Source organism: Aythya ferina (genome assembly GCF_964211825.1).
Source record: "Aythya ferina genome assembly, contig: HAP1_SCAFFOLD_158, whole genome shotgun sequence".
In the NCBI taxonomy this organism is placed as follows: Eukaryota; Metazoa; Chordata; class Aves; order Anseriformes; family Anatidae; genus Aythya; species Aythya ferina.
In genome coordinates this window covers 169,179-239,569 of record NW_028181368.1, presented here as the reverse complement: position 1 = coordinate 239,569, position 70,391 = coordinate 169,179, and the positions used below count along the sequence as shown (strand labels likewise).

The 70,391-nt window shown below is 46.6% G+C and overlaps 1 protein-coding gene, 1 long non-coding RNA gene and 2 pseudogenes across 5 annotated transcripts; all 4 read left to right on the top strand.

The window, feature by feature from the left end:
- The first annotated feature begins 11,675 nt into the window (after positions 1–11,675).
- On the top strand, positions 11,676–20,866 carry LOC311428842. Of its 2 annotated transcripts, none has more exons than XR_014687916.1 (8): positions 11,676–11,688; positions 11,874–12,003; positions 12,190–12,228; positions 12,410–12,501; positions 17,243–17,303; positions 17,687–17,789; positions 19,028–19,093; positions 20,760–20,866. It is a non-coding gene; the product is annotated as an uncharacterized lncRNA (long non-coding RNA). The 2 variants fall into 2 exon arrangements; XR_014687917.1 differs by lacking the exon at positions 20,760–20,866 and adding an exon at positions 19,261–19,847.
- Positions 20,867–22,897: 2,031 nt separating this feature from the next.
- On the top strand, positions 22,898–41,026 carry LOC311428840 (ATPase family AAA domain-containing protein 2-like; annotated as a pseudogene). The gene is made up of 12 exons: positions 22,898–22,955; positions 33,969–34,079; positions 34,518–34,623; positions 35,428–35,550; positions 35,780–35,882; positions 36,103–36,218; positions 37,185–37,358; positions 37,732–37,820; positions 38,160–38,319; positions 39,183–39,273; positions 40,564–40,802; positions 41,015–41,026. The product of its transcript is annotated as an ATPase family AAA domain-containing protein 2-like (transcript).
- Positions 41,027–58,074: 17,048 nt separating this feature from the next.
- Positions 58,075–64,798, top strand: LOC311428839 (ubiquitin carboxyl-terminal hydrolase 42-like; annotated as a pseudogene). The gene is made up of 12 exons: positions 58,075–58,303; positions 59,147–59,347; positions 59,940–60,050; positions 60,210–60,312; positions 60,517–60,584; positions 60,741–60,811; positions 61,343–61,425; positions 62,345–62,456; positions 62,834–62,974; positions 63,169–63,269; positions 63,733–63,874; positions 64,082–64,798. The product of its transcript is annotated as a ubiquitin carboxyl-terminal hydrolase 42-like (transcript).
- Positions 64,799–64,828: 30 nt separating this feature from the next.
- Positions 64,829–66,866, top strand: LOC311428838 (uncharacterized protein; the record flags this gene model as incomplete). Its single annotated transcript, XM_084540097.1, has 2 exons — positions 64,829–64,842; positions 66,242–66,866. 2 exons carry the CDS (start codon positions 64,829–64,831, stop codon positions 66,864–66,866), a joined length of 639 nt encoding a protein of 212 aa, XP_084396223.1.
- Between the last annotated feature and the right edge of the window lie 3,525 nt (positions 66,867–70,391).

Genomic DNA, 70,391 nt, shown 5'->3' with positions numbered 1-70,391 from the left:
CAATTTTGAAATACATGAACAAAGGTGTTTCTGCCTTGTCCAGGTTTATGTGAGGAAGATGTGCAGGCACCTCATTGATGGGGAAATACTGTAGATTAGAATAACATCCTCAGTGCCTCCTTTAGCTCCTTGTTCCTCGTGCTGTAGGTGAGGGTTTCGCTGCTGGAGGCAACACCGAGTATAGAAGTGAAACCGCCAGGCCCAGGGATAGGGAGGTGGTGGAGGGAGGCTTCAGGTAGGCAGCCGTGGCAGTGATGCTATGCAGGGAGACCACGGCCAGGTGAGGGAGGCATGTGGAAAAGGCTTTGTGCTGGCCCTGCTCAGAAGGCATCCTCAGCACAGCCCTGACAACCTGCACATAGGACAGAGCACAATGAAAACAAAACATCCAAATGCTAAAAAGACACTGAACACAAGTACCCCAACTTCCCTGAGGTAGGGATCTGAGCTGGAGGGCTTGAGTTGAGCTTTGAGGAGAGCCTGAGGAGAGCTTTGACTCAAAACAGAGCACTTTGACATGAAACAGCATATCTTTACACTTGCTGAGCACTCTTCTCAGCACTCTTCTCATCCTAATCCAAAACATAGCACCCTTCCTGCACCTGGGGCGCAATAACCCCAAGCAGAGCTACAGGCTGGGAGAGGAATGGTTGGAGAGCTGCCAGGCAGAGAAGGACCTGGGAGTGATGGTGGATAGTCGGCTGAATATGAGCCAGCAGTGTGCTCAGGTGGCCAAGAAGGCCAACGGCATCCTGGCTTGTATCAGGAACAGTGTGACCAGCAGGGCTAGGGAGGTGATCGTCCCCCTGTACTCAGCTCTGGTGAGGCCGCACCTCAAGTACTGTGTTCAGTTTTGGGCCCCTCGCTACAAGAAGGACATCGAGGTGCTTGAGCGGGTGCAGAGAAGGGCGACGAAGCTGGTGAGGGGCCTGGAGAACAAGTCCTACGAGGAGCGGCTGAGGGAGCTGGGCTTGTTCAGCCTGGAGAAGAGGAGGCTCAGGGGCGACCTTATCGCTCTCTATAGGTACCTCAAGGGAGGCTGTAGCGAGGTGGGGGTTGGTCTGTTCTTCCACGCGCCTGGTGACAGGACGAGGGGGAATGGGCTTAAGTTGAGCCAGGGGAGTTTTAGGTTAGATGTTAGGAAGAACTTCTTTACCGAAAGGGTTGTGAGGCATTGGAACAGGCTGCCCAGGGAAGTGGTGGAGTCACCATCCCTGGAAGCCTTCAAAAGACGTTTAGATGTAGAGCTTAGGGATATGGTTTAGTGGGGACTGCTAGGGTTAGGTCAGAGGTTGGACTCGATGATCTTGAGGTCTCTTCCAACCTAGAAATTCTGTGATTCTGTGATTCCACCTACTAGGAGGAAAATGAACTCTGTCCTAACTGAAACCAGGACAAGGGTGCACTCTATTCCATCATCCAGGCCACTGACAAATAACTTGAACAGGACTGGACTCAGTGTAGGTCCCTGGGAGACACTGCTGGCTACAGGCCTTCAACTAGACTCTGTTCCACTAAGCACGACCCTCTGAACTCTGCCATCCAGCCAGCTCACATCCCACCTCACCGACCACTCCTCCATCTCACACTTCCTGAGCTAGCCTATGAGGATGTTATGGGAGACAGTGCTGAAAGCCTTGCTGAAGTCAAAGTAGACAACATCTGCTGCTCTCCCCTCACCCACTCAGCTAGTCATTCCATCATAGAAGCCTGTCAAGTTGGTGAAGCATGGTTTCCCTTGGTGAACCTATGCTGACTACTCCTGATCACCTTCTTCTCTTCCACATGCTGGAGATGACCTCCAGGATGAGCTGTTCCATTGCCTTTCCAGGGATGGAGGTGAGGCTGACCAGCCTGTAGTTGCCTGGGTCCTCCTTCTTGCCCTTGTTGAAGACCGGTATGACATGAGCTTTCTTCCAGTCTTCAGGCAGCTCTCCTGTTTTCCATGACCTTTCAAAAATGATTGGCCAGCAGTAACATCTGCCAGCTCCCTCAGAACTCATGGATGTATCCCATCGGGGTCCATGGATCTGTGGCTGTCAGGTTTGCCTAAGAGATCTCTGACCTGATCCTCTTCAACCAAGGGAAAGTCCTCATTTCTCCAGATTTCCTCCCTTGTCCTGAAGGTCAGAGATTCTGGAGGGCTGCTCTTAGCAGTGAAGACTGAAGCAAAGAAGGCATTCGGTAATTCTGCCTTCTCTGTATCCTTTGTCACCAGGTCACCCACCTCGTTAAGCAGTTGGCCCACATTTTCCTTCCTCTTCCTTCTGCTATTGATATATTTGAAAAAGACCTTTTCTCAGACAATGGCCCTATATTCTTCCCAAGTGGCTTGTCCCTTTTTTCCACATTATGTATACATCCTTCTTCCATTTAAGTCACTCCAGGATCTCCTTGATCATTCAAGCAGGTCTCCTGCCCTCTTTGACATTTTGCTCACAGGAATACATAGTTTTTGAGCTTGGAGGACTTGGGGGTCAGTGCGCTATCGCTGCCGGTGCACCATTGTGGCAGCCATCAGCACCTGCTCTTCAGCTCTCAGCAACCCCACAACAGAAGGGTCCCGTGTGAGACCAGGCAAGGTAGACAACTATTTGATATTCTCTATATTCATGGCAGTTATGCCAACAGAACTATGGTACTCTTATGTTCAGTTGTTTGCCCTTGGAAAAAGCCAGAAACGCAGTCTGGAGGCATATCATTAGGGTTACCCAATGATGTTCACATCACTCAAGAGCTATCATGACCAGCCTGAAAGAAAGAAGGGGAAGGTGCCATGCCTTGTTCCCTCCACCAAGTGGATTCATGAGCGTCATACCAGTAACACCTCAAATAATATTTATTGGTGCAGATTTAGGGAAAGCATCACAAACCCATATTTGCTTTCCTAGTGGTAACTTAGTAGTTTCTTGCAATATGTAGTTGCTTTACAGGGAAGGGTTGTACTGGGTCTGGCTGGAATGTTAACTTTCCCTGCAGCAGCCCATACAGTGCTGTGCTCTGCACTTGTAGCTGGAACAGCAGTGTTATCACACCAGTGTTGTGTCTACTGCTGAGCAGTGCTGGCACAGCATCAGGCCTCTCTCTAACCCTCCTAGGGGATGGGCAAAAAGTGAGAAGAGAAACATCACTAGGGCAGCCGACCTCAACCAACCAAAAGGATATTCCATACCATGTGATGTCACACTCAGCAATAAAAGGTGGAAACAGGAAGAAGAGGGGAGGGGTGGGCTCTCATTCTGAAAATGTCAGTCCTCCTCCTGAACACCGGCTACATGCGTTGTGGCCCTGCTTCAAGGACGTGGTCAAGCACCGCTCATTTGTGGGAAGTAGAGTAATTTCTTTCCTCTGCACTTCCACATAGACTTCATCTGTTTTATTTGTTTGTCTTCCTCCCTTTTCCTTTCCCTTTTTATTTCCCTTTAGTTAAATTGTTTAGTTCATAATAATCCTTCTTTAATTATTATTTCCCTTTAATTAAATTATCCTTATCTCAACCCGTGTGTTGTTCTTTGCTTTACTTCTCCCCCTCCTCATCTAAAGAGGGAGAGTGAGAGAGCGGTTGTGATGTTTAGCAGCCCAGCACGGTAAAACCACCACAAGGGTTTGTAGCAATTTGTAATACAGACATTCATGAAAACAGAGCAACGAGGTGTCCGTGTCCTTGTGTACTATGGAATCCTACCAACCTACTGCTGTGATCCATGGGCGAGCTGACCCTCCTAGGTCCTGACCGTTGATACTGTGATGCCCTTGGAGAGGTCCTCAGAGCTGCAGGAGCAACCACGGACCTGGGGCTTGGTGACATCCCTTTGCTGCAGAGAACAGAATCAACCACAGGGGCTGGACGCTTCAGATGCTGGAGTGACAAGAAACTGTCTTTTTTTCTGCTCAGGTCTACTGCCTCCGCGCACACAGCCAGGCCTGTGGCTCATCTCCCTGTGGAGGACAAGGAGGCAAAGCTCTGCTGGTGCCCAAGTAAGAGAAAAATACTCCACCTGTGGAAGGGCAGGGCTGGCAGGGAGGTGGCACAGGACAGGCACTGGTCTCTTTCTTCTATTGCCACTCAGGGAGGCTTGAGACCGCAGGTCAGTGTCCATACTGCCCACAGGTGCCTGCAGTCCTGTATCCTGAGATCCATCTGCTCTCCTTCTGTACATAACATTTTTACTTTGTTTCTCACAGTTTGGGGGCTGCATTGGTGGACCTGGAACATGGCACTGAAAGGCTGTGTCTCCCACCGTGTTTTTTTTGGTGAGTTTTTCCTATTGCAGCAGCAGAGCAGCAGCTAATTGCTCCTGGAAGAAAACTGAAACAGCTTCTTCAGTGCATGTTTGAGCTCCTGGTTCCTCATGCTGTAGATGAGGGGGTTCACTGCTGGAGGTACCACTGAGTACAGAACTGCCACCACAAAGTCCAGGTATAGGGAGGAGGTGGCGGGGGGCTTCACACCGGCAAACACAATAATGCTGACAAACAGGGAGACTACCACAAGGTGAGGGAGGCATGTGGAAAAGGCTTTGTGCAGGCTCTGCTCAGCAGGGATCCTAAGCACGGCCCTGAAGATCTGCGCATAGGACAACACAATGAAAACAAAACAGCCAGCACCTAAACAAAAGCTAAATGCAGTAAACCCAACTTCCCTGAGGTAGGCATCTGAGCAGGAGAGCTTGAGGATGTGGGGGACTTCACAGAAGAACTGGTCCAAAGCATTGCCTTGGCAAAGGGGCAGGGAAAATGTACTGGCTGTGTGCAGGACACCATGGAGAAAGCCACTGCCCCAGACAGCTGCTGCCATCTGGGCACAAGCTCTGCTGCCCAAGAGGCTCCCATAGTGCAGGGGCTTGCTGATGGCAACATAGTGGTCATAGGCCATGGTGGTGAGAACATAAAATTCTGCTGTAATCAGGAAGACTAATAGAAAGACCTGGGCAGCACACCCTTGATAGGAGATGGCCCTGGTGTCCCACAGAGAATTGGCCATGGCTTTGGGCAGAGTGGTGGAGATGCAGCCCAGGTCGAGGAGGGCGAGGTTGAGGAGGAAGAAGTACATGGGGGTGTGCAGGCGGTGGTCGCAGGCTACGGTGGTGAGGATGAGTCCGTTGCCCAGGAGGGCAGCCTGGTAGATGCCCAGGAAGAGCGCAAAGTGCAGGAGCTGCAGCTCCCACGTGTCTGCGAATGCCAGCAGGAGGAACTCACTCACAGAGCTGATGTTGGGCATTTGCTGGTTCTGGACATGGACACTGCCAAATGAGAAAAATAAATAAATAAATAAATAAATAAATAAATAAATAAATAAATAAATAAGGAGTGTTAGGAGTAAAGTCTGTGAGAAAAATTCAGTTAATTCCCAGTTAAAACCTTACATTTCCTGTTTCTAAGAGGACCTTTGTGTCTCCCTATCTGGAGCCCTGCTGTGTGCTTCCTGAGTGTCCTGTACACTGCAGCCTCCTCTCTCCATCAGCTCCCAGTGAGCCTGCTCTGCTGCATTCGAGGTTCCAAGAAGGAAGGTTCCTGGGAAGTGGCTCCCTCTGTTGAGTGAGGGGCGTTTGGCTGTGTGACTCTGTGTGCGTCTTCCCTGTTCAATACTCAGGAGACAAAATCAGCAGGTGGATCGTGCATGTCTGGCAGGGAGCATCTCCTCCTGCTTCACCCCGCCGTTCACAGCACTCCTTGTCAGAATCAGACACCACCAGCTGCCATGCTGGGGAAGGGGGAGCAGCAGGCATGGGCAGGTAGGGCAGACCCAACCCAGTGCAGAAGCTGCGGTGTTGGTAAGGTAGAGGCTGTCCTCACAGACCTGTGCCATCTGGCTGGCACAGCCAGGAGAGGGACAAGAGCTCTGGCGTGGAAGAAGCATTTGGAATATGCTCCTTGTCATATGGTAGGAATTTGGGGGTAGGACCTCTGGGGAGCCAGGAGCTAGACTCGATGATCCTTGTGGGTCCCTTCCAACTCGGGATATTCTATGATTCTGTGATTCTGTGCCTTCTTCCATGGAGGAAGGTGGAAGGGGCCTGCAGCAAATGTGTCTACTTACACAGAGATTTAGGGTTCAGACACCCCATATTTTCAGCCCATAGGTTATATATGCCATGACAGAAACTGTGAAGGAGTTTCTGGGGAAGAGATGAGACCAGGGGCTGCTGCAAGGAAGGTGCCTGCACTGCAGGGAATGGCAGGGAGGGAGCAGCTCCCTCTCACTGCCTGCCAATGTCCCTGCTGCCTGCAGCTGTCCTGTCAACATCTCTTTGTCTGTCCCCATGTCTCCTCCTGTCCATGCTCACAGACCCCATCCCATCCTCTGCATGCCCAGCTCTGTCCTGCAGACACCTCCCGGGGATGGGGACAGCTCTGGGGACATCCCCCTCTCAGTAGGTCCTAAAGAACGGTTCTAAAAACGCCCTGGAGCAGTCTGTAAGGAGAGAGAAGGGAAGGGACACTCTCAGGTTTGTCACTAACCTGTTTATGTCTCATTCCAATGCAATAGGAAGCTCCATTACCTGTGCAAACCCAACCATTCTCTTAACACAGCCTACCCCACAATCAGACTATGAAAGCGCAGGCAGAGAGTGCAGAAAGAGCCTTCTCTTTGCAGGCAGCACCTGCCCTGCCCTTCCTCTGCTCAAGCCCCTGGGCAGCTCGTCAGGCAGGCTGAATGCTGTGTCTGGCAGGCAGCAGAGGCCATGCCCTGGCACACAGCCCTTGGGGCACAGCAGGGACCCTGCTCTGCACCACAGCCCTGGGCACCCCTGCAGCTGCCCTGAAGCACCTTCTCCTCCACACCGCACAAGCCACATGAGACATCCTGGCAGCTCCTGGCCAGGCATAGACATCCCGCATCCAGAAGCCTTTTCCAGGAACCTCCCCTGCACTGTCCTGCAGCCAGATACTTACTGTGGGCAGAGCTGTGAAGGTTTCTCCTGCACTGAGCTCTCCCTCCAGGCTGCCTGGAATCCCTTTCTGCCTGGGTGCCTGTGGTCAGAGCCCCCAGTCCTGCTGCGCTGTGCAGAGGAGCTGCTCCTGGGCAGAGCTGTCTCTCTGCACCAGGGCCCTCTTGCCACGAGCTCTCTCTGTCCCAGGAGCCCGGCCCAGCTCAGCAGCACAGGCCCAGCCCAAGGCATTGGAATCACCCCTCTGGTAGCTTTGGTGATGAGCCCACAAACCTCAGGCACTCAGAGACAATTGAAGACATCTCTCCAGAAGTCCAAGTCAGAGGCAAGTTTCCTGCAGTGTCCCCCTGAGGGCCAGCACTGACACAGCCTCTCTTGGAGCTTGTTAGAGCAGAACACTGGAGGCAGTGAGGACAAGGAGACAAAGGCAATGTGAAGGTGACACTGAGGTGTAGACAAAGTGGATGTGTTTCACCAAGCACCAGGGCCAGGCCTTGACCTCCAGCCTCTGTGAAGGGAGATCTCTTCCCTTCACACACTGCTCAGGGCTCTTCCTGGGGCACTAGGAGATGAGGATGTGCATTGTCAAGTGCAGGAGAATGGTACGACCCCTTCCAGGTTCATGGGTGGGGACAAGGAGACAATGAGGCCCTGGTGCTTTAGCAATAAGCCGTCTCCTCATAGGCCTCAGTGACAGAGGCAACAGCCATAGCCATGTACACAAAGACTTTGGTTCTGTTCAGACTTTCAGCCTTCCATAGCCCTTGCTTCTCTCCAAACCAGGATATCACAGAATCACAGAATCACAGAATCACAGAATTTCTAGGTTGGAAGAGAACTCAAGATCATCGAGTCCAACCTCTGATCTAACACTAACAGTCCCCACTAAACCATATCCCTAAGCTCTACATCTAAACATCTTTTGAAGACTTCCAGGGATGGTGACTCCACCACTTCCTTGGGCAGCCTGTTCCAATGCCTCACAACCCTTTCGGTAAAGAAGTTCTTCCTAACATCTAACCTAAAACTCCCCTGGCTCAACTTAAGCCCATTCCCCCTCGTCCTGTCACCAGGCACGTGGGAGAACAGACCAACCCCCACCTCGCTACAGCCTCCCTTGAGGTACCTATAGAGAGCGATAAGGTCGCCCCTGAGCCTCCTCTTCTCCAGGCTGAACAAGCCCAGCTCCCTCAGCCACTCCTCGTAGGACTTGTTCTCCAGGCCCCTCACCAGCTTCGTCGCCCTTCTCTGCACCCGCTCAAGCACCTCGATGTCCTTCTTGTAGTGAGGGGCCCAAAACTGAACACAGTACTCGAGGTGCGGCCTCACCAGAGCCGAGTACAGGGGGATGATCACCTCCCTAGCCCTGCTGGTCACACTGTTTCTGATACAAGCCAGGATGCCATTGGCCTTCTTGGCCACCTGAGCACACTGCTGGCTCATATTCAGCCGACTATCCACCATCACTCCCAGGTCCTTCTCTGCCTGGCAGCTCTCCAACCATTCCTCTCCCAGCCTGTAGCTCTGCTTGGGGTTATTGCGCCCCAGGTGCAGGACCCGGCACTTGGCCTTGTTGAACTTCATGCAGTTGACCTCAGCCCATCGGTGCAGCCTATCCAGATCCTCCTGCAGAGCTTTCCTACCCTCGAGCAGATCGACACACGCACCTAACTTGGTGTCATCTGCAAACTTACTGAGGGTGCACTCATTGCCCTCGTCCAGATCATCGATGAGGATATTAAAGAGGACCGGCCCCAGCACCGAGCCCTGGGGGACGCCACTAGTGACTGGCCTCCAACTGGACTTGGCTCCATTCACCACGACTCTTTGGGCCCGGCTATCCAGCCAGTTTCTAACCCAACGAAGCGTGCGCCAGTCCAAGCCAAGAGCAGCCAGTTTCTTGAGGAGAATGCTGTGGGAGACGGTGTCAAAAGCCTTGCTGAAGTCAAGGTAGACCACATCCACAGCCTTTCCCTCATCCACCCAGCGCGTCACTTTGTCATAGAAGGAGATCAGGTTCGTCAAGCAGGACCTGCCTTTCATAAACCCATGCTGACTAGGCCTGATCGCCTGCTTGCCCTACAAGTGCTGCATGATGACTCTCAGGAGGATCTGTTCCATGAGCTTCCCTGGCACTGAGGTCAAACTGACAGGCCTGTAGTTTCCTGGGTCTGCCCTCCGGCCCTTCTTGTAGATGGGCGTCACATTTGCTAGCCGCCAGTCCACTGGGACCTCCCCCGATCGCCAGGACTGCTGATAAATGATGGATAGTGGCTTACCCAGCTCCTCTGCCAGTTCTCTCAGTACCCTTGGCTGGATCCCATCCGGCCCCATCGACTTGTGCACATCCAAGTGCCGTAGCAGGTCACCAACCAGTTCTTCATGGATAGTGAGGGCCACATCCTGCTCCCCACCCCCTTCCACCAGCTCAGGGTACTGAGTATCCAGAGAACAACCGGTATTGCCGCTAAAGACTGAGGCGAAGAAGGCATTGAGCACCTCCGCCTTTTCCTCATCTCTTGTAACTAGGTTTCCCCCCGCATCCAGTAAAGGATGGAGATTCTCCTTAGTCCTCCTTTTTGTGTTGATGTATTTATAGAAACGTTTTTTGTTATCTTTAACAGCAGTAGCCAGATTGAGCTCCAGATGAGCTTTGGCCTTCCTAATTTTGTCCCTGCACAGCCTCGCTACATCCTTAAAGTCCTCCCTAGTGGCCTGCCCACTTTTCCAAAGATTATAAACCCTCTTTTTTCTCCTAAGCTCAAGCCACAATTCTCTGTTCAGCCAGGCTGGTCTTCTTCCCCGCCAGCTCGTCTTTGGGCACGTGGGGACAGACCGTTTTGCGCCATTAAGATTTCCCTCTTGAAGAGCGCCCAGCCTTCCTGGACTCCTCTGCCCTTCAGAACCGCCTCCCAAGGGACTCCACCAACTAGTGTCCTGAGCAGCTCAAAGTCAGCCCTCCGAAAGTCCAATACAGCGGTTTTACTGGTCCCCTTCCTGGCCTCGCCTAGAATAGTGAACTCCACCATTTCGTGGTCACTCTGCCCAAGACAGCTCCCGACAATCACATCCTCCACCAGTCCTTCTCTGTTTGTGAAGAGAAGGTCTAGCGGGGCACCACCCCTGGTAGGTTCACTAACCAGCTGCGTCAGGAAGCTATCTTCCATGCTCTCCAGAAACCTCCTAGACTGCTTTCTCAGGGCTGTGTTGTGCTTCCAGGACATGTCAGGGAAGTTGAAGTCCCCCACGAGTACAAGAGCTGACGATTTCGCAACTTCTGTCAGTTGCCTGTAGAACTCCTCATCCGTCTCCTCATCCTGGTTCGGCGGTCTATAGCAGATCCCGACCAGGACACTAGCCTTGTTGTCCCTGCCGATCCTAACCCAAAGGGACTCGACCTTGTCATTCCCAGCCTCGAGTTCTACAACCTCAAAAGACTCTAATATAGAGAGCCACACCACCACCCCTTCTGTGCTGCCTGTCCCTTCCAAAGAGCTTATAGCCAGGAATTGCAGTACTCCAGTCATGAGACTGGTCCCACCACGTCTCCGTGATGGCAACCAAGTCGTAGCCTGCCTGCTGCACGATGGCTTCCAGCTCCTCCTGTTTGTTACCCATGCTGCGTGCATTGATGTAGATGCACTTCAGCTGGGCCATTGCCTTATCCTCCGGCCTTGCCATTGTTCCCCCTGGCACAGCCCCAACAATCTTAGCTTCAGCCCCATCCCCCTTCCTACCTAGTTTAAAGCCCTCTCAATGAGCCCTGCCAGCTCCTGGCCCAGGATCCTTTTTCCCCTAAAAGATAGGGACCCGTCTGCGGCCATCAGGCCAGGTGCTGAGTAAAGTGCCCCATGATCAAAAAACCCAAGATTTCTGCGTTGGCACCAGCCCCGGAGCCACGTGTTTAACAGGTGGGCTTTCCGTGTCCTCTCTGTACCCCTCCCTGCCACCGCAGGGATGGATGAAAACACCACCTGCACTCCCACTCCATCCACTAACCGACCCAGTCCCCTAAAGTCTCTTTTGATAGCCTTGAGGCTTCTCTCTTCGATGTTGTCACTGCCCGCCTGGACTATCAAAAGAGGGTAATAGTCAGAGGGGCGTACCAGGTTGGGAAGCTTCCTGGCAACGTCCCTGACCCTGACCCCAGGGAGGCAGCAGACTTCCCTACGAGTAGGGTCAGGCCAACAAATCAGCCCTCTGTTCCCCTAAGAATCGAGTCTCCAACAACAATAACCCTTCTGTCTTTCTTGGTGGAGGCAGTCCTGAGGCGTGGAGTTGACCTCCTCACCCTAGGCATCCTCCTGGGAGCACTTGCTACCTCTTCCTCAGCAACTGGTCTGTCGAGCTCCAGGGCCTCAAACCTGTTGTATAAGGGCACCTGGGAATGCGGGGCTGGAAGGGGAGGGCGTCACCTGCGATGTCGAGCAGGGACCTGTTTCCATTCCTCCTCAGCTCCCAGATCCCCTCCCTCTGCCCAACGGCTACAGGGCAGGGGGTCCACCCCCATTTGAGGAGTCTCACCTCGGTACCTCCCCTTGAGGCCCTGCAGGGAGTTACTCCAGAAGTCTATCTCTCGCTCACACTCCCTGATGGCAGATTTAAAAAAAGAAACAAAAAACAAACAAACAAAAAAACATCACAGCTGCTGCTGTGCCTGCTCTCTTCCTACTTTCTTGTGCTTTGCCCCTCCCCTTTACCACTTGATTGGGTTTGGGTGCTGGGCGGGGCCAAAAGGTATATGAGCCCCAGGCATGGCATTAGAGAGCTCATTCTGCCTGGGCTGCTCCTTGGAGTAAGTGCTTTGTTTTTCCTTCAGTCAGTTGCAGGGTTGTTTAGGCAGGCTGGAGTCTATGGATTTCTGGATTTTAAGTGTTTGGAATTCACTTAATAGAGGAATATTAAGTAGAGGCTGCTGGCTCACTGTTTTTTGGGGTGGGGGGATACTCTTCTGTTTTTGATCTATATGTTAATCTCTAGATGTATACACCCACATGTGTAACTCTCCAGAGGACTAAAACCAGCTTGATTGCATGGTACAAGAGGCTCAACCACGTAGGTGCAGTATTACCAAGAGACTGAGCAGGATCACCTTTTTCATCTGCAAAGGGTAATTCTGTGGCTACCTCTGTTGGAGCTGCTGTGCATTCATGGCCTTTTGGCATTTGTTGACTTTAGGGTGTTTGTTTATTTATTTTTTCTTCTACCTCTGGTCTCTGTGTTTGAGTTTTCTGTAAGCAGCTATACTGTTTGCATGTACATCGTGGATATGACCTTCTCTCTTTGTTTCTTGTAGCTCAGGGCATAGGCACGGAAACGTGAATGAGGCATGATGGTGAGTGGATGTCAGTGGGGACTCTGAGTTTTTTGGTGGACTGTGTTAGTCTGCTTCTAGAAACACCCCAGTTCTCTTGTCTGCACTCTGCATTCTGTTGTGCTAAGTCATATAAATAAGTAAAGAAACCACAGCTACTACTCCCCCTCTTTCTGTTTTTTTTTTTTTTGTATTTTCCCAGGTGATTGGCTTCAGGTTCCAGGTGGGACCTAATGGTAACTGAGTTGCAGGTATGCCATCAGAGAGCTCCTTCTGCCTGGGCTGCTCTTTGGGGTAAGTGCTTTGTTTTTCCTTCAGTCAGTTGCAGGGTTCTTTAGGTGGGTCAGAGTCTATGGACTGATGCATTTTCAAGTAGAAACGGGTACGCATGTCTTTTTTGGGTGGCAACTGGCAGGATCTGTCACAGTAAAGCAACCTAGTAGTAGGTGCTTCTATTGCATGCAGCTCTTCCTCAGGTGAGTAATTGTTATAGCAGTGTTACAGATAGTATGGTGATGTTACTTTGTGTGTTTGCTCTGTGGTTCTGGGTCCCTTATGATTTTGGCAGAATTACGGGGCTTTCTGTGAGTCTTTGCCTATATGTCAAATCTTACCAAAGCCACAACGTTGGTGGAAAAGTGATGGAGCATGGTTTAGGAGAAATGTGTCATGGAGGCTCCCTGTGTGAGCATGTATATGAAAAAGGCAGCAGTGGGCATGTAAAGGGTAGTCTGTTTCAGGTTTAGGGACAGTTTGTTATATTTTTGGATCTTTTGCTTGTGGGTTTACTTGTGGGTTGAGTCTTTAGATCTTGTAGCCTTCTAGGCTTTAGTGCTTGGAATTCACATATTCGATGCTCTTTTATGAGGGGTTGTCAGGTACGTTGTTTTTCGGAAACCGTGGGGTACAGTTTCTTGACCGCGTAAGTGCAGTAGTGCCTAGAGAGTGAGCGGGCACGTTGCGGCGCGGCGCCGCCCGGGCACGTTGCGGCGCGGCGCCGCCCGGGCACGTTGCGGCGCGGCGCCGCCCGGGCACGTTGCGGCGCGGCGCCGCCCGGGCACGTTGCGGCGCGGCGCCGCCCGGGCACGTTGCGGCGCGGCGCCGCCCGGGCACGTTGCGGCGCGGCGCCGCCCGGGCACGTTGCGGCGCGGCGCCGCCCGGGCACGTTGCGGCGCGGCGCCGCCCGGGCACGTTGCGGCGCGGCGCCGCCCGGGCACGTTGCGGCGCGGCGCCGCCCGGGCACGTTGCGGCGCGGCGCCGCCCGGGCACGTTGCGGCGCGGCGCCGCCCGGGCACGTTGCGGCGCGGCGCCGCCCGGGCACGTTGCGGCGCGGCGCCGCCCGGGCACGTTGCGGCGCGGCGCCGCCCGGGCACGTTGCGGCGCGGCGCCGCCCGGGCACGTTGCGGCGCGGCGCCGCCCGGGCACGTTGCGGCGCGGCGCCGCCCGGGCACGTTGCGGCGCGGCGCCGCCCGGGCACGTTGCGGCGCGGCGCCGCCCGGGCACGTTGCGGCGCGGCGCCGCCCGGGCACGTTGCGGCGCGGCGCCGCCCGGGCACGTTGCGGCGCGGCGCCGCCCGGGCACGTTGCGGCGCGGCGCCGCCCGGGCACGTTGCGGCGCGGCGCCGCCCGGGCACGTTGCGGCGCGGCGCCGCCCGGGCACGTTGCGGCGCGGCGCCGCCCGGGCACGTTGCGGCGCGGCGCCGCCCGGGCACGTTGCGGCGCGGCGCCGCCCGGGCACGTTGCGGCGCGGCGCCGCCCGGGCACGTTGCGGCGCGGCGCCGCCCGGGCACGTTGCGGCGCGGCGCCGCCCGGGCACGTTGCGGCGCGGCGCCGCCCGGGCACGTTGCGGCGCGGCGCCGCCCGGGCACGTTGCGGCGCGGCGCCGCCCGGGCACGTTGCGGCGCGGCGCCGCCCGGGCACGTTGCGGCGCGGCGCCGCCCGGGCACGTTGCGGCGCGGCGCCGCCCGGGCACGTTGCGGCGCGGCGCCGCCCGGGCACGTTGCGGCGCGGCGCCGCCCGGGCACGTTGCGGCGCGGCGCCGCCCGGGCACGTTGCGGCGCGGCGCCGCCCGGGCACGTTGCGGCGCGGCGCCGCCCGGGCACGTTGCGGCGCGGCGCCGCCCGGGCACGTTGCGGCGCGGCGCCGCCCGGGCACGTTGCGGCGCGGCGCCGCCCGGGCACGTTGCGGCGCGGCGCCGCCCGGGCACGTTGCGGCGCGGCGCCGCCCGGGCACGTTGCGGCGCGGCGCCGCCCGGGCACGTTGCGGCGCGGCGCCGCCCGGGCACGTTGCGGCGCGGCGCCGCCCGGGCACGTTGCGGCGCGGCGCCGCCCGGGCACGTTGCGGCGCGGCGCCGCCCGGGCACGTTGCGGCGCGGCGCCGCCCGGGCACGTTGCGGCGCGGCGCCGCCCGGGCACGTTGCGGCGCGGCGCCGCCCGGGCACGTTGCGGCGCGGCGCCGCCCGGGCACGTTGCGGCGCGGCGCCGCCCGGGCACGTTGCGGCGCGGCGCCGCCCGGGCACGTTGCGGCGCGGCGCCGCCCGGGCACGTTGCGGCGCGGCGCCGCCCGGGCACGTTGCGGCGCGGCGCCGCCCGGGCACGTTGCGGCGCGGCGCCGCCCGGGCACGTTGCGGCGCGGCGCCGCCCGGGCACGTTGCGGCGCGGCGCCGCCCGGGCACGTTGCGGCGCGGCGCCGCCCGGGCACGTTGCGGCGCGGCGCCGCCCGGGCACGTTGCGGCGCGGCGCCGCCCGGGCACGTTGCGGCGCGGCGCCGCCCGGGCACGTTGCGGCGCGGCGCCGCCCGGGCACGTTGCGGCGCGGCGCCGCCCGGGCACGTTGCGGCGCGGCGCCGCCCGGGCACGTTGCGGCGCGGCGCCGCCCGGGCACGTTGCGGCGCGGCGCCGCCCGGGCACGTTGCGGCGCGGCGCCGCCCGGGCACGTTGCGGCGCGGCGCCGCCCGGGCACGTTGCGGCGCGGCGCCGCCCGGGCACGTTGCGGCGCGGCGCCGCCCGGGCACGTTGCGGCGCGGCGCCGCCCGGGCACGTTGCGGCGCGGCGCCGCCCGGGCACGTTGCGGCGCGGCGCCGCCCGGGCACGTTGCGGCGCGGCGCCGCCCGGGCACGTTGCGGCGCGGCGCCGCCCGGGCACGTTGCGGCGCGGCGCCGCCCGGGCACGTTGCGGCGCGGCGCCGCCCGGGCACGTTGCGGCGCGGCGCCGCCCGGGCACGTTGCGGCGCGGCGCCGCCCGGGCACGTTGCGGCGCGGCGCCGCCCGGGCACGTTGCGGCGCGGCGCCGCCCGGGCACGTTGCGGCGCGGCGCCGCCCGGGCACGTTGCGGCGCGGCGCCGCCCGGGCACGTTGCGGCGCGGCGCCGCCCGGGCACGTTGCGGCGCGGCGCCGCCCGGGCACGTTGCGGCGCGGCGCCGCCCGGGCACGTTGCGGCGCGGCGCCGCCCGGGCACGTTGCGGCGCGGCGCCGCCCGGGCACGTTGCGGCGCGGCGCCGCCCGGGCACGTTGCGGCGCGGCGCCGCCCGGGCACGTTGCGGCGCGGCGCCGCCCGGGCACGTTGCGGCGCGGCGCCGCCCGGGCACGTTGCGGCGCGGCGCCGCCCGGGCACGTTGCGGCGCGGCGCCGCCCGGGCACGTTGCGGCGCGGCGCCGCCCGGGCACGTTGCGGCGCGGCGCCGCCCGGGCACGTTGCGGCGCGGCGCCGCCCGGGCACGTTGCGGCGCGGCGCCGCCCGGGCACGTTGCGGCGCGGCGCCGCCCGGGCACGTTGCGGCGCGGCGCCGCCCGGGCACGTTGCGGCGCGGCGCCGCCCGGGCACGTTGCGGCGCGGCGCCGCCCGGGCACGTTGCGGCGCGGCGCCGCCCGGGCACGTTGCGGCGCGGCGCCGCCCGGGCACGTTGCGGCGCGGCGCCGCCCGGGCACGTTGCGGCGCGGCGCCGCCCGGGCACGTTGCTCAGGTGGAGCTGCTGAGCAGGTGAGGTAAAGGAGCTGGGAACGGAGAGGTATTGCACAACTGTATGTTCCATCAGTAGTAGTCACCGTTGTGGAGTAGGTGGGTATTAGGGCTGGCATGCTAGTGAATGCTGGTTCTCTGCGTTTACAGATGGGGATGAGCCTGTTTGAACTAATTCCAGTTGAGAAAGTTTCAGTTACTAGCTTGGTGATATTGTAAATCCCTTATTAAAACCTGCAGAAAAAGCAAAAGGGGATTCGTGCTTCTAGAATCACCAGAGATATCTTGTCTGCTCTCTGCATGCTTTTGAGGTAAAGTTTATTTTAAAAAAGAAATTAAAAAAAACAACAGTTGCTTTTCTTGCTCTCTTCCTACTTTGTTGTGCTTTGCCCCTCCCCTTTCCCAGATGGTTTGGTTTGGGTGCTGGGCGGGGCCAAAAGGTATATGAGCCCCAGGCATGGCATCAGAGAGCTCCCTCTGCCTGGGCTGCTCTTTGGGGTCAGTGCTTTGTTTTTCCTTCAGTCAGTTGCAGGGTTCTTTAGGCAGGTTGGAGTCTATGAATTCCTGGATTTCTAAGTGGTTGGAATTCTAGATTTCTAAGTGCTTGAAATAGAGAGATATTTAGTAGAGGCTGCTGGCTCACTTTTTTTTTGGGATGGTGGCATATGCTCCTGTTTTTGAGCTATATTTTAATCTCTAGAGGTATAAAACCACTTGTTTTAGTCCTCTGGAGAGTTACACCCGCTTGATTGCATACTACATATGGCTTGACAGTGTAGATGCAGCATTACCAAGAGATTGAGCACAGTTGTATCAGAGTCACCTTTTTCATCCGCAAAGGGTAAGTCTGTGATTACCCCTGCCAGGGCTGCTGTGTGTGCATGTCTTTTTGGCATGTGTGTGTGCATGTCTTTTTGGTGTGTTGTGTGGCCCAGGCAGAGTTTGCAGTGGCGCTGTGAGCGAAGAATCTCAGTTAGAGCTGGTGAGCAGCTGAAGTAACAGAGCTGGGAAGAGAGAGGTATTGCAGCAGGTACGCCGTGGCTATGAGGTGCCTCAGAGTGTGCTTTTCTCTTGTCTTTGCAGGTGCTTTGTGCAGTCGTGGACAGGGAAGGGAAATCTTCATGTTACGAAGCTCTGAGGGAAGGTGAGTGTTGTCAGCCTGGTCATCCCTTATCCGAAGCGAAGGAAAGATTGTTTGGTGTTTGATTGCTTTGGCGTATAATCTGTTCTGCAGCTAGATGTTTCTTTCTACGTAAAAAAATGTTTGAGCTATTTCCAGTTAAGCAAGTTCCATTTACTTGCTGGGGGCGGTATTGTCCTTTTAATATTCAAAGCTGCACCAAAAGCATGGGGATTATTCCTTCTAGAAACACCCCAGTTCTCTTGTCTGCAGTCTGCATGCTGTTGAGCTAAAGCAGATTTCAAAAAAAAAAAAAAAAGAAAAACACACACACAAACAACAACAAAAAACACCATTGGGTGACTTCTTGTGAACGCAGTGATCATTTAATCCCTTTGTTTTCCCAGTTGGTGTGGATGATACTGGCTGCACTGTTGGAGTTTGGATTTGGAGAGGAACACATGAGCACAATCGTATGTAACATCAGAAGTAGTCAGCATTGTGGAGAAGGTGGGCATCATGGCCGGAGTGCTAGTGAATGCTGGTACTCTGTTTTTGCAGCTGATGATGAGCCTGGCACTTGACTAAGATGACAATCGGTGCCTGTGCGCTTCTTGAGGCGGAGGAACTTTACCATCCAGCAACCTGAGAGCTAAGTTGGGGGGCACCTGGTATTTGCATATCTGGGGTGGCTAATGGGAGCTGGGAGTCAGAGCAGCGTGGAGCCAGCTGGCTGAATAGACTTGGTGCCACTGTGAGGGTAGTTCAGGCTGGGTCACGTTCAGGCTGCTTGTGGCTGGGTCACCAGGCTAATAGAAGCAGCGGGATTATTTTGTAGGTTGAGTGCGTGTGCCAGGCATGACAGTTTCCTTCTGTTCGTCTGTCCTGTAGTGTTGCTTCTGCGATGTCTGTTCTGTGCTTCTTGGGTCTTGATATCCTCCTAGCTTTTTACACTGGACTGACCAGACAGGGGACTTGGTAGCGGTGCTGAAGGGCCTCAATGCTTGTTTTGTCATCATGACTCTGATCCAAGCATTTCTTGTCTTGCAGTTGCTGCTTGAAGTGCAGATCTGTTTCAGGTCTTGTGCATCGTATTCAGTTTGAGATCACATCTGTTTCCATCCTCACTCTTGCAGAAATCATCTGGGCTGCATCAGGAGCTCTTGCTTTGGAATTGATTTCCTAAGCGTCTTCTTAAGGGGTTTTCACTCCCCATCCTTCTGGTCTCTTGTCTTGAAGGCAGGCTTTTTAGGCCTCCATCATCCCAGTTCTGGCAGTTGCTTCCAGTCGCATGTTGTGACATTTGAGTCTCTGCTAGGGTCTGCTGCAGAGCACCTGTTCTGACTTGCTGTTGCCACAGGGCTTCCCTCGGGGGGGTTGCTTCTTCTTGTGCCTTGTGTTGTGTGTTTTGTTTGTAGTGTTTGTGGCGTGCCTGTGTGTATGTGTTTGGTCTGGAACTGTCCTGCCTGGCAGTTAGTGATGATAGCTAATGTCCATGGGTGTACTAATACATTGTCCGGACTGTTTTGGCAAAGACATCCGGTCTGCCTCTGGGCATGTACTGAAGGGCAGCTGGCACAGTCATCTCTGTGGTGTTTGGCAGATTTGGGGGGGAGGAGAGTAGAGCTGCTTGCGAGCAGCTGCTCGCATAGCGCTTGAATGGTGTGCTTGAGGAGGTCTGTCGAATCTTGAAAGCTTACAGATATGGGGTTTTGAAATTCTTATTCTTATTTCTTTCCTGTCCCCAGTAGAGTGTAAAGCTTTGGAGGAACCTGTCACAGGAAAGAGCTCCTTCTGGAACTGTCCAGCACTTGGTAGGCAACTCAGTGACTGGCTTGATCCCCTTTCCAGGTGCTGAGGCAAGGGGGCTGCTGTTTTGAAACGATAATATTGTAAATGGGGTTCCTTTGTGTTGTTGAGGGATGGGTGCTAATGCTGGCAGCTGAATGATTATCTTGTGACTGTGTTTTCCTTTGTTCAGGCTGAAACTCAGTATGTAGTCCAGGACGTCATGACCCGAGGTGCCTCTGGAGTGAGTGGTGCGTGATGAGCAGAGGTAGCTGTTATTTTTGGGGTGCGGTTGTCACTGCAGTTATTTTCTTACATCCAATCGAGTAAAATTCCAGTTTCTCTTTTAGAGGTGCTATAAGTGGGTAAAGAGAACAGATGGAAGCATGTGCCATGTGGGGCAGGCAAGCGGCAGAGGTACAGGAGGGGATGAGAGTAACTGTCCTGAGGGTGCTGTGGCTTTTGCTGCTGCGATTGCTTTCTCTCCTGTTTATGAGGTGCCACAGACAAGGTGGGCTGAGATAGCCTTTAGAGTAGGAGGAAAGCAGGTCACTGGAATGCTGCGTGGTTCCTGAGAAAGGTGTTGTGTAGGGAAAAAGGTTGTCTGGTGTGGCAGTTCCTGATGTCGGTCGTCTTTGGTAGGCAAAGAGGTGCCCGAAGCCCTGTCCTGTGTAGCCTGAGCACGCCTCGCTGAGGATGAAGCCTGCTTTCCAGCAGTTTGCAAAACTGTTGAGGCTGAAATGCTGCATCTGTGTTTGGGTTGGGGTTGCACCTTGGTGAGTGTAGCGATGGGTTTTAAGATGGTGCAGTGGAGGGCCTGGCCCCAGTGTCCTGTAGCGTGTTTTGACCCATCAGCATAGCCTTTGGTTTTCAGATAGCCTACTGAAGTAAGTGATTTTTCCTGTGAATGGAATGGAATTGATTTTGTTGGTGTATAATCTGTTCTGCTCCTAGAGTTTTCTTTAAATGTAAATAAAAGTTTGAGCTAATTCCAGCTGAAAAAGCTTCAGTTACTTGCTTGGTGGTATTGTCCTTTTAATATTAAAAGCTGTAGTAAAAGCATGGGGATTGTTGCTTCTAGAAACACCCCAGTTGTCTTGTCTGCAGTCTGCATGCTGTTGAGCTAAGCCTTATAAATAAGTAAATAAACCACAGCTGCTGCTCCTCCTCTTTCTACTTTCTTGTGCTTTGCCCCTCCCCTTTCCCAGGTGATTCCTTCAGTCAGTTGCAGGGTTCTTTAGGCAGGCTGGAGTCTATGGATTTCTGGATTTCTAAGTGCTTGGAATTCACTTAATAGAGGGATATTTAGTAGAGGCTGCTGGCTCACTGTTTTTTGGGATGGTGGCATACGCTCCTGTGTTTGAGCTATTTTTTAATCTCTAGATGAACCAACCCACTTGTGTAACTCTCCAAAGGACTAAAACCAGCTTGATTACATGCTACAAGGGGCTTGACCACATTGGTACAGTATTACCAAGAGACTGAGCAGGGTCACCTTCTTCATCTGCAAAGTGTAAGTTTGTGATTACCCCTGTTGGAGCTGCTATGCATTCATGGCCATTTGGCATTTGTGGACTGCAGGGTGGATTTTTTATTTGTCTAGCTCTGGTCTCTGTGTTTGAGTTCTTATCAAGGAGCTGTACTGTTTGTGTGTCCATCGTAGATGTGACCTTCTCTCTCTATTTTTTGTAGCCCAGGGCATAGGCACGGAAACTTGAACGAAGCATGAGAGTGAGTGGACAGCAGTGGGGTCCCCGAGTTGTTCGGTGGACTGTGTTAGTCTGCTTCACCTGTCAGGCCGGCTTTGCAAGCGCCTTGCGACAGCAGCATACGTCTCCTGCCACATTTCTGAGACCTGCCAGACATCAGCAGTTCCAGTTCCTGAAATGCTGGAGCTGCTCGGGGCACAAGAGGAGCAGGGAGCATGATGCATCTCCTTGAGATGTTAGGTGAGCGAAGCGGTCGTACTGGGTTGGGGTACGTGGCTTTTGGGCTTCTTGGCTGTTGCAGTAGGGGAGGAAGGAAGAGGAGTGGGTATAGACTGTTTTGTGGATTGTCACGTTTGTCTGTTCTTTCTCCTTGGTCTAAGCCCTATGACTTTGGCTCGGCACACTGAATGGAAGTGCTAAGTCTGGATCGGGAAGGTGAGTGGAGAAAAGGTGGAAAACAGGTATTGTTTTTGGTGTTGTAGTCTATTGGTGCGCCTCTGGGTGACTCCTCTTTTGCAGGGACGAAGAAGGTACTGGGAACATCCTAGCTGGCCTTTGTGGTCCATGTTGACGGTGGATTCTGAGCCCTGAGAATTAAGTCCAGGGGCAAATATTGTATGTTGGGGAGTGGTTGGCAGAGGGAGGCGGGGAGTTTTCTAGAGGGTATCTATCTGGTTTCAGAAGCGGAGCAGGTCAGTTGACTACGACTGTTTCTGAGGAGGTTGTTTTACTGGAAGAAATTTGGCTGGTGTGCTGGTGCCTGATGGCACTTTATTTCTGCAGGTGAAGAAGAGCCTGGTGCCTGAGGCAGTGTCCTGGCTAGCGTTTGTGTTCCTTGGTGAAGATGGAACCTGCCTCCCAGCATTCCCAAGCTAAGTTGGGGGGCAAGTGCTATGTTTGAGTTGGGGTTGTGAATGCACCCATAGGGCGAGGGTCTGTGCTTCTAAGTCATTGCTTTGGATGGGGCCTTTCAGGATCGATCAGGTCAGGCAGAGAGATTATGTGTGGGGAGTTCTGTCACGTACAGCGTGAACACATGCCAGGCAGGGCAGTCCCAGTTTGTCATCTGTGTTCTGTGTTGTCTGTGCTGTACTGTGCTGTTGCTCTTGGTGCTTGGCAGGCCCTGGGGAAGCCATCCTGAGGGTACTGAACACTTATCAGCATTATTCTGATGATGTCGTTCAATTGGGAGCTGAGCACCTCTCATCTTGCAGTGGGAGCTTAAAGGAATCACTTCTGTGTGTGTAATACTTTTTTGTATCAAACGTTTCTTGATATGATCAACATATGTTACATGCTCCTCAGGTCTTGATATCCGCATTTCCTTCTTCCACTGGACAGATTAGACGGGCAACTTGGTAGCCACACCAAAGTTCCTAAATGCTTGTTTCATCATCGTAGGGCTGATGCGAGCACTTGTCTTGCAGTCGCTGCTTGAAGTGCAGATATGTTTCAGGTCTTGTGCATTGTATTCTGTTTGAGATCACATCTATTTCCATCCTCACTCTTGAAGAAGTCATCTGGGCCGCATCAGGAGCTCTTGCTTTGGAATTGATTTCCTAAGTGTCTTCTTCAGGGGTTTTCACTCCCCATCCTTCTGGTCTCTTGTCTTGAAGGCAGGCTTTTTAGGCCTCCATCATCCCAGTTCTGGTAGTTGCTTCCAGTCTCCTGTCATGATATTTGAGTCTCTCCTTGGGTCTGCTACAGAGCACCTGTTCTGACTTGCTGTTGCCATAGGGCTTCCCTCGGGGGGGTCACTTTTTCTTGTGCATTGTGTTGTGTGTTTTGTTTGTAGTGTTTTTGGCATGCCTGTGTGTATGTGTTTGGTCTGGAGCTGTCCTGTCCTGGCAGTTAGTGATTAACGTGGTAGTGCATCGGTGTACTAATACATTGTCCGGACTGTTTTGGCAAAGACATCCGGTCTGACACTGGGCTACTGAAGGGCAGCTGGCACAATATATCTGTTTGTGAGTAACTGCCCGCGTACCTCTCTTTGTTTAGTAAATTGTAAACTGTAATTGCAATCGAATTTGGGACCCAGTTGTGTATGACAACTGGGGGATCGTCCGGGAGGGCTTTGGTTCCTGAATTCTTACTTGATCTAGGAGAGGTGCCCCACCATGTGGTGGCTGCTGTTCGAGTCGGGTCGGGACTAATGGCATCTTGAACCTGAATAAAGGTAAGCAAAGGTTGTGATTTTTCTTCAGCTCCCTTGCTGGTTGCAGCACTCTATTTTGCCTGTAATTCTGCGTGTGAAGATCCAAATGAAGACAACGTAGTCGTAAGCGTTTAAAGCATATACTGTTCTGTTGGGTGGGATTTGGTTGCCTGTGTAAGAGTGTGACTGAGATGGAATTTAGTTCCAAAGCGATTGTGGAGGTCTTCTAACCGCGGTTCCAATCTCCCGCGAGGGACTTGGCTGGTGAAGGACCGAAGCGATTCCTATAGGATTTGTGGGTGCTTGATAGATCTTAAACCCTCTGTAAGACACTCTTACTAATGTAACCAAGGGCTGTGGGAATTGCCACAGTAAAATTCCTAGATGGGTCAGACAAAATCAAAGACCAGGGACCAGAAGAAAGGGAGCAAATTACCAGACATACCACCAGAAAGTCCATTAGGAATAACGGTTAGAAATTGGAACGATAGAGGCCCCAGAAAAGGAAAAAGTAAATAAAAAACAGTCCAGTATTGTGTGATAGAATGGCCAAAGGAGCCTTTAAGATCACGTCTTTCGGTCTGTTTTTCGATCCTTTGAAGACTGGATTTGTCACGCCTGAAATACACATGTTAATTCGAAGGAACCTTTTTGCCAGGAAGAAAGCGATTATGCAGGATTATGGATCAGGAGGACTTCATGTCCTTTTCCAGCCTCAATATTTACACTAAAAGCAGATAAGAAATTTGAAGAAGAAGAACAGGAAAAAGAAAAAGATAATAAACGGGAGCCGTTGGATAACCTACCATCTCCATATCCTAACAATCCACCTCTGGTGGCTGTGGTATCTCTAGCAGTACCACCGTTGCCCCTGCTTCCACCACCATCAGCACCAGAATGAGACCGACCTCCGGCTGCATGCATGAGAAGTAGGACTGCCATATCTGAGAGAGCTCCTCTATATCCCTTAAGGGAGGTAACTGGTGTATAACTGGGTTGGAGTTTTAACAGTTAGGGTTTTAAGGGTTTCAGGGTTATCGTGTTAGGGTTTTAGAGTTTTTTGGGTTGTAGTGTTGATAGGCTTTTTAGTGTTAGGGTCCTAGGGTTTTATTTTTGGTCAGTTATTCAGGGTTTTAAGATTTTTTTTTTTTTTTCAGGTTAGGTTCTCCAGGGTTAGGGTTTTGAGTGTCCTAATTTTTTGGGTTAGGGTTTTGAGCATCCTACTGATTTGGGTTGGCTTTGGGTTTTGAGTGTCTTAATTTTGGGGTTAGGGCTTCAAGCGTTCTAATTTTGTTGTTTAGGGCTTTGAGAATCCTAATGTTTTGGGTTTAGGTTTTGAGCGTCTTAAGTGTTTGGGTTTGGGCTTTTAGGCATAGGACTTCAGGGGTTTAGTGTGGTAAATAGTTTGGGTTATGCCTGTAGGGGTTTCGAGGATTTTTAGTGTTAGGGCTTGTGGCTTTTTTGAAAGGCCGGTAAGTGCTTGGGTTACAGTGAGTGCTGGTAAAAGGTATTTCTCGAACACTCGGCCTGTGATTGGTCAGGCCAGCTGCCTGGGGAATGCTGGTAGGCGTAGTTTTCCGGCACTGGGTATCCGGGAGGCCATGTTTGGTGCCCATAGCATGCCGGGAGATGTAGTTCTAGGAAACTGGGGTTAGGGGTTGGGGTTGGGGTTAGGGTTAGATCCGGGTTAGGGTTGGGGTCAGGGGTGCAGGGCTCTGTGCAGCAGTTATTTTTCATTCTAAATCAGGGGAGTCGGTCAGGATGGCCTCATCCTTCAGCATCCTACTATCAGTTAACCGTTTTTCAGCCTTCTGCTGGAGTACTCCCCTAACATTATGTGGAGTATATATCTTCAGAGGTGCCCTACAAGTGACTTTTCTAGCTTCCTCAATCAGTAAGGCAGTAGCCACATTTGCCTGGAAGCACACTGGCCACCCCCTCCTCACAGGGTCTAATAGTTTGGAACAATATCCCACAGGTTTCTTGATTCCTGCCCATTCTTGACTTAGCTGTAATTGCAACTAACATATGCAGTTTGGTTAGAAACATTTACAAATAAATAAAAGGGTCTTTGTAAATCTGGGAGGCTCAGCACTGGAGCTTCTATTAACGTTTTCTTCATCAACCTCAACTTTTCCTCATCTTCCTCGTTCCACTTTTTTCTCCAGTCAATTTTTCATATAAAAACTTTGCCTTTTCACTAAACCCTTCAATCCAGGGTCTACAATATCCCAAGAGCCCGAGCAGTTGCCTCACTTCGTTCTTCATTTTGGGTGATGATAGGGCTAAAATCCCAGATACCCTGTCAGCATCCGATTTTTTCTTTCCTTGGCTAAGCCCATGTCCTAAGTACCTTACTTCTTTTTCCACGAATTGTAATTTAGATTTTGAGCCCTTAAACCCTTTTTCCCTAAGAAATTAAGTAATTCGATAGTGGTTCTCCGTGTCTCTTTTTCAGTCTCCCCAGCTATTAATAGGTCATCCACATATTGCAACAATTTAACTTCCCCCTTTACCTCAAAAAGTTGTAATAATTTTTCTGAGGTTTGGCCAAATAACTTTGGGTATTCAGTAAATCCCTGAGGAAGTACAGTCCATCTAAGCTGTTGTCGCCTTCCTGTTTCGGGGTCTTCCCATTCAAAGGCGAAGTAATTCCAAGACCCTTCACTTAATGGGCAGGCCCAGAAAGCATCCTTCAAATCTATTACACTATACCATTTATGCAGAGGTGTTAGGTGGTTTAATAAAGTGTATGGGTTAGCTGCCACTGGAAATTTGGTTATCGTTTGCTGATTCACAGCCCTAAGATCCTGAACCAACCTGTATGATCCATCAGCCTTTTTTACTGGCAAAATGGGGGTATTATGTGGGGACATACATGGTTCCAGCATCCCCTTTTGGAGCAACCTGTCTATAACTGGTGTTATAAATGGCTAAATCCCAAAATAGGATAATAATCAACATTTACAATTTATTAAAGTAATAGAGGTAAGCAAACAGCACTGGGTGTGCTGGGAGTCTCCGCTCCACCTAGACGCACACCTGTTACATCAAGATGATGATTTTATTTTGCTCCTAGACTAATACATATTCATTACTACTTCTAAAAAAAAAAGCAGGGTTATTATAATTAGTTCCAGAATCTGAACCCCCCTACTGGAGCATGTGTATCAGTCTCTGGTGGTCCTTCTGGGGGTCTCCCATGCTGAAGGCTCATAGTCTTCCTCTCAGGCTTTTTTTCTTGTCCTTCTTCTTTGTACTTCTTGGGTGCATGTCAAAAGCTTGCACAGCGTTCCCTGCAAGCTTTGTCTTTTAGCCGTCCTTCAGCTTTTCCCTTCTCCTTCATCTCCTGGCCAGATATCAGGGGCTTGCATAGTGTCCCATGCAAAAGTCATAATAGTTAGTAGTTGTTCTGAAACCCCCGGATATCAGAGACTTCAAGGAAAAAACTTACGAATACATTTTCCTTCAAGCTCTCTATTGACAAGAATTGTTAAAACATTCCTCACAATCCCTTATCTTCTTTTTAATATCCTCAATTTGTATCTCTTTTTCAACCTTTTCCATTAATAACTGGATTTCATCAGTCCGTTCTCGGAGGGTCCAGTTCTTAAGCATCATAACTGTCATATCCCCTTCCTTTTTTAATGAAGTCATTACAAACGTACTATTTATTATCCGGCGTATCAATAATGTAAAGCAGGGTATCATACAAGGTATGAATAATAACATCATTACACCACATAAAAATAAAAATAACATCCTTTTAACCCATGGTCCACCAGGCAGCCATGAAAATAAATCCCTATCCATACCCTTCCAAGTTTGTGCTGGGACGTGGGCTCATTTCTAATTTCTTTTGTTATCTGTTTAACCACTTTCCCATTATCGTCAATTTGTAAGCAACAATTAGAATCATTTAGTTTCCCCCACACCCCCCCCTCTTCTGCTAGTAAATAGTCTAAAACCATTCTGTGTGGAAAGATAGCATTCCTCATCTGGGTGGACTGATCAGCTAAAAGATCCAAAGCCGTCGCTGTTTGATTGGTTATTATTTCGAGGACAGCTTGCAACCTAATTATTCTATTCAAATTATAAATAGGTTCTCGGGCTCCAGATATTATCTCATTTGGGTTCCAGGTAGCTGGTCCATAATACTGTATGATTCTTTCAGGGGGCCATTCATTTTCTCTCCGTTGTTGAGCACTACCTCCGACTAAGGAAGCATCAATAGATCGTTTTTCTCTATTCAGATCATCATATAATTTTATTCCTAAATGATTTCCTTGTATTTGTGACAATAAAAAGAACAAGGGTCTTATGTAGCCCACGTAGCATATTCCTGACCAGTCCTTTGGTAGCCTTTTGTAGGCCTGTTTGCCCCACACCCAATAATGTCCCTTTAGAGCCCACGTCCCATTTGGAAAAGGACGGTCCCATTCTCTTTTATTCCTTGGGGTGTGAAAATACAAAGGGTTTTCGTTACCAAGTGGTCCTGTTACAATGTTTGCCCCATTAGTACTTGTATATATACACCTCCAAGCTCCCGCACTAGATTCCCACTCACAATTACAACTAAGTTCTCCTTCACGACTTGTCATACCACGAGCTGACCAGAAATGTTTAAAGAACACTTGTGTCCCGTTCTCATCTTGCCACCTCCAGCAGTAGACTCTTACCACATGCTGCTCCCTAGTGGTGTTATCACGCTGACAACTCGGGATTTGAACGTCAAATTGTCCCTTTGATTGTGCTCTTGCCATGGCTTCACATCCAGGTCCAAAAAATTTCTTATATGAGCATTTCAGCCAAGTCCCATTTTTCAGCTGGACATGTGTAGCGTTCCATTTTCCTTTACTTGATGTACAGTTTATAGGTCCACATTCAGGATCGGTACAATCATATCCGGGAGATAGAGTCCATTTACAAAAGCTTTTTCCCACCTTTACTGTTCCTGTTCTGGTTAAACAGTATATACCCTGCTCTGACAAGTGCAATTGCCATGGGCCTTCTTCCTCTTTCCAGAATTGTGTACCATTATGAACTTCACTCAAATTACTAACCCACCACTTAGGTTCAACCGGGCCAGCTACCCAGGGCCAACTTTCAGTTCCCTGTGGTCCCCCACAAACCCAGCAATTGCTAAGGTTAAAAGCCTTGGCCACTTCTTCCCCCAGAATGAACAAGTTATTCCCGTGGCTTAATTGCCCCTGTAAAAATAGTACCAGGAAGTATAACATCCTTCTGCGTCATCCAGGGGTTATCGTGGGGGTGTGAGAAATGCCTCCAATCAAGGGGTTGGGCCCACTTCCAGGATCTATTTGAGCTTGGGTTACTGTTCAGCTTTTGAGGGTGATCCAGCTCCTGGAAAACTAATTACAATAGGTTAAAAAATAATAATAATAATCGTATTTATTATATAAATATATTTTTGTTTGCTTGTTTGTTTCTTTTTCCTGGGACAACTTGGCTTTAGTGTGGGCGAAGTCCGGTTGAGGCCCTCCCACTCGGCAGTCAATACCCGTAGGGGTTGCCTCCCTTGGTAGACTATACACACTGCAGTGGAGGGTCCTGCCCCGGTCTTGCCTTCTCCCTTTCTTCCCTTCAGGCTTGTCCCCTTCTTCTGGCATTCTTAATTTATGCAGAGCCTTATTGCCAGCACATTAGTTCTTTTTTAGCTTTAATTTCAGTTCCCCAGGAGCAGACTCAACCCTCCAAGTTCGGGTATTTATTGGTCCTTTTACTCTAGATGCATGGGTCCAACCCCTTTCTGCTGTTCTCACAGCTGTTTCAGTGGTAAGTAAAACAAGGTATGGTCCCTTCCACCGGGCGTGTAATGATTCTTCCCTCCAAGTTTTTATTAAGACCTTGTCCCCTGGTTGTATTTGATGAATAGCAAACCCTAAAGGTGGTGTCTGAGCCATTCTTCCAATTTCTCTTAGCTCTTGCAATCTTTTCCCAATAGTAATTGCATATTTCTGGATACTACAATCCTCAACTACATTGTTTCCCAGAGGCATTCCCTGTGAATAAGGCATACCATATAACATTTCATATGGTGATAATCCAGTCTCACTGTGTGGTTTAGTTCTTATGTTTAGAAGTGCCAATGGTAAGCATTTTGTCCAGGGCATTTGTGTCTCAATCATTAATTTAGCCAATTGTTGTTTCATTGTTTGATTCATTCTCTCTACTTTCCCTGAGCTTTGTGGGTGCCATGGAGTATGATATTCCCATGGATTACCTAATGATTGACACAATAATCTTATTATTTTAGAAGTAAAGTGTGTGCCCTGATCAGAATCAATGTACTGGATTATCCCATATCTAGGTATCAGGTGTTCTAATAAATTTTTTGCCACCATTTGTGCCGTAGCTGGTGCTACGGGATAAGCTTCTACCCATTGTATTAAATGATCTACTATTACCAATAAATACGTTATCCTCCCTACCTTGGGCAATTCAGTGAAATCAACTTGTACTTTCTCAAAAGGCCTATAAGCTGTTTTTCTTCCTCCCGCGGCTGCTTGTCAAAACACTTTCTTATTTATCTTCTGACAAGTTAAACAACCTTGTGTGATTTGCTTTGCTATTTCAAAAACCCCTATGCAACCAAATTGTTGAAGTAAGTGATTACTTAATGCTTTTGTACCCCAATGTGTTTGTGTATGCAAACGTTCCAATCTTTGCCTTGCATAAGCTTGTGGTAATATCTCTCGCCCGTCTGGCAATGTCCATTTTCCTTGTTCTAATCTAGCACCTGTTTTCTCCAGTTTTGTCTGTTCTTCAGGAGTAAACTTTTTTTCTTCTCCCTCTCGTCTTTTTTCCTCCTGTACTGTATTAATTTTAGCAGCCTGAGTTCTCAAGGCTGCTTCCTGAGCTTCTGTATCTGCTAGATTGTTCCCTCTGGTGTGGTAATCTAATCCTCTTTGGTGTCCTTTTACATGTACCACTGCTATTTCTTTTGGTTCTCTTAATGCCCTTAAATTTTTTATTATTGATTCTTGATGTATAAGATTCCTCCCTTGAGTATTAACGAAACCTCTTTCTTCACAAATTTTTCCGAAGGTATGAACCACCCCATATGCATATTTAGAATCTGTATATATAGTTCCACTTTTCCCCTTTAATAGTTCCACGGCCCTATATAGGACATACAGCTCACGAGCCTGAGCTGACCATGATAGACTCAAGGGTCCTGATTCCACAGGTTCCAGGTGCTTATTAATTATTGCATATCCTGATTTTCTTTTTCCCTCCACTACTCAGGAGGAGCCATCTATGAACAGTGCTTCTCCCTTCTCTAATTCAGTATCTCTTAAATCGGGTCTTCCTTTAGTCTGGGTCTCAATTACCTCTAAACAGTTATGTTGTAATTCCTCTGATGGTTTTCCGAACAAAAATTGTGCTGGACTCTGAGCAGAGCTTACCCTTAGTTCTAAGTCAGGGGAGTCAATTAGTATAGCTTCATACTTTAGGATCTGGCTGTCTGTTAACCATTTCTCTGCTTTCTGTTGTAAGACACTTCTGACGTTGTGTGGAGTATACACTTTTAAGGGAGCATTACAAGTGATCTTTCTAACTTCCTCTATTAATAATGCCGTAGCGACCAAAGCTTGGAGACAAGCAGGCCACCCTCTACTTACTGGACCAAGTAACTTAGAACAATACCCCACGGGTTTCTTAATTCCTGCCCAGTCTTGAGTATGAACTCCATATGCCGCCTGGTTTGATGTGTTCACAAAGGGATAAAAAGGTTTTTCCAGATCCAGAAGGCTCAACACAGGTGCTTGTATTAATGCCTCTTTTATTTCTTCAAATTGTTGATTATCTTCTGCAGACCACTTAAGTTGGTTCTTAATTAATTTCTCATATAAGAATTTAACTTTTTCGCTGTAGCTTTCAAGCCATGGTCTACAGTATCCTAATAATCCCAATATTTGCTGGATTTCCTTTTTAGTTTGTGGGGGTCTTAAGGATAGGATCCCAGATACCCTGTCAGGATCTAACTTCTTTTTTCCCTTACTTAACCAATGTCCTAAGTATTTTACTTCCTGTTCCACAAATTGAACAGGAAGTAAAATACTTAGTAATTTTGTAAATACTTAGTATTTACTTTATTTTTATTTATATATAGTAAGTATTTTAAAATACTTAGTAATTTTGATCGAGACACCTTGAATCCCTTTTCTCCCAGGAAACTGAACAATTTCATAGGAGCTTCTCGGGTTCCCTCTTCAGTTTCTCCTGCTACTAATAGATCATCCACATACTGCAATAATTTTACCTCCCTGGGTAATGCAAAATCTTGTAAAACTTTCTCTAAAGTTGGTCCAAATAGATTTGGTGACTGTAAACCCCTGTGGTAGCACGGTCCACCTTAATTGTTGTTTCCGTCCCGTTTCAGGGTCCTCCCACTCAAAAGCAAAATAATCTCTGGATTTTTCATCCAGAGGGCAGGCCCAAAAGGCATCTTTCAGATCTATTACGCTATACCAAGTATGTTTGGGAGAGATATGACTTAGTAAAGTATAAGGTTTTGCCACCACAAGGAATTTAGTGACTGTTCGCTGATTTACAGCTCTCAGGTCCTGTATGACCCATCCGATTTCTTTACAGGGAGGATGGGTGTATTATGAGGTGACATACACGGTTCTAGAGTTCCTTTTTCCAGAAGTCTATGGGTTTTAATCCTTTTCGACCCTCCATTGGTATAGGGTATTGTTTAATTCTAATTGGACGATGTGGATCCATGTGAACATTGAACGATGTGAACATTTATGGGGTCCATTTCTATTTTTCCAATTTCCCCTTCCTTATAGCACACTGAAGGGTTAATGAATTCTTCGTCTTTTTGTGTCAAAGTGTATAATTTAATCTGCAATTTATCCCCTTGGCTTTGAATGCTTAAGTTTAATTTTAAAATCAAATCCCTTCCTAGTAAATTGTACTCTGTTTCAGCGAGCAAAAGTAAATCATTAAGACAGATTTTTTTATCTGTTTCTGTCTCTACATCTTTCAAAACAGGTACCTTAAAGGGCTCTCCTTTTGCCCCTATTACAGACATGCAACTCTTCCCTTCTTCTATTCCTTTTGGAAGTTTTTGAATAGTGGATTTTTCAGCCCCTGTGTCTACTGAAAATAAGACTTCCTCTTTATGGGGACCAATTAATAGTTTTATCAACGGCTCTGTTGATGTTGAAGTCCCCAGAAGATATAGCCCCTGACACCCCTATTCTTCTTTGAATATTTTCTCATCTTGTTCCCGCTTATGATATTTCCTCTGAACGTGTCTCTTCTTGTTGCAATAGTAACAGACGGGAATTGTCGATTTCCCTCGACAAGGCTGACCCCTAGGGTTTTTTTCTATTACTTTTTTTCTCCTCTCCCCGGACAAGGTCTTGTGGAATGAGGTTAAGCCACGAAAGACTGTATGAACTTGGAAGTGATGGGAAAACTTACAGTTTTTAAGAAGAATGTTAGTTGTGTTTAAGGCAGTAAATTAGATCATCCTCGTAGGAGCTTTCTAAACAGATCAGAAGAGGGCAAGAGTGTACTTAAGGACCGAAAAGGGTGTTGCAGTAGATAGCTGATGAGTTAGATTATGTGATAGAGCTCAGCTGCACACCTGCAAAGGAGCTCAGAGAGACAGTGAGAGGAGGCTGAGCCCCAGAAAATACTTTGCTCCTCCCTTCAGAGGCCCAGAGGAGCAGAGAGATGCACAGTGGCAGGTGGGAACCCGAGGGAAGTTCTTCAGAGGAAGAATGGCTGGGCCATGGACTAGTAAGGGAGAAGCAGAGTTGACTCCTTTGGAGGTTTAGTTAGGAAAACATTAGCTCAAAGTCTTAATAAGAGTAGCTTGAATACAAGGCGGGCGCCAGTCTAGAGGGAGAAGCTTGGTTAAAGTGTGTGGGTTTCAGGGAGCTGCGCAGTAGAGACTTGTAGAGAGGAATTTTAAATAGCACGTTGAATGGGAAATGAGCCCGGGGCAATTAATTGATGATCAAAATGCAAACTACAATTTTAAATCAGGAAAGAGCTAGACTATACTTTTATAATGAAAAATACGCCAGAAAAGAGTGAGGAAAGTGTCGGTGTTGTTATAAAGGAAGTTACTGGAACAAAGGAAAGGGTTAGAGGAGCAATAAAGCAGAGAAATTCATGCTTTTGTGATAGAAGTGTTGGAACACCAAGGACTGGAGATGGTAGTGATCACAAACTCATTTCCTGATCGCTCAGTTTTCCGTGTGCTGTCTGTATACCCCATGGCACCTACCTCGCATTCAGAAAGCAATGCAACCTTTGGGGTTAAAAAATAAAAACCAGAGAGGGCAGTGCTTTCCAAGAAAAAAAGATAAGTCCTTGTGGCAAACAGGTAGGTGAACGGAGTATGTACGTTCCTTCCTCGGTGTCCTGCTGTTAACGTGAGAGGATATTCACCAGAACCCAGTAGATGATTGCACTCTGGTTCTTGTGTTTTTTACCATCTTTCATGAAACAACTTCAGGTTACTTGACAGAAGCTAATGGCCTAAGCTTATGTGCATTTGGCATTGTTTTCTCATTGGTGAGCTTCAAGCCTGTGTCTGGCCCATTATTGCTCACAGAATTTGTGGCAGAGCTAGACTTGGACTTAGATTACTACGCTTAGTCTTAGCACTGCAGATTATTAAAACCCTTTCCATTAAATACTTTCTCAAACTAAGAAGTGACTTTCTGAAATAGCTGTTTTCAGAAGATCTGCATCTTAGCTAAGCAATATGACAGAATTTTGCCTGTTGTTAAACACTGAGGCTGACGACAAGTCCATCAGCAGTTTCAGAGAGCACAGAACAATGTCCAGATGCATGCTCATCTGCTAGGATTTGTGATTTCTGAAACGTGACTTGCATAAATTCATCTTAAGGTTTTGCAGGATCCACTGTGTCATTAAAATAATGCTAATACTAAAACTGACAGGCATCTGTGTAATGCATTTTGGATTTCATATAATTTGCAAAAGTACTTAACGATTCGGTGTCATTTTGTGGTACAGTACAAACATCAAGAGGAAGTGAGAACAAAGAAAATGGTGGTGAAGATGTTCCAAGGCGTTACAACCTTCGACAGAGTAAACCTGTTGACCGCTACCAAGCTCCTATGGAAAGTAGGTTGAACGCACAGTTTCTCTTAAAACCTTATTTCTTGCACATAAGTGAGATAGAATTTTTGAATGCAAAGACGTGTTTGCGCACACAGTTCTATTTCAGTTCTGTACCTTCATTCTGCACATGAACTTCCCTGTTTTTATCAGACACGTGTGTCCTGTGCACATTGTATTTCTTTGCTGTTTGGCGTACTTAGTGCTATGTATCCTTGCTATAACAGTAATTAATCACACTTAATGGTCTTGCTCTTGTGATTTTCAGTTCACCTTTAAACAGGGCGTAGTTTTCCACTTGTACCATGCACTGATGAAAAGCAAAAACAGTTAAAAATTCTTCTGGAATTAGGGATGAGTGAAACACGTGGCATTTTCTTTTTCTTTTGATATCCTCCTCTCTTAAATGTATCTGTATCATTATTCTAAATTCTTTCCTTTCAGTAAGACAAAGAGATCGAGAGAGGACTAACTCGGGCCAGCCGTGTTCTGTCAGACAGAAAGAGTCACTTGAAAATGCTGGGTCACAAAAATATAGAAGACGTGCCAGGTTGGTGTATGGCTAGTGATAGCTCTTACTTATCCGTAGAGCTGTCAGTCTCTTTACTGCATAATGCTTCAACGGGTTTTCAGTTTAGTGGTAATTACAGAGTAAGTTTATGATCAGTACTTTGGTAGTCTGAGGATAGAGAGGAAAGAACTATTTGGAGGGGAGGAGGTGGATACTTTTAAGTTGGTTTCTTTTTTAAATCCAATATTTGTGGGTCGCTGATAAGATGATTATGGAGGTAGTGTCTGAGTTTCTGTAACTGAAATTCTTTGGTTCTGGAACTGAAGCCGGAATCCCCCCTTAAAAATCTTAGTCAGACTATTTAATCTTGAAGGATACAAAGGATTTTCTTAAAACCGAAAATAATTTTATTCGATTTAGAGGGAGAGGCTTTATGGAAGTTTTGTTAGATTTAAAAAAAAAAAAAGTTATCACTCAAATACTGACTCTAGTTTCTGTTTGGAATCAACTAATGTTTCTATATGCAGTTAACCTTAAACAATAAAAGATCTAAATGAAATCATAAATTGCCTTAGTAATGATAAAGGCTTTTTGGATTCTGTAAGCAGTTAGTGCGTAGAGAATGCTGTTGATTGCCAATATTTTGTTGAGCATTCTTGAAAGCAGACAGTTGTCACGAGGAAAATCATGTCATGGCCTTTGAAATCAGATTCCTAAGGAGTACAGTGGACTGGAAAATAGATCTCAGAGGCAATTTTGAGATAGAATTCCCTTAATTTTTGGTGTTACTTAGTATCTGCTCTATTTTCTTTTTAACTTTCTGGTTTATATGCTTGCTTGCAGACGGAGACGTGCAGATGACATCAGTGATTCTACACCCTCTTGCTCATCTCCCTTGCTTAGCACGTGTGATACGGAGGAGGGTGGTGAGAGCAGTGAGGACGGCGAGAGCACATCTCCAAGAAGGTTGCTGTCGGTAGAGAATAGGGGAGGGATGAATCTCCTTCAAATGAATATTTAGCCATGTTTAAGTTTATCTAAATGTAACTGTGTAAGTTTATGTCAATTAATTAGGTCTTCTAATATATTAATTAATGTCTTCTACATTTGCTTGGCATTATTATGAAAAACAAAAATCTTCGAGCTGCATCTTAAAGAAAAAGAAGCCCTATAACTTCTCCTTAATTCAAATCAGGACTTTTCGAGTGAAACGTCAGAAACGGGACCTAAAGAGAGTTCAGAGGGATCAAAAGAAAGCTGGAGGAAGTCAGGGAGATGCAATGCAAATAGATAATGCGGTAAGTGGTAAACTAATCATCGTGTCAGCGAGTGTTTCCAGTGATTCTGAAAGATCTCAGTGTGCCATCTACAACTACCTTTGTTGATGGTTTTCTCTAAAGCAACTTCAAAAATTGCCCAGAATGTTTGCGTTGTGCTGAGATAATTTCTGATGAAACCTTGATCTAGGTTGCTGCTTTCTTTAACATACAAACTCTGTGGTGTTGAATTTCTCTTTAGATTGGATTTGAGAACGTGGGTGGTCTTTCGGAACACATTGCAGCTTTGAAAGAGATGGTGATTTTTCCCGTCCTGTATCCAGAAGTTTTTCAGCAGTTCAATATTCAGCCCCCAAGGTAACTCATGACAGTGATAAATCGTAAGTCAGCTGTTTTCAGGAGAAAGTTCAATTAAGGTATCAATATGCTTCCGTGCTTCAACATTTTTGGCAGCGGTGAACATTTGTTTTAGTAGTAGCAAAAAGTGGTTTCTTAAAAATGGATAAAATCCAGAATATTTGTAGGTTAAAAATATAAGCAATGTCTGAAAATTGTAAGTTTTACCATCTGGTGTTTTTAAAAAGTTGGGTTAGTTGGGTTGGAGTGGTTTTGTTCTCAGTTTTATGTACAAGTCAGCTTGATTAGTCTGTAAGCAAGAAGGGATTATCTAGTGTGGAAGTCAATTGTAATATGTTGCCTGGAAGCCCAGTTGTTTTTCCTGCCTACTTTTGCTTTCTTTTTTTCTTTTTTTTTTTTTTTTTTTCCTCTGAGTGCTAAGGCATCGCTTTTCCTTCCGGCTTTAGGCTTCCTCACTTGCCATCAGCAATAGATGGTCTGAGAGACCAAACCCAGTAACTTAATGCTTTTGAAAGGAGCATTAAATGCTTTACTATCAGATTCTGCATATTGTGAAAGCAAGAATATGCAGTTTATTGCTGCAGAATGAACTGGTGATTCACCATTCAGCCCATTCTCAGATTCTGTGCTGAAGTTTGCCCGTTTGGCTCCGGTTTGCTGTAATCACCCTGTTTGTCAGCAGTTTTGGAAGTGTCCTTCTGGGACAGTATGCTCTCTTTTGAAGTTTTTATACGTTTGAGTTACCTCCTTATTCATTTCTTTGGGTGAAAAAAATGAATTTTCTTGTGAAATGTTGTAAAAACGCGGAACTTCTATCTGTTCTGCCTCTACCCACACTTCAGCTATTACTGCTGTCTTGTACATGACGTGTTTTGGTTAGGAAAGACGAGTTTGTTCTAGAGATGATGGTTGTAGGAGGTACTCATCATGATGTTTTTTTTCCTATCTGGATCTTTTTTATTGCAGAGGTTGTCTATTTTATGGCCCCCAGGAACAGGGAAAACACTAGTTGATCGTGCACTTGCCAGTGAATATAGTCGAAGTGACAGGAAAATATCATTTTTTCTGAGAAATGCTTCGGACTGCGTGAGAAAATAAGTGGGGGAATCAGAACGCCAACTTCGTGTGTTATTTGAACAGGTAAGGTTGAAATGCACAGTGTATTCTGTCAGAGTTGAAACCATTATTTTCTGTGGTCAACGTTTTTAAGTAGCACTTGCTCTTTTTTTGTATTTTGTTATTTTTTTTTTCCCCCTGAAATGGAAATGCCAGTGTTTCTGCTGTGAATGTCAGCTGTAAGAACTACTGGAACAATTTGCTTCCTGTCACCCGGATACAGTGGGTTGACACAGACTGCTGTCTTCTGTTAGTCATGCCAGATACTCCAGTAGCTCTATCAGTAGAGGTCCCAGAGGCTAAAGTGAAAAATCTAGTTTAGATGACATTCCAACCATGATGTTTTTGTGCATTTTTCCTTTAAATAATGCTGTTTTACTCAGTGTTTTCCTGCTAGGCCTGTCAGATGCGACCTTCAATTATTTTCTTTGATGAGATAGATGGTCTCGCTCCTGTGCGCTTCAGTAAACAAGACCACATTCATAGGTATTACAGTTTTGCACCTACATAAAATCTGCTTGATCTTTGGGGAAAAAAAAAAAAAAAAAAAAAGGACGATGACCTGTTTAATTTACTGTGAACATGTTAATTTATCCTGAAAACTTGTAACTCAATGCCAAAACAGGTGATTCTAAACGATAGTAGAAACCAATTTACTAAGCCTGATATCAGCATGTGGTCTGTGTTAACTTACCTATTTTTTATGTCTTAAAATGAGTCTTGTCCTTAAAAAGCTTGTCCTTTATGACTACTCATGGAAGAAAGTCATGTGGAATGTAACAAAATTTACTGAACCAGTAAGTAAAACTTATATTTTTCTATTTGTTCCATTGTTTCAACTCTTCTGACCCTTCTGGACGGCATAGATAACAGAAGAGAGATCGTGGTAATTGGAGCTGCCAACAGACTGGATTCTATAGGTCCTACTTTACGAAGACCAGGACGCTTTGACAGAGAGTTCCTCTTCAACTTGCCAGATAAAGAGGTGAGAACTTAAATTCAACGTTAGTGCTACCATGGCAAAGTCCAACTTTATAGGAAAAAAAATTGACAACTTGAACGAAAGAGTGATATGTGGAGACACTGCGCTGTTCCATGGAGGGCAAATCTGGTACTGGATATATATGGTCAGGATGATACCACCAAGTAGTTAGTTCTATAATCAAACCTTTCATTCCCAAAGTTGTACCTGTTTGCTTAATTATTTAGTCCACTTGGGCGCTTTCATCATGAAGTTGTGTTTTTGGTCTCAATCCTTCACTTATGAGTGAATAGGGGACGTGTTTGCATTTGATTGTGCCCCGGATCAGTGGTAGTAGTTTGAGTCATAATTCTTTTCTTCTTTATAGCAATTGTAGCAATTGGAAGCATTGTGCCAGAAGTGCTTTCTGTGAATTTACTGACTGGAAAGCAAATGTGATGAAGTAATGAGACTGTCCCAATGAAAGCTTGCTAAGTTTTAGAGAAGTTTTTTGGACAGCAAAGAAATGTTTCTGGATAAATTTTTCATTACGGTATTTTCCTCTGGGTCCTTAGGTCTCGTAGTTTGGAAACTTGTTATTGAAGCTATAAATGCCTTTTCTTTCACTGTAGGTTCCTAGAAAAAGTTCAGTATAACAAATAAGAAATATTCAATTTCCTGGTTGACAATGCAGAGTGTATATTAAATAACTGTAAAATACTTGAAAGTTGAGCAAGTAAGAAAAGTGTATTAGTAGATGAGGGGTTTTGAGGGAGGACTGTTTTGTTTTTTGTTGTTTGTTTGTTTGCTTTTTGGTTTGTTTGTTTCTTGTTGGTATTTTTAAGGAAAACTTGGGACAAGCGAAAATGCAATGATTTTGCTTCCAGGCTAGAAAAGAAATTGTCAAGATTCATACTAGTGACTGGACCCCTCAGCCACCGGACATGTTGCTTGATGAACTAGCTGAGAAATGCATTGGTAAGACTGAAATCAAAATGGATTCTTGCTTGTGACCAAGTTGTAAAGAACCTAGCTTGTACCAGGCAGTACCCATGCTCTTGTGCCTTGCTGCACAACTAGTCAACGAGGCAGCTGGCACGCCTTCATAGCAATCAGAGTGAGATGCTTTCATCTATTTACTCTTTGTTGTCGTTCCTCTTGTTGTCTGAGAACATTAAATGGTTCTGGGGCATCTTCCTCAAGAGTATAGTTTTTGATGAGGAGTCTGCTTCAGCTGCATAAGCGCAGGATATCAGGCAGTGAGCAACATGAAACTTCCCTGCAGAGAGTGGTATAAATGGCTCAGGATTCAAATTAGGATTAAATAAAAAAATAGGATTTATTAGAAGAATATAAAAGAATAGAGGTAAGCAAAAAGTGCTGGGTGCACTGAGAGTCTCCGCTCTACCAGGGCACACACCAGTTACATCAAGCAGCTGATTTTTTGCTCCTAGACTAATACATATTCATTACTACTTCCAAAAAAATTAGATTATTATAATTAGCCTCCGGGGTCCAGTCCCTCCTACTGGAGCATGCGCATCAGTCTTCTCTGGGGGTCTCTAGGGGTCTTTCATGCTGAAGGCTCGTAGTCTTCTTCTCCAAGTCCTTCCTGTTTGTACTCCTTTGGCACTGTACCAAGTTTATAGAACATTTTCTGCAGGTCTTGTCTCCCAGCCGTCCTTCAGCTTCTTTTTTCTTCCTCTTAATCTCTTGGCCCCCTGGCCAGATACCAAAGGTCTGCATAGTATCCCATAACAGTCACTAGTTGTTATCAGTTGTTATGAAACTCCCAGACATCAAACACAAATAGCTTTCTTATTGACACTTCACGAGTAATTAAAACATTCTTCCCCAGCCATTCACAGGGACAGTCACATCTATAGCAGTGTTAAGTTAATCTCGAAGAAGACAGGAAAAAAAAGGCTGTAACTGTTAGAAATAGAAGTCCGGAATAACAAAAGCTAACAGGTTCATAAATTTGAGGAGTATTTTCTGAAGACTTGATAAATTGACTAGAATGAGGGGGAGACTGGGACACACTGCATCTGTGGTTCAAGAATTAAATTGCCAGTGCAGGGCCCAGAGGCAGACAGGATTCAAACAGAATTGTTCTTTATGGACACGAAATGTTAAAACATTCCTCACAAGCGGTAGCACTTTGAATTCCCTGTTAAGCTGTTTGGTTTTGGCATTACAAATTCTTTAAATGTTGCATGTTGTAAACCTGGGCCTTGACTGATGTAACGTTTGATTTTTGTTTGTTAGGATACTGTGGTGCAGATATCAAATCCCTCTGTACTGAAGCTGTGCTGTGCTCTCTACGCCGATGCTATCCTCAGATTTATGCAAGTAGGGAGAAATTGCAGCTAGATGTTAATTCTATTAAAATAAAAGCGAAGGACTTTTTCATGGCTATGAAGAAGGTTGTTCCAGCTTCAAACCGGATCGAGACTTCGCCCGTACAAGCACTATCACCCATTTTCAAGCCACTTTTTCAAAGATCAGTAGAGAATATTTTACAAGTTGTGCAGAAGATCTTCCCGCATGCACAGCTTGCACTGAAGGAGGACCGACAGCAAGGTATAACCACAGCATCCACTTCTTTATAATTCTGCTAAAGCAAAAACTTGTGGTTTGTGCAATCAACTTATAGCTTTCAGACATAATGGTGGTAGAATTTTATTATTTGCATGTGCGTGTCTTGTTTTTGGGCAAGTCTGGAATATAACGCATAGGTTTTATTGTGGATTCGAAACTGAAATGCCAAATGGAAGCTCTGAATGATCAATACACAGTAAAGGATGATGCGTTCTCTACTGAAGCATGCTGCTTCTGACGGCAGCTAAGATAATTAGCATTTGTAGAGGTTGACTTGAGGTTTGAAGTATAAGGCACCTATTTTTCTTTAAAAAATCAAAACTCAGATCTTTGGAGGGGAAGCATTTCTAGGTCAATGTTTCTAATTCCTTTCTGAAGAATGTCAGGACCAGGATACAAGTATACCTGCTCTAAGCTAAATATTGTTTTAGCTATCATCCTTTTTAACCAGTCTCCTAATTTAAATGTTTGTGGATCGTACTATACACGTGAGATCAATTAGCATTGATACTTACTAGATGAATGGAATTCTGTGGCCATCACATCCTTTATCCCCATGCTTTCATTGTGGGAACCTCCTCCAGAAAGAAATGGTCTTGTTTGTTTTTTTTTTAGCTATTTAGCAACTGCAGAAAGTGTTTGTAATCTCCTTTATTCTAAGGGGGAGAAAAAAATCACCAAGAGTAGCATACCTTATATGTACACATCAGTGGGACTTAGTAGAGCTTTGTAGGGCCTTGTGCCATCTCCTTAGATCTGTGGTGGGCTGAACTCTAGGAAATAGCTTTCAGTGTGTGCTCTCAAATGAAGAAAGGGTTTTGGCACTGATTTAGAAGCTGTATTAATGGAAGAGAAAGAGACAAAGGCTATTCAGGAAAGTTAACAAACCTCTTTTGCCTTTCAGAGCATTTCAATCCTATTTTACAAGATGATATGTTTGACAGTGATGACGACGCATCCTTGGTTTCTGGAGATGAATTAAAAGATGGAATGCCTGACGGACCAGAGAAAAAACGCCTCTGTTTCAGCAGGTAAAGAAAGATAGATCCCTGTTACGTTTAAATTCTCAGGTCTGCTGAGTCTTTGTAAACAGTTCCAGCTGTTAAAAGTGCGAGGGTTGGTAGACGAAGGGGCAACATCAAGTTTGTGTGTTGAAGGGGTGCTTGGTATTCACAAGAAGAAAGGGTGGAGGGACTAAAGTTGTAATGAAGTTGCTCTGAATGACCAAATTGAAAAGCCCAGGCTTCTCTTCGTAAGCCAAAGTGATCCGTAGACTACCAGAACACGTTGACTTAATCCATGGCATTCTTTGAAAGACTCAAGACCACATAAATGTGCAGTCTGTCCTTTTAGCTAAAAATAGCCCAACTTTATGGGTTTGTGTTGCCACCTTTTGCCCTTCTGTTTTCCAGGATTGTTAAACCAGTAGTGAATTATGTAGCAGAAAGAAAACTGAGAAAGGGCTTGTTAAAACACCTTGAGAAAAAATTGAATGGTGTCTTTATTTGTTAAGCCACCAAGTTGTGTTAATCTTGTGCTATTTTAGTATGGAAGTCATGCAAGCCCACAGTTGGAAAGTTAGATCATGTTGTCACAGCTGGATCAGTTATTTTTCTCCGTTTCTATTGCTGTGCTGTCCAGAAGATTTTCTGTGCTTGAGAGCAAGGCTAAGTCTCTAGCATCTTTGATTTAAGCCAGCAGAGGTACAGCCTGATTGTAGTGGGGAAACAAATGCTCCTCACCAATTTATTTCCTAGTAGTAAAGCAAGATTGCAGGGATATTAATTTGCAGTCTTGGTTTAGTAAAGAATAGGAAACACAAGGGAAGAAGATGAAACAATTGGAATGAGTGAATAACTTAACTGGAAATCTTACATGTATTTAATATACCGCTGCCATTTGGATTATTTGGGGAGGGAAAAGAAAGTCTATAGGAAAATTACTTGGAACATCTGTGTGTCTATTCAGCACCTCATCTATAAACTTGTTTTCTTAACTCTTGTTCTAGGAGTGCTTTCTGGGAACCAACATCATGCCAGCCCTGTCTGCTAATAGTAGGAAAAGAAGGGTATGGCCAGGTTTCTTACGTGGCACCCGTGGTGTTGCACGCTTTGGAGAAGTTTCCCGTTCACACCCTGGACCTTTCTGTTCTGCTTACAAACGTTGCACCGCCAGAAGAAATCTGCGGACAGGTACCTTTTTTTCTTTTTCTTCTCATCAGATTCACTGACTGTATGTAAAAGATCAATCGAGTTGCAAGTAAGGTGAGCAAAATTCATTGGTAATGGAGGTGGCCTTGTTTTAATGTGCTGGGATGTTTGCTTCTGTCTGAAAATCCCCTTTTCTTTTAGACAGCACCACAAACAATCTGGATGTTGTACATGTCGACATTTTCCATACCCAGTTTTACAGTGAGGCTGTTGCTAGCAGCTCAGGAAGCTGGGCGGTGTTGCTAATAAACATCTCTTTGTGGAAAGAAATGCTGTTCATGTCACTGGGATCCAGAAAGTAGTTCTCATTGCCTCCTAAGACTGTGTGCTCCCAGTAGATGGCTCTGTATCAGACTGCATGTCGGCTACTTTTTGTAGCCTTCTTCTAAATTATATTAGTAAGGCAACCAAGGTTTGGGGCTTCTGTTTATTTTGTTTTCGCACGGACATGCACAACTTGTGCTGTTGCAGTATGTGCAATAAAAGCATTAACATTCAGAAAACACTTCATTTGCACGGTGATGTGGTTTTAACTAGAAAAAATGACCAGATTTGGTGTTTTTACTTTTAGGCAGGAAATCCATTTTCTTGTTTGGCATCACTACCTTAAAATATTTTTACCTTTAGTGGAAACGTTTGAGAGCCATACAAGTAAGGACAGACATGTTACACGACTGAATACTGATGTGTCCCTTAAGAGGGACATTTCCTTTCTTTGTTATGCGATGATTGTGGCTGTGGCCATATAGCTACGGTGTCTAGCCACTGCCTGAATATATCCTTCCCATCTTCTGACTAGAGTTCTCCGAATACTGATAATCTGAAAGGGTGCACAGAGAAATTCCTTATGTGAAAGGATGCTTGCCACTCTGTTCACGTAGTTTCATTTCATGGGGCAGTCAGATGGCTATGTAGCTATGTATTAAGAGGTTCTTGTACGTGTTTTAGTTTTCTTACCCAAGCTTTCCTTTTCACTAGCTGATCCGAAATGCTCAGAAGACAGCACCAAGCACAATTTATGTCCCAGATATCCATTTATGGTGGGACAACGCTGGACCTGCCTTGAAACTTACTTTTCTAACTCTACTACGTAACATTCCAGCATTTTCGCCAGTTTTGCTGCTTGCTCCGTCTGATGTACGTCACTCAGATCTCCCAGAAGAGGTATTTGTCAATACTTTTCTTACTATTTCTTCAGTGTCTTGTAATTTATGAATGCTTTCAACATCAAAATGCTGTGCTTTCTTAAATGCATGCTGTTATTACTCAGTCACCCTAACAAATCACTTAAAATTTGCTTAGAGAAAAAGAATACTGTGAAAGCATCTGCTTAAGGTTTTTTCTGAGTCAAGCAAGTGACTTTCACCCCTTTCTCACGCATGCAAATAATAAATTAATACAATAATTCTGATTGCTACAAAGTGGTTCAGTCAAGAATATGAAGTGCTTGAAATGACAAGAGGATGTTTTTACTGAAGAGATTTCTTCTGACAGTCTGCCATTCCATGCTATGTTGGGTAAACTGCTAATAATGCAATTTAGTAGAGAATTTAAACACTTTGATTAAAAATAAATAAATAAATCAGTTTCTTTCTTCATATAGGCCAAAGCTTTCAAAGCTGGAATGCTGAGTTCCAATTTCTGCTAAAGTAACTTTGGAATCGAATTCTAGTTGTATTCCTAAATAAACTGTAGTAAAAGTAGGTGCAGAACTTCATTGACTTCTGAGAGTTTACATTAAGGGAAGGTGCCCAAAACAGGACCACGCTGTTGTCATTCTGATGATTTGGTCTCAGTCATCGGGGGAAGAGAACGGGTCTTACCTAGACGTGTTTATTATCAACTGCTTTGAAAGTGCTTGAGTTCCCACAGAAGTTTTTGTACAGGCTGTAAATTCCTTCTAAAATAAGTAGTGAAATTCCTCACCTACCTTTTATTACTAGAACTTGAAAATGGAGGAAGACGTAGAGGTACTAACTACTTCAGACACCTTTTGGTAGAGAAATAAAAACTCAGCAAAAAGCCCTCACTTGTCTGCTGAAGCCTTTCTTTTCCCTCTATAGCCATAAAGGTTCTAAGTAAAGGATGCAGCAAGGCAAGTAAATACAAAGGAGGCGCTGTTGGATGTGGTGAAAGCCATTACTTTACCAGTGTAGCGTACAATCCCTTCAGCGAGCTTTAATTCTACAGGTGATTCTTAAAGGTGATATTTGAATTTGCCGTGCCAACCTGTGAAAATGTAGCGTTTTAAGGCCAGGAAGATAACTTTTTTCAGTTTGTGTTCTTCAGGTTATTCTTAATTTGAAAAGGTACTCGTCTTTTTGGAATCGAAGATGAGTTTTTTGTGGCCTTAAATCTGAAATGTCTCTCCTTCTTCTGCTTTAGATGCAAAAATGATTTAATACGGAATTTGGAGAAGTGTGCAATATTGAGTTGCCTGGTAGGGCAGAGAGAGCAGCCTTTTTTTGAGGACCTAATTCTAAATGAAGTGGCTAAGCCTCCTGTAAAGAAAAGAGGTGAGGAGGATATGAGAAGTACATCTAAAACTTTCCTATCGAAGTTACTAGCTCGTTGGTCTTTGCTTTGGTGGTCATTTTCTGTCAGTAATTTGTCATATGCTTGTATTTGAGTACTGTAAATTGGCTAATTTTTCCTGATGAATTGAAGTTGATTGGACATTGGAAGTTGTGCCTGTAGCACCACCAGCTGAGCCTCAGAAGCCACAAGAGGAAGAAGTAAAGATGCTGGAGGAGGAAGAGAAGGATACCTTGCGTGACCTTAGAATTTTCTTGAGGGACGTTACTCACAGACTTGCCACTGACAGACGTTTCAGGGAATTTGCAAAGCCCGTTGACCCACAGAAGGTAAAGTAGTGCTGATCCGTGTGTGTCTGTAACTTCTCAGTGTTCATACTTCTCAGCGTTTTGGGGAAGGTTCAACTTTGTTTTTAGGGCTGCACTGTTAGGATTTTGCAAGAAGCAGAGGCAGTGCTTTTACTTCTGCTGACTCTCAAATGTGTCTTATGGGATTATTCGCTGAAAGCCCTGGTTTCATTCTAAAAAGCCAGTCCAAATGCCAACACAGTTTGCTCGTGAAAAAGCTTTGATACATAGGCGTGTCACAGCACTGCAAAGCACAGAGATCTTTCCTTATAATGACAAACAGTATTTACAGGAGTACTTGAGTGAAGTCTGAAGCCCCTTCTTGGACTGTCAGTTCCTGTGGGAACAGGAATAGGAGCAGCAGTTTGTAAAACTAAGTTTTGAGATCCTGTTCTCTGTTTCATCTGGAACTCCTCAATAGGAATCAACCATAAGTGCAGTGTGTTTTCTTTTTCCTCCAATTGGCTGCTTAGATGCCTTTTTCTCCTTAATTTATGAGATAAGCCTAAACTAGGGGCGTATATTTCAAAGACAGATGTAACTTGAATGTACCTGGGGATCAGCAAAGTCGTCTTCATGTGGGCCTCCACTGGCTTTTCTTCCCCTTTTCTCCTAGGTTCTTGAGCTGTGAAAAATCTAGACAGATACATATGTCCTCATCTGAACTGGTCATTAGTCTCCTCTTCTGGTCTGAGGGAAGAAATGAGCACCTCAGGGCCCAGTTATCTCATTCTAAAGTAGATGCCTGCAATAGGTACTTCACAGGTGCAATTCATGCACCTTTTCCTCAATGTCGACAACAAAGAGAATGCCGGATGGCTTGCTCAGCTTTCACTGTTGTGATTTTCTGAAGCAAAGTGAAATGAATCTCCCACCCTCAGTGTTTCTTCTCTACCATGCACGTGCTTCTGACCTCCCTACTTCTTGTTGTCCTCTCATGGCCGCTCTAATGAAAAATGAAAAAGCCCTTCCATTTTTGAGAAGCAAACTGGTTAATTTCAGCATCTTCTGATGCATCGCAAATGTTCAGAGTTTTTAGGAAGTCGTTTATTTAAAGTCTTCAGAATAATTTTGGTAGACAGTGTGCAAGGTTAAGAAAACCTCTGAATGCTTGTATTTGATCTGCAGGTACCTGACTATGCCACAAGGATTAAAGAGCCGATGGATCTTTCAACAGTTCTGACTCAAATTGACTCGCGCCAGTACCTCACTGCCGGAGACTAGCTGAAGGACATCGATCTAATCTGTAACAATGCCTTAGAGTACTACCCGGATCAAAGATCTACAGGTGAGGATGTGCTTTTTAGCCCTAGTTTAAAAAATCTGTCAAACATATAGATGGATAAATGCTGTGTGCAGACAATAGACTTCGGATGGATTAGATGATTTTGGACGTCCAGACTGTAAATATTTTATCATTTTGCTACTTGGGCATGGAATTGTGATATAAGTGTTCCCAAGGAACTAGTGCTTTTGTTTTAATTAACTTCGATGTTGTTATGCTGAAAATATTCACTGAGAGAACCTTTTGGAACCAACCTATGAAGAAAGCAATTTTCTTCTGTGATCAAAACAGTTTCATTGGTTGGTAGACAACATTCAGTTAAAGTGTGTAAAATTTCAGATCGTCACAGCGCCTATGTTTTGGAAGGCACTGCATATTCAATGGTGAGGAACGAAACGGATACAGAGTTTAGACGACTTTGTGAACCAATTAAAGAATCTCGTGAGAAAAGAGGTACGTGCTTTAACGCTAAGGATTTGAAGACTTGTCTCTGCATTTGTAACTGAAAATGCACGACGAAGATCTTTGGTATCTATTCTTTCTTGCAAGGTTGCACCTCTGCAGCGTGTGCTCCATGCGACAACTCCAAGTCACCACAGCAGAACCCTGCTACTGAAGACGAGAAACCAGATGAAGAGAGTAATGAAAATGAGGAGATGCCAGTGGCACCTGTAGATGCCAGTACACCCATTTCTAATGGCAAGTTGCATTTTATTCAGCTGCTCTTGTCGTTCATACCTTCTCTGTTCTTGAGGTGCAACAGGTGTCTCTGATGCCTGGCTCTTTATGGCAGAGGTATTTTGTTTTCAAATTGACTTCCAAATGGGAGAGAGAAATCCAGAGGTCATTCATTCAATATAGCGATGAATTAAAGTTCAAAGAAAGTTGGTTCATTTGATGTACTCTTACTGGAACTTCATTTTGTAAACAGAACGACCCCTCACTCAAGGATATCACAGCTTCCCTCCCGTACTAAAAATGATAGTACTCACCCTTGTAGGAGCAGCAATGTGAAGAAGGTCAAGGGCAGTAAGAAGGGTTCGAAGCTTTGATATAACAAGCCTTTCACTTTTTTTGACAGAGCTCCTAATAAGCATCTTTAGCAAGGTCTGGAGATGGGAGAAAAACTCAAACTAGATTTTAATTCTAGGATGTAGAATGTCAAGCTTGACTGTTCCTCTGAACAGTCAATTGAATTTAAATTTTTTTAATTTAAATTAATTAGTTTATTTTTTTTAATTTAAATTCAACTGAATTAAAAGTTTTGAATTTAAATTCCAATTGAATTTATTGAAAAAAATTCCAATTGAATTTAATGTTTTGTTGTTGTAGTTTTTCACGAAACACTAAGTTTATGTGAAAGGTTTTGCTGCAATATCTTTTTGCCAAGGATATTAAGCTTAAGTTATCCACAAGAAAACGGTGGGGAAAGGGAAGCTTTAGTTTTGAAAGCTTTTTTTTTTTTTTTTTTTTTTTTTCTCTCCAGGTTTTTCTTGAGCACAGCAGCGTTTCAGTGTCTGCCTGCCATTAGTTGCCCCACTACCAAGTCAGGAGGGTCAATTAAACTTGCGTGAGGCAGAATTTCTTTATCTGAATCTACGTGGTTCACATAAATATATTCTTGTTTCCTTCTTTCCCTAGGATTATTCTTCTCCCAGTATTGAATGTTTCAACGGACACCGTTTAAGATCAATGAGCAAAAGCATCCTGCGGTGTTCAGTCTCCAGCTTTGAAGAAAGTATGGCGATACTGAGGGGAAATGTCAAGAGAAGACGCTTTTCAAGGTACTGTATTTCTATATGTTCAATCTCTGTTTGATTTGTAGATTGAAAAGCAAGAGAGAAAGCATGTGCAGTGAGTTGTGGCCTGATAAACCTCCGGCTAAAATCAGCAGAGGCCTATGAGCATGCTGATGGCGTACCAGTACCTTAAAACTAGAATCCCTCTTCTCAGTGAAAGTTTTCCGCTTTTCTAAAACAAACCTGTTTTTTTCCCCAACCCCTTTGAGGTGTTGTTGTGGTTTAACCCGGCCGGCAGCTAAACACCACACAGCCCTTCTGCAACCCTCCCACCTCCCTCTCTGGGATGGGGGAGAGAAACGGGACAGTGAAGCCCGCGAGTTGAGATAAAGGCAGTTTATTAAGACAGGAAAATAATAATAATGATGATGATGATGATGATAGTACTGCTACTAGTAATGTGTACAAAACAAGTGATGTACAATGCAGTTGCTCACTACCCGCTGACCAGTGCCCAGCGTAACCCCTAGCAGCCCGGCTGCCCCGCCCTATCCATGGTGCAGCGTGTTGCCATAAGGCATAGAATTCTTTGGCCAGTTGGGGTCGGCCATCCTGAGTCTGTCCCCTCGCAGCTGTTGCTGTGCGCTGATTCTGATCGCCAGTAGGACAGTGAGACACCGAAAGGTCCTTGGCTTGTTGTAAGTACTGCTCTGCAGCAATTGAAACATCGGGGTGGTATCAGCACTCTTCTAAACATCCTTTCACACATCCTCAGCCAAAACATAGCAACCTACCCGCTACTAGGAGGAGAACTAACTCTGTCCTAACAGAAACCAGGACATGTATCTTTTCCACTTGGGTGCTATTGCTCACAATTTTGAGAATTCAACATGAGCAAGCTAGGAAATGTGGGTACATACAGAACCGCGTGTATATGGCACACAACAGACTTGGGATGTGGATCCTGCGTGAGGCCTACAGGCTTCTCTTTGTATACCATGGAGCACTGGCTTGTAAACATGGTGAAATTTCCCATCCTTGATGGGTCTAATACAACAAGTCTTTTCTCCCTTTTCTGCCCTGTCCTCTTTCTTAATGTAGGCAGTTGAGAAAGCCAAAATTGGAACGAAAAAAAGAATATAGCACAGATAAGTGGCTGTAAGTCCCCGGGATACCTATTTACGCTGGTTACTGAAGAGGATGGCACTTGGTCACTCCATGGCTTTCATTTGATCCTAGCAGCACAGTGGTATAGCTCTTCCCTTCCCCTTGTCCTCTTGGCTCTTTTAATGATAGTGCAAGCAACAAACCTGTGCCAAAGGGTGCTGTATGGCAAACAATGGGCAGGCTTTTTTCTAAAAAGCACGAGTTTGAGTTATGTGGTGTTTGGGTGTTTCTCTTGAAACGATTCTTCCCTCCTTGAGCTGTTAGATCCTAATGCAGGAAATGGAAGTGCTGCATGCATAAACAGAGTAATCAAACATACACCTCTTAGGAAGAGGCTTGCAATGTCCTAGTGTTTGTTTTGAGCACTGGTAGATACAGTTTGACATGAATGGAGTGAAAACACCTTAGAGAAAGGTGTTGATTGTTCTCACTTTTCCAAGAAATAAGTGGAGTAGATTTCCCTCCTGCATGGAACAAAAGTTGCACGTTTGTTTTTGTCTGGCTAGCTTTCAGTCTCTTTAAAAATCTCCCTACAGGTCCCAGTTTTAAGTAGACAGTTTAAACGTGCAGAGCGATAAAGAAGTGGAATGCAGTGGTTGTGACACCAACTTCTGATCTGAAATGTAAAGAAAACTCAATCCACTTCAGGGTGCCTTTTTTGTCTGTCTGTTTCCATTTTACAAGAGCAACGGTGAAATAAGGAGAATCCCATCTTCACTGTTTCAAAAGACTTTGTTTCTGCGTTTCAGTCACCAGAACATTGAGGAGTAGAGCTGGTGCAAAAACTGTGAGACGAGTCCACGGAGAAAACAGGGACTTGGAGCTGCGCCGCAGCTGTAGAGTCGGACACAGTCGGTACTCGACTACTAACTCGTCCATTCTATTTGACAAACTTATGACAAAGTAAGTCATCTTTTCTTGCAGACCTCTTAGAATGATCTTTCTTCGCAAGCCTTTGCACTATGGCATGATGTTGGCCTCGACTTGCTCTTTATTTTGACAGCAAAGAGGTTTGGCTGCTCCTGGCATTTCCTTCATGTTTACAGGGAGACACCGTTACCTGGCTAGATAAACAGATTTTCTTGAAGGTGCTATTTCAGCATATAAGAATTGACACTCGTCAGCGCCGCTGATTCTGGTTTATCACTATTTGCATTGCAAATCTCCTTGTCCAAAGCTTAAACTGATGTATGCACTGCTTGAAAACAAAACCTGAAGTTGCAGAGCAGAAGACTCAAGTCATTATGTTAGCAGCTGTGTAACCATACTGCTTTCCAAGCATAAGATGTCCAGCTTATTTTGTTTCTATGAAGAGTTTAAATGGCTCCCGTTAAGCAAAGATGTCCCCACACTGATACTTACTATTAAGCAAGGATTCCACCTCCTTTGGCTGAGGTCTGCTCCCTTACTCACATTGGAACATTCATCCAAGTAGCCTGCAATTCCACACTGTCGGGGGAAAGTCCATAGAATAGAAAAGGTTCCTCCAGTCTCTACCTCAGCCTTTTTTTTTGAAGCATGCAATAAAGCAAAACATTCACAGGCTGCCCTTCCATGCAAAACAAGGCAAATTAGTAAGACAGGAGCCACAAAACTGATTGTCCTTTAAAGTTAAAATGAGATTTGAAATAGATCGAGTTAGCAAGTGTTGTAAGTCTGTAGCTAAGTCTGGTTTTGCCAATGCAGCACAATTCCCTATCACGTAGCCAGAGCTGCTTCTGTAGCTCCAAGAAGCAAAACTGCTTTGACAAAATACTGTGTCATCAAAGCATTCGTTGGCTCAGTAGGCACGGCTCAGGTTCAACAAGTTTGTGAAAAAATGAGTACTAACAGAAGCAGCAGGGTCCAAAGAAACACTTTATGTCCCCACTGCGAAATGAGGGGCTTTACCTTGAGTGTTATGCACACTGTCAATAGAAAAGCACTGTAACAGAATCTGCCACGGCAGTTTGCATGTTACTGAAAGACCATCAGAGTGGGACTGCAGCAAGATCATTGCGAAGTTACAAAAAAACCATGTGGGGGTGGGAGTTTAGTTGCGTTAGATAACACAATCTTAGATAAAGATTTTGGTCTTAACGTAAAAGTAAGGATGTCTACTGATCTCTTCAACTCCAACAACTGAAGCCCAAGTCTGAAAAATCGCCTTTAAGAATGCAAAGAAAATATTTAACTCTTCTGTATGTTCATACTTTGCTATCAAGCAAAGGAATGAATGCTGATGCCTTAACTATGTAGGGCTGTAGCTTTAAAAACGTTAAATGTACGTGAAATTATTTGGGGGTGTTTTCACATGCAAAGCCTAATGCAGTGCATGCAAGCCCTGTCATCTTCTTCCTCTAGTAGTGTCGTGTTAAGGGGTGTAGCCGATTGACCGTCATGGGTCCCGTCAGATTCAGGGTGCTGAACTATCACGGTCACGGATTCACCAACAACGCAGTACGGCCTCGCTCTAGTCGCATTCAAGGAGAACTCTCACAGCTAGGAAGAATGCAATTAAGTGCAATTTCTTACGGCGACAGGTACACAGGTTCTTTGGATTGTCAGTGATAAATTCACTGTCTGCAAAAGCAAGCTAGCATGCATGAAATGCACAGGTACACAGCCTAGGTATTAAGACATGAAAAAGCATCAAAACTCTAGAGATTTCTAAGATTCCACAGAGACGCCTGGTATAAGCAAGCGTTCAGATCTTACCCCACGGCGTCCCAATGGAGTGGGGGTGGGGGAGTGAGAGGCTCAGCCTGTCGAGTGATGTCAGAAGGAATCCTTCCTGATAGTATCTTCCCTAACATCCCCTTTCTCTTAAAGCAATTGATATTATTTTCTATCTTTAAGGTGGAGCTTGAGTGACTCTAGTCATGCATATCTTGGTTGTGCTTGGTAGAAATGATCTCACTTGCGTTTAAAGGTACAGGCTCTGAGAAATTCCGAGGGCGTGCTCAGTGAGGGGTGGTTGCACCTTGGAGGCGGGTAGCTTTTGGGATGGAGGTGTGCTTATGATGCCTAGTCGCTTAAGGCGATTACTCCACAAGTAGTAACTTAGTGTTGATTTAACTACAGCATATCTAAAACATAAGAAGGATGTTAGTATGGAAGAAGCCGATGAAACCAGTCCTTAAATCTTACTACTTATTGTGCGTGAGCAGACTGGCGTGAGTTTTAGCTATACTGGCAAATATCAAACCACACCTGTGTCGTCCCAGAGCTGGGAAAAAAAAAAACAAAAAAAAAAAAAACAAGGAAATGTTGAAGCAAATAGGGAGGCCTGTAGCTTGTGCAGTCTTTTAGCTGAGAAAATAAAGAAGGAGAGAGACAGGTAGCCTTGAGCTAGCAGAAGCAAGGAAGAGAAGGGCTAAAAGGGAAAAAACAGGAAGGAGAACACGAGCTCCAGACTGACCTATAGTAACCTTTTTCTCATTAAGGGTCATTAGCACATTAAAAATCACACCTGTCAAAATGCTAATCTATGCTAATGTGGGATTCGGTGTGTGTCCCCCCTCTCCTGTTCCCCCTCCCCCCCGGTATTCCTCTGTAATGCACAAGCTCAGTGGAGATAAGTTAGGTGAGCTGTAATAACCAATCCAAAGGAGCCAAAGAGAGAGTTTTCACAAGTTTCCTGTGTATAAATGACGGTGATTCGAGTCAGAGGTGTGCTTGCTTTGCGAAAGATGGCCAAGTACCTGACTCTGCAGAGTTCTATAAGTAATTCTATAATTAAAAGACCTTCGTGTGCATTCCGACTCTGGGTGCTTATTGGCGCGGTGCACTCTGCACGAACCTGCAGACAACATCTGTACTCAGTGTCATGCCTACAGACAACCCTTTACTGTTGGGACCTGCATATTTTTCTGTGCATTCAACACAACCCCTTTGGCACAACTAGTTAACCACGTAGCTGCCAGTCCACCACTCAGTTGCACTTGTGAAGAGGAAAAGCTATTTCCGTCTACTGGAGGAGCACATCCTCTAAATGCAAGCTTCACTCAGCTGGTCATTTACTGCAGGACAAGATTTGAAAAGTGTTGTTGAGTTCTGGGTTTCCTGCTTACAGGAAAAATTAAGTGCTAGATCGCCCTCTACTCCGCTTTGTCTGCTGCATTTAATGGAGATTAAACTGATTTCGTTTGCTCCTCCGTTTATGGACAATGAGCTGAAGGAACAGGTACAGCACATTAGCCTGGAATGCCTTCCCTCCCAACCAAAGTAAACTGGAGCTGTAACTAACACAAGCAGAAGCAAGGCTTCTGTGTTTTCAGCTGAATAAAGTTCCAACAAAATCATCCTCTGGGATTTGAAGCTTACTTCACATGACATGCCAACGACTCTTTTCCCTCCATTGTAAAGCGGATCCCTGCTGTTAGTTGCTCTAGAAGCAAAGGAATCATCGGTTTGGTTACCAAATAGCCGCTTCTGCAAACGAGAAGTGTTGTGCTCTCTCTTCCCTTTGAATGACTCCACACTTCTCATCAGCTACTGGATTGCTGACCTAGAATCAGAGAACATCCCAAGGTGGAAAGGACTCCCAATAATCACCAAGTGCAACTCGTGGCTCCACACAGGACCACCCCAAAGTGAGACCCGATGTCTGAGAGCATTGTTCAACACTTGTTGACCTCCGTCAGGCTCGGTGCCATGAGCAGTGCCCTGGGCAGCTGTCTCAGTAGCCAGCCACCCCCTCAGCGCAGCACCTGAGGCGCACGGGGCTCAGCGGGGCGGCCCGGGAGGGGAGGACGGCGGGGCGAAGTGGCAGCTCCCTCAGAGCCGTCTCCCCGCCGCCTCGGCCGCATGTCGTGGCTTTTTCGTGTCGGGGCTTTTTCATGTCGTGCCCTCGGTCTCTCGCCGTGGGTGAGATGCTGCTCCCCAGCGCGGACCCCTTGCGCGCGGCGGCGGCGGGAGGGAAACCCCAACCCCAAAGCCCTCCCGGCAGGGAGAGCTCGGGGTGAGGGCCGATCCGGCACCGACAGTAAACACACGCCGGAGGAAACGCTCTGGTTTTAGCCATGAGCAGCGCGGCCAGGTTCACAAGGCGTCACGCTGGAGCTCCGAGTTCGGCGGCGTTCCGAGGCCGTTGTGGCGGTTGTGGAGACGGCCCCGGCTGAGGTGGCTGCTGCTGTCGCTGCTGTCCCCTCTGTCCCTGCTGTTGCCGCTGTTGCCGCTGTTCCCGGACCTTGGAGACCCCCGGCGGCTCCCTGTGCCAGGCCCTGTGGCCCCGGGGAGCTGCCCGCCGCCTCGTCGGCCAGCCCGGCAGCAATCCTGCCAGCACAGAATAGCCCACTGCGTTTCAGGGTAAAGTGACGATTAATTTCTATTTCCTGGCCTGGGTGCTGCTTTCTTCTTTAAGGAAGCTTCAAGGTTAAAGGTTCAACTCAGTTATGTCAGGGTTCAACTCCGTTTCGTGAAGGGGCTCTTGTACGAAAGCTTAAGCTGGGATTGACTCTCTGCTAAGCGGAGGCCAAACGTGGACCTACTGAGAAGCAGGTCCTAAGTGATAACATTTTCTAAAGAGACTGCTAAACACATCTGAAGAGTGCTGCTGCAGAACTCTGAATGGGGGGATAGCAACTGTCTTAACTGATCTGGAATCTTGAATTTACTTTTCAATGGACAAGAGGTGTGTCTCTCAAGGCAAACAAAGAGAGGAGTAACACCCTCTCTTGTCACTCATGTCAACATAAATTTATGCTCAGAGCGTAGGTGTAGGAACAGCATCGGTATGTATATGGAACATCGGGAGAGGAAGCTCTATTGGTATTTACAGTTTTTCTACTATCTTGCCAGAGAGACGTCATCTCCAAATGAGAAATGGATGTATTTTGAAACAGTGGTGGTGGATCGGATTTCTTCTTTCTAGTGTTAATATTTGCTCTTGAATCGTACTTAATACCTGGTAACACCTCAATCAGTTGTCAAAAATAAACTTAAAAATGTGTAAGGCTTATCTCATTGGTCAGTATAAAGATCAAGGTCTTCCCTTCCCTTCCCTTCCCTTCCCTTCCCTTCCCTTCCCTTCCCTTCCCTTCCCTTCCCTTCCCTTCCCTTCCCTTCCCTTCCCTTCCCTTCCCTTCCCTTTCATTTTCCCCAGTATTGTTTTTCTGTTCTCCTTCTCACTGCAGTCTTGATTTTGTTTCTTGTCCCTTAAGTATGTTTCCAATGTGTTGCTGAAACATTTTCCCTTTCAATCCTAAAAAAGGAGCTGTCACTGGTGAAGATTGGAGCTTATCCCTGAGCCCAGGAGCTGTCACCTTAGTCTTCCAATCGGACAAGGACGACTTCATTTCTCATGTAAATGCATTTGTCAGGTTTGCGTATTGTTTTTTCAGGAATGGAAAGTGTGTATAGAATGGATTTAAAATCAATTTTAAATGTAAAACGTCAAGGCAAAAAAGTTCTAATTACAACCTCTGCACACAATTTGCCAGCTGTGGGACTAGGAGTCTTCTTATTTACTGTGTTTTGTTTAACGTGTCTGAAGTTTAATGGACAGCAATCAAGGCGTGCTAGAAATCTGAAAGCACTTTATGCTTTATTCTCTCCGTCATTTTGGTATAACAAACTAGCTTATGTTTTAAACCCTCCATGAGGTTAGTGGTTTCCCGAAAGGTAACAAGTCCCTGTGTGCTACAGTAAGACAGTAACAAAACATGAAGTATAGAAGTTCATCCTGTCATTATTCAGCTTCTGCCTATGGACACACAACTACGCTTATTTAAAGCGGTATCACCTTGAAACCTAATCAGCATTTTAAAAAGGACTTTGTAGCAGTTATTGGCTTTTGTCCTGGAGGGCTGAGGTTTGTTTTGTTTTGTTTTACATTCAGCATTTCCGTTTCTAGCTTACATTCCCCTGTTGTTTTGCATGAGGAAAGCGTGCAACTTTAGAAAGGAGAACGGAAAGAGCTGCTTTTTAGTCTAACTTTTCAGTTTGTCGTAGGAGTTTTAAATGTGGTAGGAGTAAAACACCAGAAGTACTGCTGCCAAAGTTATATTCAAACTCGTCTTTCTTGGAGAAGCAGAAGAAGCCCAGGGAGAAATGAATTTGCAAACATGCTCTTCATGCTCTCCTTTCCCAAGATTTCTCTGAGATATAGCCCATCCTCTGTGGGTTTTGAGGTATATGGTTCCCAGGAGTGAAAAGGAGGGCCAAACATCTCTCCTCTTGGATCTCAGCATGCCAGGGCTTTGGTGTACTGCCACTTACAGCTCCGCTTTTTCACCTGGAAAAAGCGACCGCATGATGTAGACTGAGGAGCCCTCACAGATTAACTTGCCGTCACCAAGTGACGCCCATGAAAGGTGTATTTAAAAGCTAGGCTCATTATAGAATCACAACAAACCCCTCATGACTGGTGCAGTAGACAGTGAGGTAGAGGGCGAGCCCTGGAAAGACAGAAGAAAAGTAGCAGTGAGTTCTGGGTACCTTTGTGCAGACGAAACAGAAAAACACAGGCAGTGAAGTAATAGTGTTCCGTTACTAATGCCAGCAATAGATAATTGCAACAATTATCTATTAGATCATAGGTACTAATTAACAGATAATTGCGCAACTCCGGAAATCAATAAATAACTGATTCCCCTCAGAGAATGTCTTCTACATTTTTATATTAAAAAGACTCCAGAGTTGTAATGGATTAAAATCCTACGGAAGGGAAAGAAATGGCATCAGCCACTAGTTCTGCAGAAGCGAAAAGTAATACTGATAGAGTTTAGATGGAAATTTTCACTTTGTGTGTTTAGTTTGGGGATTCTTTTTAAATCATTCATACCAGCGATTTAGTTCTTAAGGCTGTTTCTTTGAGATTAAGTGACAGGACTTCTGTTACTCTTTTCTTCTTGGAATGCTTCTTGATAGTCTTACGTCAGCCAGAACTTCTGTCTCTGTTGCAGATGTGAACAATGACCGTAGCTAAGAAGCCCAAATCTTCAAAGCCTAAAAAGCCCTCTTCAAGGCGGTCTGGCAAATCCAAGAAACCAAGTCCTAAAATACTGATGTCACGCACCGCCAACTGGGGCCAGATAGTGCCTGCAGAAGATTCAAGCCAAGTCTCTGTGGCCCAAGGACGTGGAGGTGCTATTTACTGTAGATCATCTGAAAAATCTAAGGCTTTTGCCCCAAGAGATCTAAGTAAGTGTGCGTTTTATCCTGCCTCCATTGTCTTCAAAGCAAAAGTAGAAAATGCAGTTCTTACTTGTTGCACTGATAGAGAAGGGGACTACTGTGAACAAAGACTTCAAAAGCGAATCCCCTAAGGCAACTGAAGTGATTGATGTTACAGAAATTAATTTTGATATATTTACAGTCAACAGAGAAATACGGGGAGCTTTTTGTAATGCACAGATTCCTCCATGTCTTTTCTGTTTTGCAGAGAAAAGTGTTTGATTGTTGCTATTCACAGCTTCCATTTTTCACAGGTTTTTTGAAGGATAACATTGCTCAGGAAAAAATCTGGTATCTGTAGGGGTACCGTCATTCCTAGTTCCTAGTTTTTACGTTTTTACCGTATAATTTCAAGTCTAAGTTTGTGGTTTAAGTTATAATAAGGAAAAAAACAGTAGTTGAGTTAGAATCATAGAATCATAGAATATCCTGAGTTGGAAGGGACCCTTAAGGATCATCAAGTCCAACTCTTGACACCGCACAGGTCTACCCAAAAGTAAAAGTTAATCAGGTTAAAGATTATAGATGGAGAGGAACTTGGCATTAGGTGCTACAAACAGAATGGCAGTTAGCCTTGCCTTAGAAAAATTAAAATGGTTGACTAAAGTTGTTTTTTTTTTTTTTTTTCCCCCAAAACATTGTGTTGACCAGCCAATTTGAATTTGATGGTATTAAAGCTGTCTGCAATAAGTTTTTCTGGTTTGGATTGTAGCTAGCTCCTCTAGGTGCTCCTGCAGAATAGTATTTTTTTAAATACCTTTCTTTGAAACAAACAAACAAGATCTCTTTTTAAATTTAACTTTCTTGCAGTCGTTAATGATGGAATTGCTCCGCCACAGAGCATTCTTTTTCCACCTGAGAAGATTTGTATGGATTGGCGAGAAACACAAAGTGTTGGAGTTGGCCTGTACAATCTTGGCAACACATGTTTTCTTAATGCTACTCTACAGTGTTTGACCTACACACCCCCACTTGCCAATTACATGCTTTCTCTTGAGCACAGCCAGTCATGTGAGTACTTTCTAACAGTATTTTGAATCTGTTGGATAGCTCTGAAGGTGAAAGAACAGCAGTGATTCTGTGAGATAAGCTTATTTGCCTGATTTTACCTGTAGCAGCTGGCTTTGAGCACTGTATTAGCAGTGGGCTCCGAATAGCCTATGGAGTGCAATTAATGCACCATGGTTTATTTATTTAGTTATTTGTTTGTTTGTTTGTTTGTTTGTTTATTAAAGGATCATTTATTGCTTCATGGGAATAATGAAGTGCATTGGACAGTAATGCATTTGGTAGTAATTTTAGAGAGTAATACATTTTGCAGCCTGTGGAGTTCACATTCCTGTCAGCCTTTACAACTGCGACTTTGCAGTAGTCTTTTAGATTTCTCTTCACAAAATGCATTTGAATACAGGCTTAGTGGATATTTTTCTTCTGTCAAGTTGTGTGAAATGAAATGTTACAAGACTGTTGGGACATTGGCATCTTGGGAGAATAGAATGTAGCAAGGAGAGTGGATATTGTATCTATAGTTTAAATTGTACTTAGATGTTTGTAGGTATGGATATTTCGCTGGACTGGGATGCTTTGTTCTTTCACTCTTCAGGTCGTGAACAAGATTTTTGCATGATGTGCACGATGGAGACTCACATTAACCAGGCCCTGCGTTGCACTGTTGATGCCATCGAGCCTACGCATGTTATCAGTAATCTCAGTCGTAAGTGGCTTCAGATGTGTTTCTTTTCGATAGCTTGTAATCTTCAAATAATTATTTGATGTGTCTAAGTGGTTTTAACACTCCAATGAAGAGAGATTTTAGAAATACAAGAATGATTTCATTTTTAAATGAGGTCAATACTATCATCTTCTTATTTAGGAATAGGACAACATTTCCGTTTTGGCAGTCAAGAAGACGCACACGAGTTCTTGCGCTATACTGTTGATGCTATGCAAGAAGCGTGCTTGAACGGAAGCACCGAGTAAGCATAAACAAGTTCACTTTCATACATTCTCTAGCACCTTCTAGTCCTTTATTTACTCTCAGAAATGATCTCTAGCACCTTTTAGTGCCTTATTTACTATCAGCAACGCAAGTCTACATCATCCTTGGTTTTCATCAAACTCTTTGAAGAGTTAATTCTGTGCCTTAAATCTTCTGAGGTCTGATTATAATTTATTTCCAGATTGGACAGATCTTCTCAAGCTACCACCATCATTCATCAAATATTTGGAGGATTTCTAAGATCGAGAGGTACTTGAAAAAATATTCCTGTCCTTAGAACTGATCTGTGTCTTTTGTCGGTAGTAAAGCAGTCTGTAGTTTGTCTAAAGTAGTATCTGTCAACAACTTGAATTTGGACAGTTAGTCTCCTTCACATAATGTTAAGCATTTATATTTTGCTTCCAGTGAAGTGCTTGAATTGCAAAGCAGTTTCGGATACGTATGAGGCATTTCTTGATATCACTTTGGATATAAAGGTAAGATGTTTTCTAAATATAATTCATGATGTTTAAGTATATGCATAACTTTCTAAATTAAACTTGTTTAACTTAAAAAACCAAACCACATATAATGTTAAAACGTAAGAGCTTGGTGGTGCTAAGGAAGTGGATTGGACTTTGTCCTTCCGTGGAACCCATGTAAATAGTCTCCACATTTGCATTGGGTTTAAGGGGAAAGAATTCTCTTTCTGCAAAAATTATAATGATGTCATACTTCTTTGTTGTTCTACCTCAATATACATCTAATTGTTAGACTGATGAATTTGTCCCCAGTATTGATGACAAAGCACACTGTAGATACTGTCTAGGCTACTGGAAAAGTATTTGTTCCAAAGTCAAATGCCTTCCAGGTGAGGTCAATGCTGAGCATGCTCTTTCTGCCTCCTTCTTCACAGTGCTCCTAGTAGATCGCTTGAGTATGTTAGTAAGATTCTCTTATAAACTACTAGTATGTCTCTGGAATTCTGAATTACGGTGACTTTACGCTCTTCTTTCTCGCTGCTCTAGGCGGTTTCGTCTGTTAGCAGAGCTCTGGAACTCTTTGTGAAACCTGAAGAGCTGGATGGAGAGAATTGCTATAAATGTAGCGAGTAAGATTTTGACGAATTAGGTCTTAATCCTAGATGTCAGTTTTCTATGTTGCATGACTCTGTTGGACTACCTCTAAACTTTGGATCTACTTACAAGTTTTGTGGAAGTTTATAAAAGACTTGGATTTTTGTTTCCTTGGAGGGGGGAAGTCTTGTTCATAGGCATTCCCTATGGGTTTGCAATTCTCTGGCTTGTATTTTGCCATCAGAATTCAAAAAGAGCTACTTTTGTTCTTTCTATTTATTAGCTCTCGACAGTACTTTTCTTGATGTAAACTGCCCAGTTTCCGTTGTTCTCTGGGCTAGTGGCTAATTTTCACTGCTTACACCGTAGGTCCTACCTTGGAGCGGGCAATGTGTCAAACTGAACTATTTTGTTTCAAAGGATGGCAGATGGGTTCAGTGTCTTTCCAGACAAGCTCAGTACATGAAGACTTCCTACTGTTAAATGTCTCCCTCCTGTAGAATGACCATGTGCTTCTGTTGTATTTTTGATGTTGATAGTCGACCTATGTTGGAGATTATTTGCAATTTCTAGCCCTGGGGACCAAGGCTCTCTCGTTCCGCTTTCAGTATTTGTATTTCCCTTGAAAGCTGAAAGAATGTATCCAGGATTGGAGTTCAAATAGCCACTTTTGTAGACCAAGAAATGGTACCTTGCCATCCAACCTGGTCATACCCTTTTGTGAGAGATTCCTGTTCCCGCTATGCTCTGAGTTGTTGGGAAAATTGACCTTCTTCTGTGTATTAACAAACCTGACACGCAGTGCATGGGTTTATGAAAAGAAAAAAGACCAACCTATTATGCAAGTAAATATCATTCAAATAGCATAGGCATGCGTGAGACATTAAAAGGAGTTTGTTTTGGGGGCAAAAAAAAGAAGATGCCTTCAAACACTTATCTCTGCTTGTTTTTAAGGTGTAAAAAGATGGTTCCTGCGTCCAAGAGATTTACCATACACCGTTCTTCCAAGGTTCTTACAATATCACTGAAAAGATTTGCAGATTTCACAGGTGGAAAGATCAACAAGGTATATTTACCACTGTAATGCAACTATATCATTGTGTAATGGGACATCCCCCAAAGCTGAAAGTTGTTAATATTTTCAGACAATAATTGTAGACTAACGACTATGGCTTATTCTTTCTCTTAATATCAATAAAGTTCCCGCTTGACAAGAAGCATATGCTTTCCTCTGAGAAGGCTGATTCATCAGGAAACAGTTCTCTGCAACTTCTAGTCTTAACCGTTGTTTATGGGAAGACTTATTTGTAGTGAATCAAGAAATATATTCGAGAAATATATTCTAGAAATCAATTCTAGTCTGTGTTTTTTGGAAGTGTTTTTCTCTGGCTAGTCCACGAAGTACTCTGGGATAATTTTTCTATCTTCTTGATGTCTCTTTAGGAGGTGAAATATCCGGAGTATTTGGACCTGAGAGCCTACATGTCGCAGTCAATGGGAGAACCACTGCTCTATGCCTTATACGCGGTGCTGGTACATCACGGTGTCAGCTGTCACTCAGGACACTATATATGCTATGTAAAGGTAGAAGTCAACAGCATTTCTAACAGGGTAAAGGTTGTGCTGGCAAACCAATTAAAGCATGACTAGCAGCTACTGTTTCTAGGGAAAAAGATTTCATTATATTTTTATTTGACATGTGTGTATTTTGTTCCTATCCGTGATTTCAATTGGAAAACGTGCAATTCACCTAAAGAAATCGTTGTCTTTATTTGCAGGCTGGTAATGGACTTTGGTATCAGATGAATGATGCTAAAGTAGTGCGTACTGACATTAAAAGAGTTCTTGGTCAGCAAGCTTACATACTTTTTTATATCAGGTAATAACAAATCTTAAAATGTGTTCAGAAGAGATTTACTTTCCTGTTATTGATATTTTTCTGTTTTGCAAGTGTTTTTCTTGCTATCCCGGGAGAAGATTATTATTTGTCTAATTCAGTTCTGTCTAACCTGAAATTCTCTGTGTCGTTTATTATCTTTTGTTGCTTGGCCTTAAACTGCAGCACTTGTGTAAATTGCTATCTATGTGTTATCTGTAGCTGGCTAATTTAGAGAAGGAGAGAAATGAAGGTCATCTGTGGTGTAAGAATGAATTATTGCTGTGCAAGTGATAGTCTTAGTAGGACGACTGTTCTCTACTTTTCAGTCTGTAGTCTTGGCGAAGCCTTCTGTAGAGAAGGCTTCCATATCGTATGAGCTGTTCCTCTAAAATGATAGGATGGGATTTAATCCAAGAGTAGGCTGAAAGAAAAACTAAACTACGATCACTGCTCTTTTCTGAAGGCGCTATGATTTGACACTTGGAGAACGTGCGTTTTACTTGCCAGCACCATCTTATCCCTGTTCATTCCCTCCTGGTCAGCAGGGGGCTAATAGTAAGCAGGCTGGATTTCTGGGACCACGACTTCTTCCTCATATGATTAAGGTAATTCAGGGAAGCGGGAGGGCAGATAACGGCACCAAACTGCTAGTGGGTTTGGGGTTTGGTGTGGGGTTTTTTGTTTGGTTTTAAGCATCTTTTTAGGTGTTAAGACCATTTGTAGAAACACTCAGTAGGAGAGTTTTGTGTTTCAAAATGTTACATGCAGTGTTTGCGTTAATCCATCTTGCAATTTCTTCTTTTTAAATACAGAATTCAAGCCGTTTAAATGGAAATGGATCCATAAAAGAGGACACAAAGACCACTGGTGTCACCCTAAAAAGGCCATCTTCAGCACCACCAATGGCCTGTGTTCAAAACCAGGCAATTACCAGGCCTTCAATTACTGATACGTCAAGAAAACAGAAGATCACCATCAGTATTCACAATAAATTGCCTGCTCGTCAGACTGTGTCACAGCCTGACTTTCTTAGCAGTGCTGTGGAGGATGAAGATCTCTACCAGGCTGTTCCTTCATCCACAATTACAAATTTGGTAATGCAAATGAAGCAAATGCAAACAAACAAAAAAGTTTCTGATGAAATTTTTGTGGAGCCAACAGTGAATGAAAATCCTAAACTCAGCTCTGATAACACAGTCCCTTATGGTGCAGAATCTTCAGGAAAATCTGAGGAGGAGTCAAAGGGCTTATTTCAAAGGAATTTGAAATGCAATGCAATGTCCTCTAATGGAATTTTGGTGTGAAAGGTAGTCCGTACATTGCAGCATTCCAATTCTTCCTGTCAGAATGCTGACAAAGGAAGATCCCAGCATGAGCTGCCAAAAACAGATTCACTAAATGGTGCTATTAGGTTAGTTAATGAATCTAAAGAAAACGGACTGAAACTTGATGATTCTACTTGCCGAGTTGAACCTGTTAAACCTTCTGAGATGTTCTTTTCTAAAACAAATGGATCGCTTGAAACATAGATTTGCTCCATCGAGAATTTCTCACCTACGATGTATTCGGGAGTGTTTATTGTGTTCCTAATTCAGGTGAAATACTGAGAAAACACAGCACACATGTGATCGTAAGGCTTTGTGGTATTATCCCCTTAGAATTTGCAGACCTGAGCTTACATTAGAACTTGTCAACTTAAGCTCAGCTGAGATAAAAATTCCTAAGTTTCATAAAGTAGATTTTGGGGGGTGAGTTGGGGTTATCTTTGAAGTGTAGATAATGCATACAACTCACAGCGGTCTTGCTTACCAATTAATGGAGACATTCTGACAAGACTAGTCCTCAGTACTACTACAAATAGTATTTTTTTGTCTGCTGACTTGTGCGTTTTAATTGCAGATGCCTGGAGCTATGCCTTCAGTCAATCGAGAAGTCATCACGGAGTCCTTCAGAGCCAGCCAGCTGAACAGCTTGTCAGAGGAAATGAGGTAAAATGAGCACAGTCTGATTAAGACAAGACTTTATGGAAGTTCGTTACAGTTTTATCTGTCTACTAATAGAATTTAATGGAAGGATTTAAATTAGTACAATTCCATACTGTGTGTCCAGTGTCACGAACAGAACTAATGATCAGCACTGAGCATATCACTCTGATGCAGGTTGGTGCCTCAAGGAGAACTTGTGTTCCTTTATAGAATGTTTTTCCATTTTTCTCCACTGTCTGGAGAAACACTGGCTGTTCCCCGCTCGCCCCTATGCCTTTTTTCTCAGAGCAGCAGGTGGAAGGAGACAGATGCGTTTGCTTTTTTAGTGCAATGGCTTCAGAAGCAAGAGGGGAAAAAGCACTTTCTCTGGGAGCTGAAGAAGGTGTCCTAATCACAGGAGAGGTTTCTAAATGGCATATCTTTGCGAGCGTTCCTGTAGTCCGGAGGTTTTTGTTTGTTTGTTTGCCTTTGGAAGGTTTTACTCTTAATATTCACGTCCTTCAGCAGAAGTGAGAAATGGGTTTTTATTTTATGCAGTGTTGCGGAACCTCCGAAATCTCCTGGGAATGATGAATACCTCGCCCAGTACCAATGTGATGACCGTGGAGACAAGGAGAAAGCAAGAAGATCAAAAGAACGTGACCTCATTTCAAAAGAAAATGTTTTGTCCGGCAAAGAGTCTTGTGAGCCTGGTGAGAAATTGCGGCATACTTCCTCTCTCGAGTCTGACACTGAATATAGCTCTAACAATCTTTCTTCCTTAGCTATTGCAGATAGACGCCAAGATACAAAGGACAAGACTAAAACCACTGAGAAAGAGCATTACCGAAGCAAGAGGGAACATGCTCCTAGTGAAGAGAAGGAGAGTCAAAAAGCAGGTCCTTCCAGCAAGAGGAGGTGTTCTCAGAGCGTGGAATTTGTTGAGCAAAAGAGTCACAAGCAGGAGTACTGGGAGGGAAGCAGGTACAGATCTTTCCCTCGTGAAAGAAACAGCCCTGAGAATGGCAGAAGAGCAGTCAAATATTCAAAGTACAGATCTGGCAGCGGAGGAAGATCAGAACAAGGTAGCAATAGGTACTACCGATCCAAAGGGGAAAGAAGTTGGAGCAGAGAAAGATACTATCGAGACGAAGCACGGAGATGGGAAAGATGTGGCTATTACAAGGATTACTATTCACCTCATGCGACAGGAGACAGTAGAGAGAGAAAGTTCTCTCACGGCGATTCAGCCTTTGACAGATCGACTGCAACTTACTACAGCAGGTCACATAAGCATTATCATTACAAAAGCAGATGGCCTCACGGTTCCCTCTTGAGAGAGGAAGATGTACGTCGCTTTAGCACACCCCGAGCAGACTTGCATCGTTGCTCGGTACCTCAGCAACATTCCAGAAGACATTCTCGTGAAAGACATGCGCTTCCACCTGTGTCAGCTCATTTGGAGAACTGTCGCCAGAAAAATGAAACAGAAGGAAACAGAAAAAGAAAATATACCCGTGCAGAAGGTAGTGAAAGTGAAATAGGAAGGAAAGACAGAAAGATAGAAAAGGAGCTTGTAGGTGGTGAAAAAAATGCAAAAATATCACAAGTTCTGGAAGAAAAAGAAGTCTAAGGATAAAGATGGATAGAAGGATTCCAAGTAAGCAAGGATTCCAGCATACTCCTCATTTTTTATCCTAATTCTTTTCTGGGTGCTTCTCATGTCTTCCTTTTTTTTTTTTTTTTTTTTTTTTTTTTTTTTTTTCTGGTAGTTTCTAAGTTCTTTAGATAGCACCAGCTGGCTGGGGATCATGTTGTTAGGTTGATCAGTGAAGACAGGAAAGCTCTTGCTGAATTGTGTCAGAGCACTAGCTTTGGACCACATAGTTCGAATCACATCCGTACACCATTCCAGATTAGGTTAAAAGATTTTTTCTGCTTGCACATATTCCAGAGCTAGCCATTGTTAATGATCTGTGTACAAACCAGGACCTATGGTCCTTCAATCTGACGGCTTAAGTTTGCTGCATCTAAAGTAAGTTGCGTGTGCACAAAGCACCACAAAATAGCTGACATGCTGCAAATCATCACCTGTGGTAAAATAAATCAGGTTTCATATAGGCAACAAGTGCCACATCTTTTTTTCCCTTTTTAACTTGCATGTTTCTTTCAGACTTCATGATTTGTGTTTCTGTGCGCTCCGCTTTGACAATGCCAATCGCAAGCGTAAGAAAAAGAAGAAAAAGGAGAAGAAAAAGAAGAAAAAGGAGAAACACCAGGAAAGCAAAAGGCTCCTTGGAACACTTAGATCCTCGTTTCCAGAAGATAACGCGGGAGAAGAAGGAAGAATCCCATCCTCCAGATGGCTCTTCATGTGAATAATGCAGAAGTGAGAGCAGTAAACAACCTTACAAGGAAGGGAAGACTTCCAGTGCAGGCGAAAGCAAGAAATACTGCTCCATCGCATCCAACGACTATACTAAAGGTAAGCGGCCGCAGCGTGTGTGAGGAATTCCTTTTATATTAATCTCGAGATTATTTCAAACAGTCTTGAAGTGCTTGATGACTTAACAGTCTGCAGACTTATTATCAAATCAAAAAAAAACCCCACTTGGTAGACTATTTTTTTCCCAGTTTTGAATGACCACTAGGAAAGAAGGCCTGAAATAAAGAGGTTAAAGGCAAATGGTTTTCATTTGGTTTGATGATGAAGTGGCAAACAAGAGGAAGAGTTGCAAGCTCCCTTCTTAAATTCAGTCCAGCCAAGTAGGAAAAGTAAATGTGGACGGACAGCTGTATCTTGGCAAAGAAGATAGTAGGGAGCAAGGAGGTTTAGCAGTCAAGATGGAAGGTGATGCCATGAGGCTTAGAGGCTAGTAATGTTCTAATGAACATGGCCAAGTCTTGCGCTGGGCAGCCTGCTTGGGTCCAAAGCCTGCAGTCCTCCCCAAGATGTCGGCGAGGGGCTGGTGAGCCGTTGGGACGGAACCCCCGTTGCCCGGGTTCCCCAAGCAACCGCCCCACTCTCCAGCCACCATGGCAGGTCCAGCAGCCGGCTCCCGCTCCTCCCGGGGCTGCGGCCCTGCTGGCGAGCCCAGCGCCCCAGAGCTCAGCCCAGCGGCCTTTTTCCCACAGAGGGTTTCCCCAGACGGCTTCCGCGGCTTGCGCAGACGCAAAACTCCCCCTTCGTCGTCCCAGCCGTGCCGCCAACGGTGGCTGCCTGGCTGCTGCCCTCCCTCCCCGGAGCGACGGCGCTGCCCTTGCAGCCCCCGCAGGTACCCACCCTCCCCTCCGCGCTGCCCCAGGCCACCGTCTGGCACGTGGTGCCGGGGGTCCAGGGGCAGGTGCTGCAGCTCCCCGCCGGGGTGCAGCTGCCACCTGGGGGGCACCTCCCAGCCCAGGGGCACCACCTGCAGCTTGGGCAGCTCCCCGCCGGGGGGCAGCTCCCTGCTGTGGGGCAGCTCCCCGCCGTGGGGCACCAGCTGCAGCTGGTGCAGCTCCCCGCTGTGGGGCAAAACCTGCAGCTGGTGCAGCTCCCCGCTGTGGAGCAAAACCTGCAGCTGGTGCAGCTCCCAACCATGGGGCACCAGCTGCAGCTGGTGCAGCTCCCCGCCGGGGGGCAGCTCCCCCACACCGCTCCTCCCTGTGCCCCCTGTGTCCATCAGTGGGGACAGCCCATGGTGACGGGGACACTGGTACCCCACCATGCGCTGGGGCTGGGGCCCAGGGCCGTGCTCCATGGGGAGCTCCTGCACCCCGCAGGCACCTGCCTGTTGCAGGCCCCCGCCCAGCGCAACCCCCCGCCACCCCTCGTCCCGGGGCCTCCGCTGCGGGGGCAGGCGCTCCCCACGCCCCGCACCCTGAGCAGCAGCCGGGGGCAGCTGCCGGAGCCCTGCTTGCACGCCGTGGGGCTCAGCGAGGACCAGGGGCCCCCGCTGCCCGGCCCCACTGCCCCCAAGCCTGCCCAGGCTCCAAGGACCGCCAGCACCCAGACGGCGACGCCTGACGGTGAGTTTGGGGCTGGCACAGCCGGCCGCTGGGCGCCCCACACCCAGGGGCCATGGGAAAGCTGACATCGCCCGTCTTGGGGGATTTTCTTGCTTCGTCCTCAGCGGCGACAGCCCCGCAGGTGCCTGAGGAGCCCCCGCAGCTGCCCGAGCTGGGCCCTGATGCCTTTGCCGAGGCCTTTCCAGAGCTGGCAGGGGACAGCCAGCAGCTGCAGCACATGCAGGACGAGCTCCTGGCCGACCTGGACATCCCCATCCCCGGCATGGAGGAGCTGCTCAGCTGGCTCGATGCCGTGGAGCCCCAGGACGCCTTCCCCGATTTGCCCAGCAGTCCTGCCCTCAGCCGCTTCCTCTCGCAGCTGCCCGACCTCTGCGAGGACATCGAGGAGCCGAGCACGCAGGGACTGGAAGCCACAGGAGCCCTCGGTGAGGTCCCCTCAACCCCTGGGCTGCGCCCCGAGAAGCTTGAGGGTGGGCTGTCGCTGCAGTCCCCCGTCGTGCCAGCAGTGAGCCCCCCGCTCAGCCCTGCAGCCAGTCCCCTGCCCAGTGCGCTTAGGAGCCCCCTACCCAGTCCACCCCTGAGTCCCCCCAGGAGCCTCCCTGACACCCAGCTCCTCAGTGCCCTTAGTAGACCCCTGCCCCAACCCCCCCCGAGTTCTCCCAAGAAACGCCCCAACCCCAAGGGCCGCAGTGCCCTTAGTAGACCCCAGCCCAAATCCCCCCTGAGTTCCCCCAAGAAACGCCCCAACCCCAAGGGCCGCAGTGACCATAGGAGACCCCTGCCCAAACGCCCCCTGGGTCCCCTCAAGAGTCCCCCGCCTGCCCCTGCGTCCACCGGCACCAAGCGGGGGGCCAAGCGCCCTGCGCCCAGCAGCACCCCCGGGACAGCGCAGAGCTGCCAGCACAGGAGGCCGACGACAGAGAACCCCCCCGGCAAGGAGAGGAAGACGCTGCTGGGCCAGGCTGGCCAAGGCCGCAAGAGACCGTGCCAGGGGAAGACGGCTGGCAGCAGCACGGTGGCTGGCAGCAGCAGGGAAGCAGGCAGCAGCGCGCAGCAGCTGGCGATCAACAGCACCACGGCACCCAGCAAGAGAGCGCGAAGCCCGGGGGCTGCAGGGGGGCAAGGAGCAGCGGCGCCACCTCCCCGCAGA